Source organism: Apaloderma vittatum, unplaced genomic scaffold (genome assembly GCF_000703405.1).
Source record: "Apaloderma vittatum isolate BGI_N311 unplaced genomic scaffold, ASM70340v1 scaffold18723, whole genome shotgun sequence".
Classification (NCBI taxonomy): Eukaryota; Metazoa; Chordata; class Aves; order Trogoniformes; family Trogonidae; genus Apaloderma; species Apaloderma vittatum.
In genome coordinates this window covers 15,207-79,904 of record NW_009707694.1, presented here as the reverse complement: position 1 = coordinate 79,904, position 64,698 = coordinate 15,207, and the positions used below count along the sequence as shown (strand labels likewise).

The following is a 64,698-nucleotide window of genomic DNA, read 5'->3' as shown; positions in this document are numbered from 1 at the left end:
TTTCAGGATACTTCAGGTTGTGTAACGGGTGGAGGTTTTTCCAGAGGGGTTCAACAGCTGGCATTTCTAGGAGTAAGAGTAACTTCTGAAAAAGCCAGCTCACTGTTGAAAGATAACTTCAAGGAAATCCTTCCTACAGGCCAGGTCTTCAAATTAAAAACTGAATCGAAAAGCAACTTTGCTTCAGTTTCACAAGTTTCAGTGCCAAATTTATGTTCTGTATTCAGGGCTTATCTTTCCATAGGGCTTCACACCCATGAGGAAAACACCAGCTCCACACTAACCTGTCCTACCGACACGTTAAACCCCATTACTTATTTCTGTTCTGTTTCAGCAGTAGAAGTTCTTAATGTAAATGGGAACAGAAGAGGTATATAAATCTAAACTACGGTGATGTCTGTCCAGCCTCCTCTGGAACACAGTGAGATCTGTAAAAATGAGAAAAAAGTCCAAGACTAGAAAAACCGTATGCTGGGACAAATCTGAAAGCCAGTGTTGTGAACACCACTCCTTACCAACAGCTGCTGACAGCATGACTGTCTTTTACATAATTTAAGTTACAAAATGAGTTCAAGAGGCTTATTGATAAAAACAGTGTATTACAGCACAGGCTACCTGTCAGCTGATTCTGATCACCTTTTGGTTCAAATGCTTTTCCTGTTATTTTTTCTCTCTGTAACACATCAAACCCTGTTATTGCAAAATCCAAGCAATGTTCAAGTAAATTTTTTCTGGTTTTCCAGTCTATTTCTATTTACAGTCTAGAGAAAACCATTTAAAGTGCAATTCTGTCTGTCTTTCCAGCCGACATTCTTTCCATTCCAGCCCCACTTCCTGCAGTTTCCTAGGGTGGCTTTTGCTTTGCACCGCAATTGTCTGAATTAAGATGTAATGCTCTCAGTAAAAACTGGGCTTGCAAACACAGTTTAAAACACAGCATCCCTCAGACAACTATCTGAAGGCAGTGGGAAAACCTGGGTTTCGCCATCAGCTGGCACAACTCCAAGAAGTCAAAGGACTGTCCGGGGATCAGAGGGCAGTAGTGCTGACATCAAGGCACCTGACAATTGAGCAACGGTTTATAAAGAGTTAATCACCTAAAGGCTTCAGCGAGCATTCTGGAGACAGCTCACAAAAACAGCTGTAAATAGAAGCAAAGACTCAGAAATACAGGACAGAGGCAGGCTGGATACAGAAGGGCCATAGGCAGCACACGGATTCAAGTACATGAATGAAATCAGGGCTGGAAGGACACAAGATGGAAGAGAAGGCTGCAGCAGTGAAAATATTCCAGGGATGGTGGAAATATGGTGAGAGAAACAGGATTTACTATCGGGAATTTTCTAGTACGTGCATTGCTCTTCCATTATGCAATATTTAGACCTTGGCTCATGCAATTCAAACAAACTGCTTATCAAGCCTGTAGGAGTCTCTCGGAATCCTTGCGATAGGGAACGCATTGGTGCTTCACACAGCTCCAAGGACTTTGTGGCACTGCATGGCTCTTGCCACAAGACAAAGCACAGAATAACAGGAGGGAAGTACAGGTACATAAAGGGTTAGGGCTCAGAGAGCCATAAAGCCTACACCTCCAGAGACACTGGGGATAGAAAAGTCATCCCGAGGTTCAGCACAGCAAAGCACCAGCATTGCTCCATCCACACCTCTCTCACTTGGGACACCCATGGCCACCACAGGGACCTCAGCCTGGACATGTAGATTTATTACAAATTACAGTTAGCGTTACTGTTCAGAAAGTCATAAAGCCTAGAGCTCCACGGACAGTGGCGCTGGAAAAGGCATGCTGAGGGCAGAACAGCACTGCACCAACAACGATCCTTCCACAGCTTTCTCATCTGGGCTGCCAGTGGGTGGAGACATGAAAATTCCCCCAGAATCTGGTGAGAGAGGCTTAGGGTCAGGGTTAGGATTCAGAGAAGCACAAGGTTTCCAGCTCCAAGGACAGTGGGCATGCAAAAGGCATGCCAAGGGGAGCACGGCACTGCACCAACATTGATACTTCCACAACTTTCTCATCTGGGCCACTGGTGGGTGGGGACCTGAGAATTCACTCAAAATCTGATAACGGGGAGTTATGGTTCAGTTCAGAGAAGCACAAGGCCTCCAGCTCCAAGGACCCTGGGCGTGCAAAAGACATTTCAAGGGGAGGATGGCACTACACCAACACTGATCCTTTTACAACTTTCTAATTTGGACACCCATGGCCATAGGGACCTCAGCCTGGATGTCTAAATTTATTACAAATTATTGTTACGATTAGGGTTATCCTTTAGAGTGCCATAGAGCCTACAGCTCCAGGGACACTGGGGCTGGAAAAGCCATGTTGAGGGCAGCACGGCACAGCACCAACATTGCACCAGCTACACTTTTCTCATTTGGGACACCCATGGCCATCAGCCTGAACCCCTAGATTCATTAAAGGGTTATGGTTCAGATAGCCATAAAGGTTACAGGGCTTCCAAGGCAAGCCCTGGAAAAGTCCATGATCCCCCATGCCCTCTCCAAGTCCAAGTCTTGTCATTCAAAACAAGGATTTTTTTTCCTCATCAGACAGAAAATACTCCTTTCTCCAAATTCAGGCAGGTTGTCACCAAGGTCTGTGTGTCAAGAGGCCGCAGGACACCTGCTCCTCAGCCCTAGTTGCTGCCCTCAGGCCTGGTGGTGCACTAGCACACACCAATCCAACACAAAAAACATTACAGCCAACATTACACTGTTGCCAGAAGCAAGAGCAATTTCCTTACTGCTCCACTTTGCCCATGATAGAGACCATTTCTGCTCAGCCCCTTGGATGGCCAACCTCCACTGCAGCCCCCTCCTCAAGCTGCCCATTTGTGAGGGCAAACCCGCCCGTGCTCCCCACAGACAGAGCCTGCTGTTGGAGGACCCTGGTTTATCGAGCTGGGGGGTCTGGCAGCCCGGCACAGCACCTCGACAACTGAACTCCACTCCTTCCAAAGCTCTGAGCTGCAAAACCACAACAGAAAAAGAGCGCAACACTGCAGCATTCATTTAACGGATGTATTTATTACACTGTAAAAAGTCCATTGGATTTGTAGCCATTTACTCTATATGTACACTGGTTGTACTCCCAACCCAACCGTAGGTTCCCTCAGAACAGTATACACCGGGTTGGAGTCCCACTCATGCCCCTGCCAGTCACCAGTGGGATTTCCAGGATTGGTATTATTGAGAATTTAGCCAACTAATCGAGAGAAGAGGAAGAACGGAGATGCAGCACTTGCTAGGCAGCCAGCTGTGTTCTGGGCATGAGGGCGCGTTAGAGTGGGGCATCCCTGCTGCAAGGCAGAAGCACAGGAGTAACTACCAGGGCCTCAGCTGCAAGGGCCTTCCAGGTGGAGAAGGAGGTGGGCAACCAACAACTAGAAGATGCAGAAGAGTGCAATCTCTGCCAGAGCTTCCAAGAGAAAGCACAGCAGACTTGCTGGGCATCTGTCAGAAGGCGCCATGGATCCCCACATCTTCTCTAGCTGAAGAGGACCTTCTCCTCAGGAATGGGGCTGGACACCAGGAGGCCAGTGCAGCGAGTGGTGGACAACACAGCACTGCTGTGCACCCCAGGGGAATGGCTCCCCAAGCACTGTAGGAGAGGTGGCCATGGTGCTCTGCTCTCAGCTCACAGGACTCTGCATTTCTTTCTCATCTGCTCAACTAGGCAGAGCCTGCTGAATTTGCTCCCTCCACCTGGAAAGATAACTACATTTACAGGAGGAGGGAGAAAAGCAGTGCTGAACCCTACACCAGGCTCCCCTGCTCCCTATCTGGCATGGGGATTGATGTGATCCATGTTGCAGAAGGAAAGCATGTGGCTACAGCAGACAAGAAGCCCTACGTAGCAAGCTGGGAGCTGCACTGTAAGCAATCCACATTTCTTGCTGAACCCAGGCATGCCCAGAGCCCAAACAAAGCAGTTTGACCAGAAGCACAGGCAGGAAAGCTAGGGAATGGCTGGGGAATTGTCCAGGGACTGGTCTGAATAATCTGGGAGGCAGTCCTGTACTGCAAACCCTCTCTAGTGTGACATCAAAGAGCTTCCCCTCTTAACCAGATGAACTGGTGGCAGCTTGGTCCCAGGCTGATGGGTGTGGGTGTTGCCTGGCCCCTGAGATTGTGAAGGCAGGAAGGAGACTGGTCGGTGGAACTGGGCACCCTTCCAAGAAGACAGCGATTTCTAGGTGGATTTCTGTGTGGTTGCCACAAGAAGGGAGCCAACCATGATGTGCTCCAAGGGGACTGTAGCAGCAGCCCTTCTGCTCAGGTTAGCATCATCTTCTGAAATAAACGTGCCCACTACTAGAGAACATTTGCCCAGCATCCTCCACCCACAGAGCTTCCTCAGCAGACAGTTCTCGGACACCCTCAAACTAATTGACTTCGGAGGTTGTCATGGGGTCAGTCGGCCGTGGAGTAGTTAAGAGGGGAACAGGAGAGGTGGCTTCAATTAGGGCTGGGTTGAGAATGATTGGCAGAGTCATAGGTGGCACCCCAACCTGCAGGGGGGAGGCAAGAGGCTGCAGGATGAGCGGTGGCTGTGCTGTCGTAGGAGGTATGTCTGTGACGGGGCTTGTTTTTGTTGGAGCTGATGCTGTGAAAGAAGGAGAGGCAGAGGTGCTGATGGTGGGTGAGGCAGGTGTAGTGGCTCTTTCAGACTCTGGAAAAAGGAAGAGAGAAAACACATCCTTATACAGGCCCTGACAAAGTCGTCTTTCACCTCAATGCTAAGCAAGGCAAGATCAACTCAGGGGCTTTTTCAGACTTGCCCCTTCCACCTTCATGCAAGGCTCTGAGAGGCAGGTGCCAATCACAGGCATTCTGCCCCAACCTCTGCCCTCAAGCAAGAAGGCACAACGTATCCATTTGGAATCATAACAGTTGCACAAGACCAGAGGCCCGGTCATTGTAGATCACACAAAACCAAGAAACAGCAAATTCACCGCCGTGAAAAACGACTGCAAACTCCACCATGCTGAGAAGATGATTCCAGAATGAAGAAACCTGGACTCACCATTGGCACCCAGTTCACAGGGCTTCTCCAAAGGAGCCAGGTGGGTGGCTGGTCTCACATCACCCACAGGAGAAGGGGGCAGGGCAGACACTATTGATTTCTGGTGCTGCTGCTCCATTGGCATGCTGGGGACAGGATCTAGAATAACAAAACAAGCAGTGAGCCCACATAGTGGGTTGCTCACTCTTTTTGCCCACTCTCAGTTTGTCCTCCCTGGGTCAAGCCCGCACAACCTCCTGCAACTCTATCAGCATCCAGGCACTATGGCAGCTGGGTACTGGTCAAGGTGCAAACACTGGGCCCAAGACCTATTTTCTTAAGATTTCTCAGCCCCTTGTACCTTGGATGACTGTCTGTTTGAAGAGTTCATCCCGCAGCCTAGGTAAGAAACAGTCAATCCGCTCCCAGGTGATCTCCCAGAGATCTGAGTATCCTGTCCTTGAGTCAGCACTATGGAATATCCCAGCTGTATCCATTACAAGCAGCATGTTTTTCAGAGACTCTGGAATAGCCTCCAGCTGTAATCAGAGACACTCCTCAGAACATAGAAAATGGACATAGAGCAACGAGCAAAAGCTCAAAACAGCTGACAGTCTCTCTTTCCAAGGCAGCCTAAGAGGAGAGACCATGCAACAAAACAACTTTGGAAGGATTAAAAGGTTAAAAAAAGCCACACCAAACCACCTTTCAATGTAGAGGGTTAAAACCGATGAATGGTTATTCAAAGCACTGCAGCATCACTTTCAGCACCTTACCAGTAAGTCACTGGAGCCAGCATGCATGTATTTGTCCATAAAGTCCAGGATTGTCAGCCATAGGGCAGCAAAGGTGGTCAGGGAGAGCAGCGGGGAGAGATGTTGTAGGAACACCTGGAAGAAAACCACAACTACTGTCAACAAGTAGTATCAGGGCTGCTGCTAACAGCTTGACAAGCCAGTCTTGCAAATCTGGAATTTCCCCTCCTTGTGGCAGACCAGGAACATGCACAGGCCCAGCCTGAGGACACCAAAGGCTTCCACTCTTCCGAGCTGCATATCTAGAGGGGTGCATCTTGCCTCCTTTGCATGAGGCCACTGCAGTCTGCATCACCATGTCTTCCAGCCCTTCTGGACTCTCTGCCTTAGGTCAGTACCATCAGCTTCTAAGATGCATCATTTCACCATTAGAACAGACTGTTGTCAACTAATGTCAGGTGAAATACTTCTCTCTCCATCCTTCATAAAGTCACAAAGTCCTTCCTGACAACTTTTCCAAAGGCCAAGATCATGGAGATAGTCTGGAAAGAAGGCATGTCCCAACAGCAAGAAGTGGTGGAGAAGCCCAGCACTGAAGACAGTCAAACTAGCAAACTGAGACCTACCCAGACGTGAGATGCTGAGAAACTAATAAAGCAAACAGCTTGGTTTTCTGGAGACACATGGTTTCAACTAAGCTTTCAGGCAGCAGAAGCATGCTCACCTTGGAGAGCAGTGTTGAGGCTCTCATCCTAGTTTCTTCCATCCCACCAACATCAGCTGGGCTGATGTTCTCAAGTAGCTTGGTTAGCAGAGGGAACAACACCTGTTGGATCAGACACGTGGATATTTCAGAGCTGAAAAATGACTGATAAGATGTGCACTGACAGCCTTACAGGAAGGAACTGGCTTTTTGAACTAGTGGCTTCTAGGAAGAGAACATGGGAGAAGGAACAGGAAGTAGAAATGAGTGGATTCATTTCAAGACTCCAAGAGGCTCTGTCAGAGAGGAACTTTTCACAGGATCAGAGTAGAGAATGGCTTGTGAACAAACTGCTCAGGAAGATGGTGCTGAAGTAGGACACCATTCTGCCAGTCCCACACACAGGTTTGCTCTTCATGACACTGATGTCCTGCCTACAGGCCCAGCCCACCCAGGAGGTTACCTTGTTGAAGCAGGACTCCCACTCAAGAGCATCCAGGGCCTGCAGGTCGTGTACGAGGAGAGCCCGCTGCAAGTAAGTGAGTGCCTGCATCCGTACCTGGCGCCGGGCATCACAGCACAGCCAGGCAATACCTGCAAGAGAGGGATTCAGAGTAAAGCCCACAGGAAAAGTGTCACATCCCTACTTCCCCCAGTCTAAGGTTAAAAGTCTAATGAAAATGACTCCCTGGTGATTAAAAATGAAAAGAAAAGAAAAGAAAAGAAAGGAAAGGGAAAAGGAAAGGGAAAAGGAAAAGGAAAAGGAAAAGGAAAAGGAAAAGGAAAAGGAAAAGGAAAAGGAAAAGAAAAAGGAAAAGAAAAGAAAAAAGAAAAGAAAAGAAAAAGAAAAGAAAAGAAAAAAGAAAAGAAAAGAAAAAGAAAAGAAAAGAAAAAGAAAAGAAAAGAAAAAAACAAGAGGATTATACTTGCTCCAGGCCACAGACTGGGAATCTACTGTCAGGTCCAGAAACAAGCTGGCAACTAACTCAGGCTAAAGATGTTTCCAGATCTGATCCAAGTTCTTTTTCAATTACAGCAGATCCTAAAAACGACCTCTGCCTGCTTTCTGCAGTAAGTTCTTGGCTCCTCAACTATCCTGAGTGCTGCCATTATTTCAGAAGTGTCTCTGCTCTCTCATCACAAGGGGATAACTTTACCCTGTAGCAAAGGACACCAGCAGTTGGACCACAGTGTTCGGGAATCTGCTTCGATTTTCCTCCCTGTTGTCTCTAGATGGCGTTGCTCCTCTGCCCAGGAGCTGTAGATGGTGGCTGCTCGCGTGTGCAAGGTGTGCATGAGGTCCAGGAGCTGCAAGTCAAGCATCACATTAGGCAACATACAGGCCTTGCATACAGGCCTTGAAGTTTTGAAGCATCCTCGCTCTCTGCTCTTCCTCAAACTGATGCTAAAAGGCTCACAGCTACTCAAGCCTGCTCACTGTATGCACATTACCATGTGCAGCTATGGAGATGCTGCCTGTGCCCTCCCCTCAGTGGGCATGTGCCAGGCATCTTCAGCAAGATTTGTGTCAGTTCAGTAGCCATGCCAATCCTATCTTTGAGGATCAGCAGCATCCTAATCCTGCCAGGAGAAAGAGCAGAACATTCCTGGCACTGAGCATTGACTCTCCTAGGCTGAGGAAGAAATGCAGTGATTGAGCTACGCTGTTCAGGGACAACTCTCTGCAACTTCAACACCACAAAAGAAAGCATGAAGCACATCCAAAATTCCCTTAGAACAGCTCCGTATGAGCAAACGACAGTGTTCTAGTCACTCTGCTACTGAACTGAGGCCCAGCAGCCTGGTAGTTGAAAGGCCTGTGCCTTCACACCTTTACAGTATCAGCTGGAGAGAGAAATGACTCCCTCATCCCAGTCCTCTGTTCTTGAAACCCCAGTGCCTCAGCCCACAGGGCTTTCCCCTCTCCACAAGCTCAGATGCCCTTTCAGAGTCACCACTAATCCTACATGAACCTTATCCCTTTGAATGCCCTTGATCCACATCTATCTTACTACAGTGACTCCATTCTTGCTCTTCATAAGACTTCTCTCTCCACTGCTGTTTTGCTTCTGCCTGTCCAAATTGCTGCCTTCCTCTCTAAATGCAGAAACACACAGTGCCACCAGAGCCACTCTCTGCCATCCAGTGCTCACTAACCCAGGCTGCAGCTCCCCCTTGCCCCATGAAGAATCCCAGTAACTCCCTAGCAAGGCCCTGAGCATGGGAAAGGAGAGGAGGAAATCCTTGCTATACTTACGTCCTGACTAACCTGTAAAGACACAGTGTGGTAGCTGGCAGGGATGCTCTCATCCTCGTCCTCATCGCTGTGCGTGTGTGCCTGGTGCTGGCTCAAGACTCGTGATCGCCGTGTGGAGCTCTCCTTTGGCTTTTTTTTTAACCGACTGGATTTACTGTCATACCTGTGGCTCTTTCCCCTCTTCTCCTGGGACTTGTAGCCTGGAAAGTGAAAGGCAGCAAGATATCATATACACACTCCACCACAACATTTTCTGTTTTTCAACATACACAGCAGCCACCTTTGATATCCCCAGTAGTCATGTCCTGTGAAATCACAACTACCTGCCTCAAGAGGTATCCAGCACCCCTCAGGAACAGCTTTCAGCAACAGCTGATACTACAATCTCCACATCAGCTTCAGATCTCCCCTCCATCCCAGAGAGATGGTTAAAAGCAAAGAAGAATAAGGTCCCTGCTGCCAGCAGGAGCCAGGACACTTTTCTCACAGGAGACCATTTTCTAGGGGCTGGGGACTTTTTTCTGACAGTACACTTCTTGCTAACTGGCCAATCCAAGTCCAATCCTGACTGTCAAATGAAGAGCCATCTTACCCCCATTCAAGCTTGCCTCCACAAAGATGCGGATGGTTTTGACACAGAGCTCGAAGTTTTCAGGTGTAACGTGGGCAGCATCTCGCACAATGAAGGACAGGGACTCTACACACTTCATGAGAGACTTGGTGTCATGCGGGCCCAAATCCAGCCCCACAGTCAGGCTATACTGGTTGACAAGAGGAGATGGCCCCAGCCTGCTGAGCCCAGCAGTGGATCTGGAGGTGTCGATGTCATCTTTCCCCACCTGCAGGGCACAGCAAGAAGGTAACAAGAGAGAGTAGCATAACAAGCAGCATCTCACGCACATGTTGAAAGGGCCTTTCTTCTGAAGCCAACAGGTAATGTTTCTGTAGGATCCATTTCCCTTTCTTCCTCATTTGCCTCCAACCTTTCTCCTCTCCATCTGTTATCTCCTCCCCATCCTCCCTTGACATCAGGTCATCTTACCTCTCTTTACTAGTCTTACTCCTTCTCTCCCTACCACACCCTGAGCCCATGATCATCCTACTAGTCATCTTCTTCAGGCACTAGAAGCCCACTGGCTACTCACCACTAGCCAGCCACTGTTCACAACATCCACATCTGTCACAGAGCGATGCATCTTGCCTGGCTTCCCGTGGTCTGTGTACACCTCTGAATCGGACGTGTAGCCACGGTCCAGGCTCGTATCACTTGGATGGTAGGAGGAGGAGACCTCACTGTCTGACTGTGCACCTTCAAGACCAAAGATGTGGGGTTTAGATCAAAGTCAAAATAGGAACATGCAAGAGTAGCTGTGGATAAGGGAGGAGCAATTGAGATTAGTCAGATCAGCATCAGCTAGGAAACACTGGTGGGCCCTGGCAGAAACTGGGCCAGGCCTCTTCTCCTCTGAGGGGAAGAACAACTGTGACATGAGCATGCACGGGAGACAGCAGGAAACACAGATCTTTGACACTGTTTCTCCCCTGTAGGTACATTTGGCTTTCCCATTCAGAGGGCAGGGGCTTTCCATCCTCCTCAATGTCACTTGTCAGCCTGACTGGCTTTAAAAAGGGCACAAGTCCAATGCTTTCACCCTGGGGGAAGAATTAGATGTACCACACGCTTTAAGAACTACTGGAGGTGCTAGGTTCAGCCAAGACAACTCCAAAGGCACAACATGGAATGAAATGACTCACGTAGGGCCTCAGCGGTGGCTCAGCTCCACACTAATACTGATAAAGTCTTTCTCATGAACAGCTATCTACATTAGCATGTTCCACAGCTGAAAGATCCACCTTTCCTGACCTTTAGGATAACCTTAAATTTCACATGTCCCAAGCACAGAACTTTTTGCAATGGCCAAATTTAAGCTACTGGTATAATGTTATTTAGAAGCAAAAATTCTTTTCCTTCATCATTCTAGAAACTCACCAGCAGACAGACTTGCTGTGAACACAGTGCACCAAACATTTTCATGTGCAAGGTGCCAAAGTCAAGTAGTTTGGTCAATTAGCACTGACAGAAGCAGTTAAAAAAAAAAAAAAAAAAGGATAGGAGAACATAGCCCAGCATTAGCCCACAAGCAAAGGTCACTGGGGTTTTGCAAATTCAGGTTTCTCCCATCTGTCTAGCACAAAGCACTCAGGACCCAGCAAGGAAGTTCTAGAAAAGCACAGAGGAAAGCAAAGCCTTCTGGAAAAGGCTTTTCTTGCTGTTTGCTTTAAAAGTTGAGGCTGTCAGCCCCAAATACATTGCCAGCTGGCTAAAGCAAAACAAGAACAGTTTGCTGAAAAGACCATCTTTCTAACACAGTCAAGAGAAGTGGGAAATAGTGAGTTGGTCTTGTGGGAATGGTTCAAGCACTCTTGACACAAATGGATTTGGAAACAGAATTTTAAAGTACAACTCCCTTTACAAGATCCTTAAAACAGGGACAGAAAGGAGTCGGTCCTACAAAAGAAGCAAGTATGACAGGAACAACAGCTAGGTTTACATTACACACACAGATGAGAGATTACGGCTGTGCTGCTGAGACCACAAGCAATAGAAAACACTCCTTGGGTAGAGCAAAGACCTTCTACAGCTGCTACAACTGGTATCAGTTTCCCTCCCACGGCTCCCCCAGGGACTAGCACCTGGACTGCTGCTCACAAAGTAGGAAGAGATGGCAGAGTAGAGACAGAGATAGACTATGGGGTAGGAGTGAACAGCAGGTACTGGCCTTTAATCTTGCTAATGTAGTTTAATATCAGCTTTGTTTTCTTGCAGTCCCGTTTGCTAATTGAAAAGCTTGAGGAAGCAGCTGCTTATCTGGCAGGCAGGCATCAGATTTCCTAGCAAAAGCTGGCCTGTCTTACCTGTGTCGTTATCTGCCCTTGCTGTAACCTGCAGGGCTGCAGGTGGCTTCACCCCAGACCCAATACACTCCAGGAGGGTGAAGAGCGTGTACCAGTCATCCCCAGAGTGAATGTTGGCAGCGTTGGTCTTCAGGAGCTCATGGAGGCCGTAGGCAACCTCATGGCTAACTCGGGACAGCACATTTGGCTTCATCATGAGCAGGATACGTAACGAGAGGAGAACCTGGCCCAAGAAGGAGACAACAATAACAGACCTAATTATTTACATTCTGTATTATTTATGCCTCATTCTCCAGCAAAATCTCCTTTCATTTATTTAGAGCTACTTACAACTGCTTTTGTTGTTACCTGCAGGCACACACAGGTTAAATGTGGGTCCATCCAAGAGCAACTGGTTGTCTGTGTTGCCAGGTGCAGTCACAAAACCCCAGTCACTGACTGAAAAATCCCCTACCTGTGCACTGATTTCCTCCCGACGAAGGAGCCGAATTGCCAGTCTCAGCAGCCCCACGACTGCCCTCTCCACCAAGAAGCAGAACTCCATCGCATGAACACAGAGATGATAGAGGTGGTCTCGGACAGTTTGCCACACACAGGTCACACGGTCCCTAGCCACAACAAGGAGGAGGGAAAGGGCAGGATGAAAGGAGATGAAACAAGAGGAATCCAGCTACTGCTCCCAGAACTCCAGACAACCCAGTATTTCTTCATTTCAGCGAAAAAGCCCAGCCAGGAGATATGAAAACAGACACATAAGAAAAACAAAGCTGTCAAATTTCTTATTTACTTCATTATTTGCAAAGCAACCAGGTGGGAGAATTCTCCCTCTGGAGTTTAGTTTATGCTCCCCAAATCTCAGGATATCAAGCAGTAATTCACGGGCGAATAGCCCCTCTGTTTGCACACACTTGAGTGAAATTGCTAAGCCCCGAAATTACAGCCACATGCTGCTTGAGCTGGCAAATCAAGCACATAAGGAACTCATTCGCTGGGACCCAGGCAGCAGCTGCAGTAAAGCAAGGACATTTTCAGTGAATCTGCATGTATTTCAAGGTCATACCTATTCTCTAGCACAATCCTCAGAAGCATCTCCAAGCAGAAGGCAGCATCCTCTTCATCATACGTCTCCTCATCAGGAGTCACAGAGATTAGAGCCTAGAAAAGCCAGGGAATGTATATGAATCACAAGCCCCCAAAACTGGGGGACAAAGAAGTGAGGTCTACCTGATTGCTTCGAGTCTGAGCAACACTGCACTCCCCTGTCTGGTGAGGCCATGCATAGTCTATCAAGAATGCATTGGACAGAGTCAAGATAAATATATGGAAACCTATTTTTTATTATGCAAGATGCAACATGAACGTAAAAGATGTTAAACTCTGATGATGCCTCTCAGATGGAGAGAAATTCTAAAATCCAGCAGCCTCTTGCTATGAATATGTGAAGCACAGAAAAGGCAAATGTACCTAGCAATGACTACAAATACTGGAACTATTTCTCCCAGCCCATCAGTTTGCATATGAAGGGAAAATTCCTGACATAATACAGGCAAGAGCAAAATGTTCCCCAAGAACTGAGACAGCACATAGAAAACTGAGTGACCAATTCTCCATATGGGCCAGCAACATAGTGGTCTTTGGGTGATCCAAACAGCAAGTTCTGCTTTAGTTGTTTTAAGCACTGTTCTTTGGGGCTTACTCATCTTCATTTTGAAACTCCAGACCTATTCTTCTGAACCTATGCAGCTAACCTTGATAAATACTTTTCCTTTGTTTTAGCACAAGTCCCACTAGTGTCATGTGCCCTACTGATAAAGCCAATGAATTGCAATTACAGCAGCCTGAAGGCAAAGGCACTTGCACTTTAAGGAGCCACGGAATTAGGCAGCACACACTGCCAGCCCACAGAGCACCCCTGCAAATGCACTGTTTGCTTTTTGAAATGGTGAGCAGCAGCCAGACTCATTCCACATCCTGCAGTGGTCTCAAACTCCACACTAGCCTGAGAAGCCATTGCCAGAATCTGGTAAGTAACTACCCTCTCCCAGGGCCATGTTCTAGTAAATCCAGCTTTACTACATCTCCCACAGCAGCCAGGTACTTGCACTACCTAGGGGCACACAGTGAAATACAGTTGCAAGAAAAAGTATGTGAACCTTTTGGAATTTCATGGTGTTCTGCATTAATTTGTCATAATAGGTGATCTAAGTCAAGCGTAGAGACAAATATAACGTGCCTAAAATAATAACACAAACCCAATTCTGATCCTCCATGTCTTTATTGAACACAGTTATCCAACATTCAAAATGCTGGTGGAAAAAGTAAGCGAACCCTTGGAATCAATAACTGCTTAACCCACCCCCTTGGCAGCAACAACCTCAGGCCGGCGCTTCCTGTAGCTGTGGATCAGACCTGCCCATCATTCAGGAGGGATTTTAGCCCCTTATTCTCGGCAGAACTGCTTTAGCTCTGTCATACTCTCTGGACATTTCCTGTGTACGGCTCTCAAGTTATTCTGTAGCATCTCTCTTGGGTTGAGGTCTGGGCTCTGACTTGCCCACTCCAAAATGCGGATTTTGTTTTTCTGAAGCCATTCTGTTGTGGGCTTGCTCTGATGTTTTGGGTCATTGTCCTGTTGCATCACCCAACGCCTGCAGAGTTTCAGCTGACGTACAGACATTCTCACATTATCCTGAAGAGTTTCGTGATACACTTGGGAATTCCTCTTCCCCACAGTGCCTAAAAGCTGGCCAGGCCCTGATGCAGCAAAACAGGCCCAAATCATGATGTTTCCTCCACCATCCTTTACAGTTGGGATGATGTTTTCATGATGATATTCAGTGCCCTTTTTACACCAGATGTAGTACTGCGCCTTCTTTCTAAACAGTTCAGTCTTTGTTTCACCAGTCCACAAAACATTTTGCCAGTACGACTGCGGAGTGTCGATGTGCTCTTTCGCAAACTTTGGGTGCACAGCAAAGTTCTTGGTAGTAAGCAGTGGCTCCCTTTGTGGTGTCCTGCCACAGACACCCTGCTTGTTCAAAGTTTTACATATTGTGGACTCAGGAACACAGATGTCAGCCAGTTCCAGTGATGCCTTCAACTCTTCAGCGGTCACTCGGGGTTGTTTCTTTACCTCATTGATGAATTTTCGTTGTGCTCTTGGGGTAATTTTGACTGAGCACCCACTTCTTGGTAGAGCAGCCACAGTCCCAAAGTGTAGATCATTTGCCTAACTGTAGACTGGTGAATTTCTAAGGACTTTGGAATCACTTTGTAACCCCTTTCAGCTTTATGTAAATCAACAATTCTTGAAAATCCTCTGAAAGCTCTTTTTGGCAAGGCATGCATAAGCATGCATCTTGTGCAGAGCAAACTCAAGAACTTTGAGTGGTTTTTTATCAGTCAATGTAGCTCTAGTCCACACCTCCAAACTCATTTTCTTAACCAGACTCCAGGTTAACCTGACTCAGATTAGCTTTTTTGAGGTCAACTCAAGGGTTCATTTACTTTTTCCACCAGTATTTTTAATGTTGAATGAGTGTGTCCAATAAAGACATGGAGGATCAGAATTGGTTTTGTGTTATTATTTTAGGCACATTATATTTGTCAATACTTTAGACTTAGATGATGGTTAGATCACATTTTACAGCAAATTAATGCAGAACACCATGAAATTCCAAAAGGTTCATATACTTTTTCTTGCAATTCTATTTTCGTACTGCTTTTGCCTCTAAAGTGGCCTTTGAGAACGTTCTCACTAGGTACACAGCACACCAGAAAAGATGAAAAGGTGTAACCTTAAGACTCTACACAGAGCTACACATCTTTTTACATATATAGGATGATCTCCTGAAGGCTTTTAGAACGCATTCCAAAATTTAATGTCTTTACTACTAAAGCAATTGTGGCTGCCAGCTGCCATGGAAGTTACACGTAATAGCTGAACCAGTGACTGTTTTTTTATCCCAAATAGGTCTAAGATCACCTTTGCATACAGAGGAACTAAGCAAGCACATAGCACATATCCATGATCAGGCATAGCATGCTGGTTCCACCACTGGTCCAATCCCTTACCCAATATTTCTCACCTTCATGAGCTCCTGGAGGGATTCAAGTTGGAGGAATTTGCTTTCTGTGATCAACTTCTCAGGATCACATTGCTGCAAAAGGCAGAAAAGAAGACTGTACATCTAGGGGATGGGGAAGGCATACAAACAGAACCTTTAGAAATTCAGGTAGTTTCCAGGAAATGCATAGGTAGTGGCTTTAACAGAGTTACCTGGAGGAAAACTCCTGCCAGCTAGTTCCCTCCTCTAACATCAGTTAACAGACCTGATCTGTGCTAGATAGGTTTTAACAGGTAAATCCTCTGTCTACACACTGTTCAAACCCCAGGTTCAGATTTTCTTGGCACTATGCCTTGTCTTGGAAAAGATTAGCCATTTTGGACTTTATTAGTCTTCAGTTATAGGACTGTGACATCAAGGGCAGATCCAGCCTCTTGTGGGGAATCGTTCCTGTTTCTATGTGTTAACACATTTGTGCATAACAGTACATAAGGCCCTTTAGCTTTCAATGTAGATACACTTCTCTGTAGTTTCTTACAATCCCCAAATCCTCTGCAACCTGCAATACTGCCTAGAAGCTTGTATATTTATGATGCTGTTATCCCCATAGTACCGCTACCACAAACGAAAGCAGGTTCTTTTACAGCCTGTGTCTTACCTTTATGCATTCCAGAGCCATTCGCTTTGCCTCCTGGGTCTCTGTAGATGGCCCCCTCATACCAGACTGCTCTGTCCCACTGAGAGTGAGCCAGCTAACGAAACTCAGCACTGTAGATTCGCCACTGAAAATCAGAATACATCAGGATTGGTGAGAAAAGAAGAAATCTTATTATTCTCCAGCTTTGGTGCAAAACAGACTGCCTGGGCCACCTACACCACTCACCGGTTAGATGGTGTCTCCTCACGTTGCAGGTAGATTTTGCCATTAGGATCCACAAAGTCTTCGACCTGGAAGACCAAAACATGTATATGATCAATTTTCTACTCAACCCCCTAACGTTTCAGTTAGTGCTGAGACACTACACCCAACCCTGCCTGTCTAGGCAGTCAGTCTCAGCTCTTCACTTCCTCACTTCTTCAATAAAGTGTCACCCCAATCTGGCAATACCAATGCTGTGCTCTAATATCTCTTGCCTATTTGAATGTCTCTCTTCTGCCCAATATTCAAAATCTGTTCAAGTAAAATCAATACGGAAACTTCTAAAATCTAACTAGAAGTAAAATGAGGAAAAACCCAAAACCCTATGAAAAAACCCTGAAGCCTGCATGTAACTCAAACACCACGCCCTCTGCAGGCCTTCTAGTTCTGTCCACACTTTACTAAAGCCAGAACTTGGCAAGGGAGCTCTCCCCTGTGAACTGGTTCCATGAAAAGCTGGCTTCCTACTCCCCTGCTCTTCAGTTACCCACGAATCAGATATTATTACCTCCACCATGGCCTTGGGCAGCAGCTCTGCTCGGAAAAGCTGTAGCATGGCCTCCATGATGTTTTTCCAGCCCTCCCGCAGAATGTCACCATGGCGATGGGCCAACTGAAACACAGTCTTTGCTGCAATATGGGCCTTGGGATTACTTCCAAAAACAGTGGGCAGGTTCTCAATAGACTGCAAGAAAGAAGGCGGGGGGGTCAATCAGTCAGTGAGAGGTGTTTTCTTCTCAACACAAATTAGGGCAGACTGTTCAGAACTGGTTATGGGAAAGACAGCAATTCTGCGTATGATGCTTGGGTAACTCCTTGGCCCATGTTCACTTTGCACAAAACCAAGAACGAGACAACTTACCTGAGAAAAGCTGAATCACTGAACCACCTAGACACAAGCTCTCTGAGAACAACGGCAATATAGAACACTTTTAAAGCGTTTGCTGAAAACTCACGAATTTATTCAGCTATAGGGTCACGTTCAAGGATCAAATCATTCTACAAGAAGTACCACATTTCCTCTGGAAGCAGCAATTACTCTGCTCTACTCTAAAAGAGTATGGCCAAAAGCACTACTGACTTAAAAAGCTACTCCTACCACTACTTGATAATATCAAGAATCAAAGTAAGAATGATGAACTCTGACATGCAGCCTCTGCCGGTAACTGCTGGATCAATGATTTCTCATAAGCCATTCAACACATTTACAGCTTTTCAAAACACAGAAAGCACGCTAAGTCATCTGAACCAAGCAAGTATATGCTGCCAAAACAAGAGAAAACCCAGTAACCACATGAGCTAGTATCAGACACTGTAACATGCTCCACATTTCTGCAGTTACTTAAGCTCATTGTAGTGTTCCTTTGACAAGAGACAGGCTTTGCCATTCTCTTGTTTATGTAGACAAAAACTGTACTTGTACCCTCATCGAGAAAGGAGAGAGAAGACAAAAGATAGGTTGGATTGAAAATGCGGCTCTTCTAACATCAGACCTGAAGTTCAGTCTTGCTTCAGTCAGATTGCTGCCAAAACTCAAAATAGGTCTTTGATCTAAGAGGTGAACTCCATTAGAAGTGCCAGTCTGGAGGTGTGACAACCAATTTGTTTTTTCCATTGTTGCTATGGGGACACCACATGAATACTTACACCACTGAAGCCTCAAGAGTGCAAACAGCAACATGCCTGGTTTTGCACTGTGGAAATAAGCCACAACCACTGAACTAAAACACACACAGGGGTTTTGCTACTGTTTACCACTCAGTCAGAATGAGTCTTAACTGTGAATCAAGAAGTAAGACACTTGCTCTTCTTAAATCATGTAATCCCTTTTCATGTTCCTTTCCATTCCTCTTCTTTCAACCAAAATGGCCATGCACAGCAATTGCAGTGCTTGGAGAGGATGAACTGACATGGGCAGTACGTAGCAGTTAACTGACACTTTGATGTTCTTCCCTTGCTTTTTAATAGTTGCTCTTTCTTTTGCCTCCTCAGCCCCTGAAGACAGCCCCTCCTCCCCTTCCATCAGACTGTCTCTCAAATATTTGTTTAGTTGTCATATTCCACTACTGTCTCCAAGCCTTACAGGAATTTAGGACAGCAGAAAGTAATTGGTGTACTTGGAATGAAGCCAACGGTAAGAACTCACAGGCTTCTTCAAACCCAGATTCTACGTCGTCACCAAAAGACATGCTTGTATAATTTCCACAGACCCCCAGATTCCAGTCTCATAACTAGATCGGATGCAGCTGGCAATAGCTGGTGCCTCTGAGGGCTCAGCCTAGTTGCTTCTACTGTGTAAATCTGTGTCAAATAGTTGTTTCATGGCAGACGTTTCTCTGCTTTTGTTACCTATTGGTAGTCTTGAGGTCTGGTATGCCTGGAGAGGATAAAGCATTTCATCTATATTGTTGTAAGCTGTGGAGGAAGAAAGACTCTAAAGCAACCTCACCGCCTGGGATTTCTTTGTCTTTTAGTAATCAACCTGGCACATTTTCACTGCTACCAATAGCAGAATGCAAGTGATACAAAACACCCAGTCCAAACAATTCCATTTCCCTGCAGCCTAATGCCATCAACTGGATTAATATGCAAGTCTGTTCCTTTTCTGCTATCCTTTCAAAAGATTTTAAAAAATCACCTGTTTTAACCTTTTTACTCCCATGCTTTCAGTCTTGAATGATCTTGTTTCCCTTTTTCATATGTGTGGCAATTCTAATCTGCTCACTGTGGGTCTTGCATTGGTTCTTAGAGCAATACCGTGAGATTCTTTGCAAGTTCTGACCCTTTAAAAGACTTGCTGTTGCCTTCTTAGCACAAAGCATGGTCTGCCACGCACTACCAAACGCCTTGAGGAAACAAGGCTGATGCAACACATACAGATTCGGGCAAAAAAAGGTTATACCAATCACCATGCAATCCATGGAAATGGTCTTCAGGGCTTGCCAAAAGTGGGGCTAACAGCCAATCTCATTGCCAGACTCCACACACCAACCAACAATTCAAAGCATTTGTTTTTCTGTCACTTTTATGCTGGGTGAATGCACAGCCCCTACATTTTGGAAGAACAACTCACAAAATGGTCCATCTTGGCACTGCATAAGCCCTGTAACTAAATACTCAATAGCTGAAACACATAAACTTGCCTGGTGTCATAGATGATCGCAGGGAGATCTAAGTGTCCTCAGATCAAATAGGTGGAATAAACACATGTACATCATGGCATTCTGCTCTGTACAAACTGCCACTTGTGAGTGAGTAGAAGGAAATTTGCATACTTGAACATGTCCTGAAAGTTCTACTTCACTACAGACTTTTCACTTCCTCCTCCAGAAAACTCTGGGCAGGGGCTGATAGATACCTACAAATGCTGGGATAACTGAAATAAGTAAATACTATTGCTTACCAGAAGAAGAGAGCTGTGACATGCAAAATTCATACTTCTTTCCCCTCTTTGCAAACTTACCTCGCTGCTGAGGGCAGTAAACTTGCAGAGAGAAATGATGAGATTGTCAAACACATCACTAAGGCCATAGTGAGCAGAAATCATTGCACAATTCCTGGGGAAAGAAGAAAACATAAAGTAATGCAATAAGTCAGCACAGGTAGGTCTGTCTACAGGACAGCAAATCAAGGAGTCTCTCTGTTGACACTTCAGAATTTCCTCTCCAGCCACTCACAATGAATGCTGATGTACCAAGTCTACTGTTGTCCCTCAAATAATCTCAGTCCTCATCCACAGGTCCTGACACTCGTCTGTGCTGATGCAAGGTTCACTTTCAAGAAGTGGGTCTAAACAGACAGACCACTTGCACCTGAGCCAATATAACTCATCTCCTGTCCTGACATAAGAGACAGTTGCTGAGATTGGCAGTAGTGTTGAAAGTCTAGTTTCCCAGAGACCATGGCTACAGCAGTATATTAAGAGACCTTTAAAACTATTCTTAAGGCATCATTTGGTCTCGATCTAAGAGTGACCAAAGATCATTCCAATACAGTTTCTCACGGAGAGCAAGTTTTTTTGAATACTGGTCATCTAGGAAAGAAAAAAAGAAAAAAAAAAGAAAAAATTCCACATTCCATTCAGCCACAGCTATGGCCTCATACATAAGAGGTTTTGTTCATATACAGAGATTTTGCCAGCATCACTGTGTAAGTTACGAGTGACTCTTACTTCCTCTCACTTCTAAGCAGCACAGCTATGTGAGCAGGTTTTTAAAATGCAACCAGGTTGGGGTCTAAAAAATCCATACCCCAGGCACTTTGATTTATTACAACACAGCAGTCAAGCCAAACAGCGAGTGGCAACTAAAACAAGCTACAATGGGATCAATTGATACAAAAGACAGAACAAAACCAGAGGACCCTAAGTCACAATAAAACGCCTTTCAAATGCAAGGAAAATTAACAGTTGATATTCACTGTGATGTCTCTATAGGTAAACAGGAGACAATGCCTGATGCTTTAACTTTTCTGGGTCTTCACAAATCCAAGAGTTACCTGAAACCAGAGATAGCCTTCTGGATGATTGTTTCTTCTAAGCTCTTGTCAAAAACATAAGAAAGTGCTGCAATGGTTGGCCCCCACGTCATGGTAAAGAGGTCATGGTCATAGCTTCCAGGAGGCACATGGAGAAATATTCCCTCATCAGTGGCACCACGATGTAGCAGGACATTCCAGATATAGTTTTCCTTCACCAGGCCCGTCTGTTCTTCTGGCATCACTATCTCATCATTTCTGCAAGGGAGCAAGGCAGAAAGGATGAATTTTCATTCTGAGCCAAATGTAACATTTACACAGAGCCTTTCATTACATGGTCCTAAAACTAAGCAATACCTACTCCGGAGTGATTTTGCCAGCTCCTGAAACTCCTGTTCTCCTAGGCCTGCCTGCTTCCCCCGCCCCTCTTACATATCCCAGATATCAAGTCTGGTGCCTCTCAGCAGCACCCACACAAGGATAGCATTGAATAAGCATCTACTTAACACTACAAATGCAAAATGCAACATATACTGCAGCTAAATAATGGGAAATTTTGGGCAGCACAATGCCATAGCTTCACCCCCCCATCTCAACTCTCACCCCTTTAAGAGTGCTCTGCATATCTCATTAATCCCAAATGAAAAAGAAGTTATACCACTGCAGTCAACAGCAGGCATGAGTACCTTTATAGAAGAATTACACAAATATTCATATTATGCCAAAAGCAAATATGAGAAAGGCAAGTAGTAAAAAATTAAAGGTAAATCAAGAAACCAGATTCATAAGCAGGGTATCATAAGTTCTTACTCGAACTGCTGTAAAGCTATACAATGATAAAACAATTATGATAAATGCCCAATAGTACTTGCAATCCCAGGTTAAAATATATCAAGCCTAAATACATACTCCCTAGACTAGGGTAACATCGCAAAAGACATAATCCTCTGCAAATGACCAACTAATTGAGTCTCAAATCTACTCAGAATAGTAGATTGCAACCAATCTGTAAAGTAGAAGTCCTTCTGCCACAACCAAAAATGCTTCAGCTGCCAGAGAAGTAAGTTTCATGCGCTAACAACAACTATAAAAAATCCTCTTGTTTTACGCATAAGAAATAAGCACTTCCCAGTTTCAGGTGCCTGTATATTTTGACAAGAGCAATCATTATTGAGATTATAGAGGAAAAGATGCTTGCCTTCAATAGCTTATTTTTTCTAAGAACGCATTTTTGATTGATATTAACAGAATCAAGTGAATGGGTTTACTTGGAAAGTCTCAGGAAATTAAATTGCGCGCAAAAATGAAATGCTGAGATCCTGAAGAGATCATGCACTACTCTGTACAGATTACAGTCTAATTTTTTTGTTGCCCCTTCCTAAATAATACAAAGAAAACAAACAGTTTCTCAATCTCAGCTATGACTCCGGGGCAATCTATCAGAGATGGAGCAGTACTGAAATGTTACACCAATTGTTTTAGCTATAGAACACTGAAAAAGCTGAAGTATCTGGTGAAGGGAGGACAAAGGGGAACAGACTGGGACAGAGGCATTAGGTAACTGAAAGGTCTGAGGATATTCTCAGAGTACTTCTCAAAACATTAAGAGCATCCCCAGGAGAGAGAGGCAAATCAAAACCAGAGCTACCTCAGAATTTCTGGATATTCAGCACAGGCAGCATTCCCACCTTCCCAGAGAAAGCTCAAAAGGGAAGGTCAGCCAAATCACACTGCCCTGCTTCCAGCCCGAGCCACTGCCTGCCACCACAGCCTGAACCAGCTGAGAGTCAAGAGTCATATCCTGCCTCCTCAGAGATGTAATCCTCTCAGCTTCAAATTGGCTGGGTCTGGGTTTACCGATAGGCTAAATTTCTGAGCTATTATTAAAGCTCAGTGCCCAGAGCTAGTCTGTGCACAAAAGGGCCTCAGCCACCAGGAATTCTCCTCAAATACTGGTCAGTGTGCCAAGAGCTTCAGGGGTAGCAGAGGAGGTCGGTGCAGACAGCAGCTTCATATGAAGAGCTCAGACAGAATATACGAAATTGAGACCTGAACATGCTATGTCAGAGCACCAGTGCTGTCCTGGGGGTGAGATACTACCTCTAGTACCACATAAAGGGTTCCAAAGAAGTTTAAAGCCCAGCTCTGGAGGACAGAGCCTTTGCCAATACATTTCACATGTGCTGGTCTTGCTAAGCCATTCTTCTGCATGTTGATAGAATTAACGTATTTTTTAACTTTAGCTTAAGCTCTGTGGATTAAAATACCATGGCAGGAATCCAAAGATACAAATCCAGTGCAATCATTGTGACAAGCTTGTTATCACAGCCCCACACGGAGCTGGTAGTTGGTCTGAGGCAAACAGGCACATGATGGGTGAGTCTCTTTCCATACTCTCCAGAGGTCTCACACACCAAACAACTCTAGTTTGCTCTCTGCATACAGGGAGATGACAGGTTGATTCTTACTTGATGGCATGGTACATATCTTCCAATATGTCCTGTTCAAAGTCTTTACCTCCATTCACACCTTTGAGGTTCTTCCGAAACTCCTGAAAAAAAAGTTAGACGAACATTAATTCCTAGTATCTCCAGCTTTAGCTGCTTGGATTAGCACTCCTTTTGTTTTTCATGGGACCAGAAGGAAATTTTCCTGTATTCGCCAACACTCAGTCTCAACATTCAGAGACTAAATGCTATTTCAAGTGGTGGCAGTATGCAGTAGCCCCTGTCTCTGCTCACATGGAAAGAATGGAGACAGAACATAACACATCCGTAGCTGAGGCTGGACACCAGAATGACAGGTCTGTAGCACTGCATTGACACTCACAGGGTTTGAACTCTCCCAAATCAGTTCACCAATCTTCTTGTTCTTGCTATGTCTTAGGATGCAGTTTTCTCACACACACACGTGCCTCTTTATGAACTTGGCAAGTTGTCTGCTAAGCTTACATTTCTTTTGACTGCCCTGTGTCCACAGCTCCCCTCTCCAATGGTACTCTAGTGCTGCACACCAGCTTACTGTGTACATGAGTGATGGACTCCAGGGGAAAAAGAAAAAGAGGAAAAGGAAAAGGAAAAGGAAAAAAAGAAAAAAGAAAAAAGAAAAAGAACCCACGCACTACATTGCTATCAAACCCAGAGAAGCGAGGTGCCTGCCCTGGTAACACTCACCTCCAAAGTCATCGGGACGTTCTGCTTGCGGACATTATGGTTGTGCTGGTCAGTGTTGAGCATAATAACTGCATAGGCCAGGGCAAAGCAGGCATCACTGTTAGCAAATGGGGACCCATTTGATTTCTGAAAGGCAAACGTAGGCACAAATCGGTTCTACAGGAACAGCAGTATCAGTGACCCACAGCAGCCATTTCCCTACCTACAGTACTGAATCATCTCTCTGGGACAAAAAAAGCACCCTGAAAATCTATGTGCCACTGCCATCTCCTGCAAAACAGCTGCTGCCTGCAGGGCACAGTCAGCTCACACAAGCAGTTGATCCGACATGCCCATCACAGCAAGCAGATGCACAAGAAAGAACGCAGTTTTGAGCTTTCTGCCCGCCAAGTACACACCCTCCAATGTTCTGTGAAGGCTTCCAACAGTCTCTGGATTACGGGCGCCTCTCCTGGTAATCTGAAGGCCTCTAGATACAGTCGTAAAGCTTCATCCAGCCTTAAACCTTGGAAGCTGAAAGTTCTACAAGAAGAATGAAATGCAGTGAGAAACTGAAATAGGATAGGAAAGCTAGGATAAAATTACTGACTACAATCTTGCTTGTTTCAGGATTAAAGTAGACACCAGAGAGAAAAGACAGTAAAGAAGAGAGGGTAAAGAGAGAAGAAATATACCCTGAACAGGAAAAAAAACAGTAAAAGAGAGTCAACGACCGTACAGATGATGACATATGTAATAATCTCTCCAGTCTTCACAGAGACTGGCCTTACTGAAAGGAGCTGGAGTACCATATTATTATATGTATCTAATGTGTTACCATATGCAAGAGATGCATAGAACTAAGGCATGGTGGTACATACAGAAACAAGTGATACAAATCCAATGTCTCCAGAAACTATTGTTCTAGTGTTTTGTGTTGTTTTTTTAAATCATTGAACTCTTTTAACTTTCACTCCTTTCTGACTAAAGACATACAGAGAGAGACTCACCCAACAAAGCTTTCCAGCAAGTCGATGTTCTTACGGTCACTCACAAACTCCCCAATCATCTTTTTGTCCAGGCGAGGGTTTTCCCGCAGCCACCTGGCCACTTCATTGTTGTCAATGGGGGTGGCAAGAAGGTTCTTCTCCTGCAGAAACTGTATTCCTTTCTTTGGCTTTTGGTTGAACTGTTCTGTGCCAGTTATCAGGAGCTGAAGGAGACATTCGGATAATTACAAGCCTGAAGTGCATTTTCTATTTTAGTTTGTTCTTGGCATTTGAACCAAACATAAAGTAGAAAATAGTTCAATCTCAGCATGATCAAGTTTAGTGTACTGTGTAATTGAGCAAGAAGGCTAACCAAGGCCAGAAAACATTCATTTATCACAAGGATTCACTATCAAATAATACTGGACAGAGCAAGCATGTGCTGCTGTCTTTGAAAAGCTTTGACATTTCACCAAGCAATTAACTCTGTAACCCCAAATGCCTCACCCGCTCTAGTATGTAAACAGAGCAGAGGAAGGTCTTTGATGAACCCCAGACATGTTGCAAGATCAACTCTACCCAATTACAACAGCAGCACTGCTCCATGCCCTCTTCTGTCCCCTTTGGCTCCAGGCTCCTGTAATCAACCTCACTGCCAGGAGACCTGCGGCAAGAATCCTTGGCGCTTACTCAGCCGGAGCAAGGAAGAAGTGCTGCAAAGGCTTCAACTAAAAAGTAGAAAATAATCTGCTAGTGAGACACGGTCCCAGAAACATGTGGTATCCAGCATGACAAGGCTATCTGTAGGCTGGGAAGAGCAGATGCATGTTTGGTTTTGAAGGGAAGTCAACTACTCTGCTCTGCCCAATTCTTGTTTTGAGGCACCAGATCAGTGTAAAAGAACACCTGACTAAGAAAGGGTTAACTGAATGTTCTTGGTGGTGTTCAGAAAAACCAAAAGCACAAATAACTATATGAACTTTACTAAGGCACCAGAATAAATGTCAGTTCCCTGTTAGCTCCCATCACGATCAAACTGCCAGAGATGACCTAGTGAACTAAATTCGTGACCATCATGATTACTAGCTCCCCTGGGTTTGCCCGTACCTGAGATGCCACCAGCCCTCTGCTCTCTGCTTCCCCTGCCTGCATGAACACCCTCAAATCGCAGTGCAACACAGACCCTGAAATAGCACGGAGTGCACAAGGACCCAGTGAGGGCTTAACAAAATCATAAACGTTTGTGGCGCCGGTATAACAGCCCTGAAGGGACCGTATGACACGAACAGCACTTCTGTTCAGCTGCAAATCCTGTAACCCAAGCCCTAGGGCTTTCTGTGGACTGGTTATCCTTCTTAAGACCACCTGAAAGCAGGCCAGACTGCTGGCAGTTTGCACTGCATTTATAGCCATGCCAGTCCTGTGCCTCTGCGATTCTGGTCGTTGCCTTTGGAAACACGAAAAGAAAACTTTCTATTTGATGCATCTTTTGTCTTCTGCTTTTATTATTTTTTCCCCTCCTTCTAGCTGTGGTAATGTTTAGTACTTGGTTGGTTAAAGGAAGCAGAACATGCTGGTGCCACGCTGGCATGAGCACTACTTCAGCTGAATGTTTTGTGTGGCCTGTTTACACGCTCAGGACAAAACCATTAGCAGACTTAGGGTCAGGAAAGGATCTTCCCCAGGCAAACTAACAGAGATTTACAAACATCCTTCTGCCCTCTGCTTTAGCGTAAGGCACTGCCCTTTTTCTAGGACCACCTGGAACTTTCTTTAAGGTACTCTCAGCCATTGGCAATGCTCTTGATTTCTTCCAACTTTGTTTTCCAGCACAGTAAAGCTGGAACATTATCAGAGGTTTTCAGTCAGAACAGTGGAAGCACTATGCAGGCTTCCTTCTCAACAACGGACTTTCACACAAAGTCCATCAGCAAAGTTGCCATGAAAGCTAGATTTACCGCAAAGCAAAAGGTTACAAATGAAACAAGAACTAAATAAATATTAATTTCTTAGAAATTAACTAATGCCAAAACTTGTGGCTCCTTTGAAGGCTGTTCTGCCATTTCCCCTCACTGTTCTTGTGGCTCAGGAAGCCAGTCAGCCTTATTCCACTGTAGCACTGTGTTGTAGGTAAAGATCCAAAGTCCTAAGCACTCCAACAGACTTCCTAAAGAGAAATCAATGCTTAAATTACATTCAGATCCATAAACTGCCAGAGTAGATCACAAGGCACTGATCAGTATGGCAGTAGAAAGAGATCTGTTCTACTGTCTTCGGTATTTTTATTTAAGCAAGCTTAAACAAATATGACCACCATTCCCTTATAGTAATGCAAAATAAAACCACCTGTTTTAGGAGAGACAAGCCAGGAGGCTTTTAGTCAGGTACAAATCATAAACCTTTCTCTTTATCACCAATGAATTGTTCAAAGATATTAACTTCTTTCTCCATTATATCATCTAGCTTCTTTTCTCACGAACACTATGGCCACTGATGTTTCTTCCAGAATGTGTGTACTTTTCATAATGAAATTTAGTAATCTCTCACTTTCTAAACAATCTAACTATTTAATGTACACGTGCAAAGAGAACAAAATCTGTATAAAGAACATCTGTGAATGGAAAAAACAAGGAACCAACAAAACCTCCAGTCCCATGTAACCCATACGGCCTTTACTCATTTGCTGTTTCTGCAGGTAAGCAAGCAGGCCAGCACTTGATGTCTGACAGACGACAGCAGAGATAAATACAAAGCCATCAGCATGGAGTACCTTTATCAACACTAGATCTAGACTGGAATCACTCAGGGAATGGAAAAGCTGTACAAATTTTAGACTACAGCTTGAATTAATGATGTTCAAAGAAACAGGCGTCTAGACTAAAAGAAAGGTTTTGCCACAATCAAGATAATCTTTTCAGTGATCCTTACGATAAAGCAAATATGGGAATAAACAAATCTAAATAGCAGGCTACACTGTTAATTTCTACTACAGGCCTCTTGGTATGTTCCCCATTTACAGCTTTGATAAGAGTAGGGAACTTGTCCTTTCTGATTAAAGTACTTGATTATCTCCATATAAGGCAAAAAAGATCCAGCAAATTTCCCAGTCAGAAATCAGATGGACCTCGCTTACAAATTGTGCAACAAAATTTCACCAACACCTCTTGCAACATTTAGCAGAGCTAAACCATAACAGATAAGCGCAGCAGGATTTTCAGTGACTATTTAGTTCTTATTAGTGGAGACCAGAACTCAGAATTTCTGAGATATAACTAGTCTCACAAAGCCCATATGGGATGGGAAACAAGGATAACAGTCAAAGACCTATTTGTAGTATATTCCAAATCATACCTTCTTTTTGTTCTTTATCTGCATAAGTTCCTGGGAGCTTGGAAGGATACAAGAAAATCGTGTAGGCTTCCTGGGGATACTCTTCTCCGCTAGAAAGACAAAGCATCATTACAGCCAAACCTATCCCCAGAGTAACACTCAGCCCACTATAGTGTCCCATCCTAACTTTCAGTCATGGAGCCTTGCTGCAACGTACTGCCCTGCAAACGGCAGTCATACTCCTACTATGCAATTACTACATTCCTCCCATCCACATTTTCTTCAGCATAATTGCATAGTAGTTTCTTGTCCTGGACGATTTCAAACATCCACAAGACTAATTTTTCTGGCTATTCTGATCACCTACATCACTGATCCCCCTGGAGAGTCCTTGACTACTCAGAAATACTATGCACTGGTATGTATTTCACACACTTCTGCCCCAGTGTGACCCACCAGATCTAACCCTCCCTCAGAAGAAATACAACAGTTAGTAACCATATATAGCACACATACAATAAACAAATATTCACTGTGCATCTCCTCTTAAATTTTGAACACACAATAACTATAGTGGTCCATAGTATAGCAGGACCAGTCAGCAAATGTCAGGACCGTTCTCGGCGCACACACAGTCTGAGTGTCAGGGTAGCGCAGAGACAATTACCTGCCTCACTCCTTCCTTCCAACTCCATGCAGCTCTCCTTCATCTGGTCAGCCATAAGGCACCCACTGGTGGGAGGACATGCCCCCGCTGGCTCCGAGACTGTACTGAAAGATTTTCCCTCATTGAATATTCTCTCATTATCTGTTTAAAAAAAAAACCCAACGGTTAGAAAACAAAAGACCCCACACATAAAGAAATCCCTAAGCCAGAGAAAAAGCTAGCAACAGAGAAATAATGAACAGATTACTCTAAACTGAACATGTGCTTATCCAAAGGAGCTCCCCCCAGTAATTGTGATTCCTCAGTAGCCTCAGTATTTTGTCTATATGAATTCCACAGCATATCCTCCTTCTGTTGTGACTGCCAGACTTGACGTGGTCTTTATAGAAAGCTTCAAAAGGGGCACATTTTAATATCTGTAAACTTCACAAATAGCACGTTTATTAACATCAGTGTGTAGTTATAAAATATGCGACAGGAAGACTGAAAACATATATTTAAGGAGCTTACGATGTCAGCTACCAAATGAGATCTGCAGTATTAGCACAGGACTATGCTTCATATCAAAATATCAAAGAAAGACGCCTTACTATTGCTTGTTTCTTTGGTGCTGTTTGTGGTTTCTGGGCTGGATTTGACAACTTCCTTCTCCTGTTGATGTACATTACTCATCACTTTGGCCTTGCAATGTGCCTCCGTGCTATCTATCACTGTCAGTAATGCTTCCAGAGACAGCAGATGGACAGTATACAGCTGTCCAGAAACTGGGAAGGCATTCTGGGAAATAAAATATAAGTATTAGTCAACTTTCATGCCTCTCTCACCATAATGGAATTTTCCCCCGCAGCTTGAGAAGCCTAAAACATACAGCGGAACACCGTAAACTTTTCACACAAAGCTTCCTTGCATAAACTTCATGGTTTATCTACTCTGACATTATCAAAGCATCGTGGCTATTCTCTTCTCTTCTGCTTCCAAATGTTAAATGGCCTCCTTGAACTCTATGTTTCGGATCTTTCAACCACTCCCATTCTTAAGCTCCCCTTTTGCGCTCATTTAACCCAGAATAAGGGCTCTGAGTTGCCAGCTTCCCTTTCACATGTCCCTGCTCCCCTCTTGGCCCTTCGGCCCATGTCAAGCACCTTGGAGAGGAGCTTGGTGAGCTCCTCAAAGAGGTTGGCGCAGTAGTAGTCACAGTCGTAGTTAATGTAGAGCTCGGTCACGAAACTGGGGATCCTCCACAGCTGAACAATGGCTTCCAAAGCCATCTCCTTCATTTCGTAGGGCATCTTTGGGTTTTCCACAGTGATTATCTCCATCAGCTTCTTGATGTACATCTGGCAGAAACACAGGGCAGCTCAGTTTAAGGAAAGAAAAAAGAAAGTGGGACAGTGAATAGCTTTGAGGACTACAGAAACAGATTTAAGCTTCATCACAGGACACTCCATCTTTAATGATGGCTCGTTCCAAAGGAGGCTGTAAAAAGGTTGCAAATAGTTCTACCTCTCAGTGCACAGGGATTTTCTGTTCTAAAAAACAGTATGAAGGCTGGAAGTGCAGGACACTGGTCTCAAAGACATCTTGTTTTCCAACAAGAAAAGGCCTGCACAGCCTACCCATAACACACTGAGTCATTTATACAAAGGCTGATTGACATTTAGGCCGTATCTTATTGTCGAGCTTTACACATTTAACTGAAGCCCAATAAAATATTACTAGGCACCAAGTGATAATCAAAAAACTCACCTCCAGCTGGAATTTCAGATGCTCTCTCATGCTCTCAAAGAGAAGAAAGCACACCCTGAGGGAGGCTGCATACAGATTGAGCCGTTCAACACTCAGTAGCTGAACAAGAAGCAAAAAACTCCTTTAAGAATTACAAAGGCTAATCATTACATACTATAAGTAGCAGTACTGTGGCACATATTGTCTCCCACAGCAACTGTATTTCATAAAATAATCCCTTATTCAACCTACTGGTATCGCTTTTTGCTAGTGAAGGTAAAAACACTTAATTCCCTTCCGCTTGTGGTAATACTTGTTCTACTAAAACTTCGTTGTTTTGCGAAGTCCACAGATCCTCTTAGTGGACAAGAAACTTGGGAGAAGACCTGCCTCTGAGACAGCCCAAGTGCAGTTAATAGCTTGGTACTCCAAAGGTTCTGCCTGCTACTAAGCTGGTAACTTGCATCCATAATTACCTCAAAATCAATGATATCAAAACAGAGTGTTATGCCACAGTAACAGTTCATTCAAGTCACCTTCATCCTTCTTGGTCCTGGTCTGAAGAAAATAGTGTGCAACAACCTGTCTGGCTTTGCAACAGTGCTGTTTCATTGTTGAACTCCCACTGCAATGCAGCAGAGAGCTTTTTTGAAGACTGAGACCTGCCAAACCTCAGAACACTAAATTCCAATAGATCCTTTAATCCCTGAGTGCCATATGCCATGCTAGCCTAGGCCAGACTCACTTGAAATAGGTGTCGGCACAACTCCTCCTTCACAAGCCCCAAGAGGGACTGGCAGTTTGCAATGGGTGCGGACTCCAGAGCAACAGTGAGGAGCTGCAGCCCCATGTGGATCATCACCTCAGAGTTGTGCCGGTCGTGAGGGTTGGTGAGAGAGATAAGAAAGCGGAACAGTTCTCTAATACAGGGTAGCCCATACGGGACCAGTGCTGCTCCTAAAGGAAAAAGACAGATTATCACACTTAACTTTGCTTTTGCAGGTGCCTAACAAGTGTTACAAAAGAACGCTTTCTGTCTTTACAGACCCATTGAGGAAAAGGAGCTTATTGGCCTCTGAGCAGAAAGTGAAACTGAATAGGGGAAAGGAGAAAGGACTTTAGCAACATTGCCCACCTCTCACCTTCTTTTTGGGAAGACTGAGTAAAACGTACACCTCGAGGATTTACATAGTCCATATCATGAACTGAGGCAGAGTCGGAATGTTCAGCTACAGATGTGCACTCCTCTAAGACCTCAGGGATAGACTCGACAGAAGCTGACTGGATCTTCTCCTCCCTCAGACCTTCATTCTTCATTGATATCAGTCATTTGAGAATAAAAGAAGCAAACCAAGAGTTAACATGCACTAGATAAGCTAAGAGAAAGGCTTATTTTGTTCACGGTCCTTTCAGAGATATTAAAACTACACAGGTCACTAATGGAAGAGGAGCAGGAAAACAAAATTTGAGAGAAAAAAGCACCTCAAAAGCATCTCTAGATAATCTGAAATTCTCTGCCCTTTCACTTCCATCTAGTTCTTATCTACCATCTAGTTCTTGCCTATTTTACATAACTCTAGGTTGCAAGAATGAAGTTATATCTACAACCTACTAGTTTGTACTGCCCCTGAGGCTAGGATTCGGCTCGTTTATTGGTTTTAGATGCTACATAATCTCAGCATGCTATTTCTATCTATGTCTTCTCAGCACTTTTACCATTCAAAACATATGCAGCTCTGAAAGGCTCTAATCCATCCTCTCAGCGGTATTACTGTTGCAGAAGTGGAGACAACACAGAGGAAAACTTACTGACAAAGGCTTTCATTCAGGTTTGTTAGATTTCACAGTGACAGCAATGCACATATACAAATACCAGCAGCTGAACTTCTACAAATTCAAGTAAAATTGTTCTCTAAAGACAATATATTAAGTTCTGCAGATTTTCTCTGTGTTTCCCTATAACAGTGTCTCCTTTAATTAAGGTTAATGGCATTGGTCGGACTACAACTAGCTACAACTAGCTAGCAACTCTGCTGGCCTGCAGAGTTATAATTTTTGAGCCAATGGGCATGTTTGTGAATTTACAAATCATTTAGAGTGAATAATGCCTTATTTTGACCCTAAGGCTTGAAACAGAATATATACCCTATGATCAAAAAGAGACAGAAGGAGACTAAGTGTTCTAAACCTGCAACTGATTAGAGCTGGAACTTTTCTTTATCAATTACAGTCACATACCTGGAGTTCAGGCTGATTTTGATTTTCAGTGACTTTGGCCTCATTTGAAGGTATTCCTGGATTAAGTCCCAAAGAAGCGACTTGGTCCAGCTCTGTAAGGTCTTCTTTGGAGGTCGCCTGTGAGGACAACTCCAGACCACTGTCTGTAGCAGGGCTGACCGCAGATGAAACATTTTCTGAGCTCCCAGAGGAGCTGGGAGAAGCAGCATCTATGAAAGTAACTCCACTTGCTGGTGAGACAGAAGTAAAAAGATCGATACAATTCTGTCCCTCAGCCACCAATTCATACATTGAATACAGCAACAAAGAATCACTTTGATCCCTACTTCACCTGCTTCACAGTACAAATGATCTCATATAGTTACACACTAATGCAGAGAATGTAGATAAACTAAGCTTTCTTTTGCTAGGTGTTAATTAATTAAATAGATGAACGGGTGAGATACTAGCAGTGCTTCAAATTAAAGCACAATAGCTGTAAATCTTACAGACTCAGCAAGTAAGGTGGATTGACACTGTTAGATAAAGGGTGCAGGGGGTTTCTATAATAAAGAAGGAATCTGAAAATAGTCTGAAAGGTCTACTTTACTCTTTGATACAATGGCACAATCACTTTAAAGACTTGCATCAAGAATGACTCATTCCTCCAAAGTGAGAATTTTAAGGAAGGCAAGACCTGTTTCTTTAATTCTCCCTAAACAAATGGAATTGCAATAGAATTCAAATGTGTCTGGAAGAGAGCAGTGAAAGACTTTTACTATTTCTAAATATGAGAAAATGCTCCTAGAACATAAGTTTTCCTTTAAAAGAAACTCACACATTTGCAGCTCTCATAGTTCTTAAGAGAACTTTAAAAAGATAAAACACATTTAAAAAGAGAAAATATACTGCAAAGCACATTAATAGAGGCACAAACCAGAGCTGAGTTATGAATTTACATGTGTAATGTATATGGGTTTGCACACTGGTGTTTTATTGACTCGTTTTAAGTAAGTAGCAGGACATTATTTACCTTTAAGAAAAGTAAGAGAATACACAATTAATTTTGCAATCTTTTCTTCTTCACCTGCTAAGCCAGGCTGACAAAGCACTTCAAGTTCAAAATTCATGACACGCTTTGTAACACAATTCAACTAAATGTTGAACTCTAAAATGTTACAGGAGTTATAGTGCTGCTTAACAGAATTTAACACCTATTTGAAAAAATAAATATAATGATTTAAGTAGAGATAAGTTCTCATGCAGATGGATGCTCCAAGTTCTATGCAATTTGATCAGATTTATTATTTCCCTAGTTTCCAGCCAATCATGCTGTTGCGCAGAAACACACTTGGCAACATTCACACTACACTGAACAGTTTCCTGTGAGAGAGTAAGTGTCAGAACTATGTATTTTACACAGTTATTGTTTCTATTCTACTGTCTGCTTCCTTTCACTGTTAATGTTTATGTCTGAGCTGTCAAAAAGTAGAGAGCACAAGAGACAGAGTGCTTTGTAGCCAGAGGGACTCATATATCCAGAGGAGAAGTTAAAACCAGTTACAACTATTTAGTGTACTCCTACATAACAACAGGAATCAGAAGACCCTCGATATTATATTCTTGAGCTCACAGCACCAGCCACAGACTGTATCACTTCTGCAGGCTGAATAAAAGTACACGAAACTGTACATGCATGTACCCGTTTCCTGTGCACAATCCCGTTTGAGGTATTCTTGCTGGTACCTCTACTTTCTTCCCCACAGAATTCTTCACACTTTCTTATCGTATCAAGGCCTTTACTCTTCTCATAACACTTGTGACCCCCTATTTCCCTATCTCTCAATGAGCGTAGCCTTTTATTGAAATTACACGGATTGTGGGTGCACACTTTCAGTCTTTATATTTGTACTGAGAGATCTGTTCATTCTCCCATCCTTTATACCTCGGTTTCTGCACACCCCTCGGTTCTACCTGTGTACTTTTCCCAGCCACCCTTTGCGCTTCCGTCATTAGCACCACATGCTTTGGTACCCCCCTTTAGGAATACAGGACAAAATATGTCACTTAAGTCAGCAGTCTCCTGTTGCAGGAAATCTTCTCCCTGGCTCCATTCCCCTTAGCTCTCTCCTCTTCCAAGCGTTCTTGTTCTCAATTCCTTCCATGTACCTGCTGCACCCTCCAGCTCCTCCATACGACATGGTGCCCATAACCTCAGCCACCTCTCCAGGTCCCTATTTCCTTTTGTACAAAAACTACCACTGTAAGGCACACTGAGGGCACTGAACTGCTGTCCGGTTAGCCACAGGACTATGCTTTCCTCAATATATATCAATATATATTCCATCTGCTTCAACCTCTTTCTCCTGGACCTGAAAAGCTATGTTTTATTGCTATAGTCACTGCAAACTAACACAAAAAAATCTAAGGCAAAACAACTTAAGAGAAATGAAATAAAGACAGGTTTCAAAAAAGGCTCTTGAACATATACTTTCTGGTGTCTGGAAACAGATTTCAACTTACCTGTGGTGTTACTAGTGCTGGTTGCTGGTTGTTCTGTCCCTGGAGAAACTTTATTTACATGGCGAGGAGGCCTTGGTGATCTCTTCTGCTTTTTCCATTTTGATGATTCGCTCATTCCTCCAGCTCTCATTTTTAACTGAAAACCAATAATCATTAGAAATATCAGTATAGCGAAAACACACAGAACAAACGATTGCACAAGCCAACCCACAAAGGCTGTCAATACCCTCAAAGTCAGGCAACAGCACGTAAATACATCACACAAAATTTATCAGCACCTCAAAATCATGCAAAATAGCCTGACTCTCCATTATTCACATATTAGCCAACACTCCACGCCTGAACTAAGGGATAATTTACTGCAGTTACTTTGCTGTAATATATACTTAGCAGATCAGTTATCACAGCAGCCCCCCTTCTCTGTCCTAATGCAAAACTAGAGGTACTGATAGAGAATACTCTTAGACCTCTAAACACATCTCAAATCTCTTTGCTTTTTGCAATATTTCCAGACTTCTAAAGAGCACCAATTAGAGTACATAAGCAAGTACTAGTCAGGTTTGAAGTTCAATTAAAATTTCACTCCCTCTACATGAAGGCTGAGAATGAAGCACCCAGTCCCACGCCACGCTCTGCAGCTCTGTCTCTTGTCTCTTGCCTCAATTCACTCTTCATCTTCATAGCAATTCCAACATTCGCTTTCCTCCAGGTTATCTTTCACCGTTAACAAGTGTTTCTCCCACACTTCACTCACTCCCAATGCAGGACACATTGCACATACCACCACCCTAGTGGCTTAGAAACAAACCGCTCTCTGCTTTCACCTGCCTTCTGCCATCACTGCTCTTCTGATCTAATTCTAATGTAACCCTTCACATCCCTCTTGACCAGGATCCGACTTGTAGTTCTTGTACAGATCCTTCCCTGGGTAAACAAGTGCCACAGCAGGAGCAATGCAGACTGTGTGCCACTTGCTGCAGTGTGCGAGCATTGCAGGCACATACTGATGCTCCAGAGCTTCCGAACCAGAGCATGATATTTAGTCACACGGACAATGGTAACGGCAGGCCTGGAAACAACTTCCTTCAAAAGTAAGTTTGTCTCGGCGCAGGATTACACTTACTCGTGGGTTTGCAGCTGCAGTCAGCTTTTCTGATGCTGTCAGATCTCTTCAATTTAGGGTGAAAATTTAACTACTGAACAGGTACCCTGCACGTGAAAACCATGCAGCAAGTCTCAGTACCAGTCCCTACTTGGTATTCTTTGTAAATTTATCACAGTTAAGTTGTATTTCAGGCTACAATAATCCTTATTTCTTATATCACTAACATCAGATTTAAATGGTCTAGAAGACGGCTGTATTCTCTAGTCTGTTCTTTTTTCTGCAAGTTGTCTTCTTCCAGCTACTACTCTTCTAGGTTCCAACTACTGGTTTTTCATCTCTTTCTCTTTCCCAGCTAGAATTTGAATGCACTGTATATGGCTTGTAATTTTTCCTCATTTAAAGAAAGCTCGTGAAAACATCATGTCCCGGAGCAGTAAACCATTCATGTAACTTTTCTTTTTACCACAAATTCTGTTTGTCTGACAACTGATCTCCAAGTTTTAGCTATGTTACAGTTTCCTTGAGCTTGTTAATTAACAACAGATTCAGAATTACTTTGCCCCTTGGTATTTCTTCCAAATTTTGCAGCAGGAACCCCCTCGTAAATCACAGTTTCTGACAAACACTTATGTGACATGCATGCAGCTAAAAATAAATTTTGTAGATTTCAGAATGTTTTAAAGTGCTTATGGATCACAATCCTTTTATCTAAAAATTGTCAGCTCTCTCATCTACAAGCAAACTACAATGACAGTTGCATAGCTTTAAAAAAAATTGCAGAAGCAAACAGAAATGCTTGATGGAAAGGTTTCACCAGTGTCAAGGGGGGCTATACGTTGTTTTAACAAACACACTCTGAGTCTGAGAATTCTAAAACAATACATGTATCAAAGGACAGCAAGGTAGTATCTTTCATTCTGTATTTTGATTAAATTAAAAGGTAACAAACTCACAACTTCTTGCTTATTATACTGGTATAAAACCATTTAAAAAAACCCAAAACAAACTTGCACAGTTTGATTAAGGAACTAATTCTAATGCTTTTTATCTTGAATAGCAAGACATTTCCTGATTTTGCTAGAAAGTTTGGTTGCATGTTAACAGGCTGCAATTTTAAATGTGATGTTGCTTTCTTGACTAAATGCTGCAGCTAAATGGCCTTTAATATATCATTAAAATATCCTGAATTTTAAACATAACCTAAAATTCTCCTTCTCTCTCCAATGTTCAGTGATAATATTGTTGCATTAGTCTGCTAATCATCAACGTCCTTCAGATTAGATTAAGCTTGTACTTTCACAGTAAAACCACCTGAAGTTAGTATTTAAAAGCATTCTTTAGAAATCAGAGAAGAGAGGGAGCGCAGAGCTATTGTTTGCTCATCTTGGAACTCAGTACAGACTCCACTACATTCATCTGAGTTACCTTTGCATAAAGAAATGTGTACACAAAATTGTAGAAGAAAAAAAATGTAAAGACGCAAATGCTTCCTTTGATAGATGAGATTTCAACAATAAAACTACAGCTAAAGTCTAGGAAGGTGAAGAAAAATGTAGTACTACAAGATTCTTTTTAAAGGGTCTGTGAGATCTCATTTTTCTACAAGCCACCTTACCTGCACTCGTTTGTTTTTCCATAAGATACTGTAAGCCTCAAGAGAAAAGGGCAGGGGCCAATGATTAGTAACTAGAGTGACGATACTAAAACATGAGCTCATTCTAGATGCAGCATGGAACCCGTCAGCACACCAAGTAGCGTTCAAGACACAAAAGCATGCAGAGAGAACGCAGTCCACGATCCAAGTCCTTGAGACACCGATGCAGTCCAGTCACCTCACTTACCTACCTGCCTGCCTGTACTGCAAGAGCTAATGAAGTTTTGAAACCTATTTATGCATCTTAGGCAACTATAAACATAATCCACACTCAAAATCCGTGAAAATTCAGATTTAGGTTCCTCCTGACTCCCACCGCAGAACCCAATATTTAGCCACACTTTCTAACGCAGAGGGTAACATTTCTTAGTATTTTCTTCTGTGCAATTCTGCAAAAACCTCCAAGTCTCCAGCCAATGCCTTTCCAAACAATTCTGACCATAGACACAGGAAAAAAGAATGGCAAATGCATCTCTACATGTTCAGCTCCTTTCGGACCAAATAGCATTAATGACAGGTAAGAACTATAGCTACATTAAGTTTATGAGACAACACAGAAAACTGAGAAGAGTCTCATCTAAGCTAGTTCCTCGAGGTTTCTATGATTGGTCCAAACCCAATAATCTGCAGGCCTACAGTACTTTTTCAGAAGTGTTTTCTAGGGGCACTAGCAGGGACTAACACAATTCATAATTCAGTTCAGCCCCACTCATTCTCCATTAGCAAATAATGTGCTGGGAACCATATCTAATTTCAGTAGAAACATGGCTAAAGATGTTGAAAATGTACAGCAGTCTCCACCAAAAAAGCTTTACAGAGCACTGAACTCCGTGGCCCTGTACCAAGTAACAAAGCTCAGAGATTCACCTTGAGTAAAACTATTCCAAGTGTGCTGGGCTAAGGGACTCCTCAGGTATGCTGCTACATCTATAACCAAGAACGAGAAGCTAAAACACACAATGTTTGAGCCTTCAGAGAGCCATCTACTTTTTTTTTTTTTTAATGCTTATTTTCTTCAGTTTTTGACCCTCACAGAGGAGTCAAATCTTGCCCGTGCCCTCCCACTCCCTTCCTTCAGAGGATGCCATCGTAGCGACTTGGTGGCACTCCCCAAGGCACTGAACACTGCAAAGACCAAGGTCTCTCCCTCCCAACCCTGTGCCAGCTGCAGCCACAACACTGCAAAGCAACCGCGGCATGCACTGTCCCCAAAAGCCATGCTGTGTCAAAGGAGTGGAGGGCGACTTGCTGCACACAACTATCTCTCAGGGGGTGTTTACAAGAGAAGGAGGAGGGGAATAAGGTAAAAAGGGAGAAGGGAGAGAGAGACCTTCAGGTTCTTAAAGAACAATACCCTCTCTAATTGGTTCAGGGCTTTGGGCTGTTCCCCACTACTTAGCTCCAGTTTGTTCAGGAGACAGGAAGAGATCTGTGAAAGATAGGCAAACACGTGATTTAAACAAAGCAAAATAAACCTAAAGAGAAGAACAACCTGGCAGAGCGCAAGTCTGCAGGGCAGACTCCTGGCATGCACAGCGAAGAGACAGCACAAGGGAACTGCACAGACCAAACACAAGACAGAGCATCACTTAACTGAGCTGGGAGCAGCCATCGCTCAGTAAGGGTAGCCTTCCTAAATTCAAATTCACCTTCACTTTACACCTTCTGTACACAGACTGTGCCAAATTCTGATACCGGCAGTACGTGAGCCCGATCTCTTTTAGCTTTCCTCAGGCCAGCCTACCATCATCACAAATCTTGCCACCTCTCCCACAGCAAAGGAAACAAGCAGTCACTAGGTTACTATGCAAGAAGTAAAGCCTCAAGGCAGTTTCAGATTCCCACAAGTTAATATTCAGTCTCTCAAAACACTGCTATGCTGGCTCTAAAATTTACATTTACTCAATGTTGCCACTTAACTCATTAAAAATAAAAACAGATGGAAATCACAGCGCTATAAACAGTATTTCAGTGTTAAGTTCAAAGGTGATAATTTCTTCTCTAGCGCTCTTCTTCCCATCCTGTTGCTCTCAACTCTCAACAGTAAAATCCTGTATCTTTACTGACATTCTTTATAAGACATGTAAAGAATATATTTGTATAGAAGGATATACGGGGTTCCTCAAACGGACCTCCCTCCACCTAAGAAATTATTCCATTAATAATCATGTAAGGTCACACTTATAGTATTTGCCCTACTGAATCCAGCTGCTAAAAACATCACTGCGCAGAGGTGGCAGTGTTGAACAGACCTGGACCTTCCACTCTCAGAAAATCATGCATTTAGAGAAAGGAAGAAAAAGAATAGTCTACTTTGATTTGGCTGCTAGTAGAGATGGTATTGCCCCTGTAAACTAAGGTTTCACTACAGAATGCTGCTCCTTCTAGAAGCCACCAAAGCTTTTTCTGTAATAGCCCAATTTCATAATGCTTTCATGCTGTTTCACCAGCCTCAAAAAGTTTCCTTTCTACATGACAAGAACTGGACAAATACATCCCGAGAGTTCAGTATCAGACCTGTTGCAAACGAAGAAATATCAGAAAGAAGCTGGAGAGAGAGCGGAACACAGCAAATTATCAGACAACATCACCATCAGGTCCTATAACTTGCTGAGGTTCTCTAGCCCACAGCAGCTGATGGCTGTTCCCAGAATCCAGAAGGACTCACTTAGGCAGCAGTATCATTAACAAGATTAACTACGGGACTGTGTGGGCTTAATCTCACAAAATTAATGAAGCTATGTCAGTTTATGTGCTAAACATGCTAACATGCTTTTTCAGTGAACTAGGGACTTGTAGGAATGAAGAAACACAAGTGTGAAAACAAACAATATAGAGATGAGCACAAGCCCGAGACAAGAGCAGAACAGCCACCACAGTGCTCAGTCTTACCTTCTTCATGTTCGCTCCCATGTAGCTTTTAGGCTCTTCTTTAAACTGAGGCAATCTGAAAGACAAAGAACAAGCTAAGATACATAAGCTTTACTGGATTAACAAGAAGGTGGGAAAAAAAAGACAGACTGGCCTTCTTCGTCAAAAAGAGACTCTCTTAGTTTCGGTCCCTACCAAAATCTGCTGAGGAAAAAAACACCCAAAGTACAGATGAGAAGTGCTTTGCATGCTATTGCTGCTCATGGCATATTAATTTTCACTGTTAATGGTCAGGTAAACACAGTTTCTTTTCCTTCAGTGTATGTTTTCAGCAGTTGACTAACTAGATGGGTTCAAAACAGGTTTCTTTGATGCTGCTAAAAACAGCTGCAGGCAAGAATGCTGTCTGTGCCAAGACTCTAGCAACGTCCATGATATCACTAGTCACAGCAACCTTCATTAGCTTCATAGAAACCCCAGTGGTTATCCTCTATTCTGCATCACATAAACACAACGATGGTGCACAGTGGATCTAAGTTTAAGCTGAATGCTTTGCGCCACACAGTCCCTGTCTCAGAAGTAAATGAGGTGGATTGTTCTCGTCTGTGCCAGCAAATGACAAACGTGTACAGCTCTACAGCCCCACACACTCTGCTCTCCCTTCTGTTCCTTTACTACAGTTCTATCTTGGCTTGCTGAAGGGAAAAAAGCCTTGCAGCACAGCTTTGGCTGTTGCTTTTTCTGGAAAGCAAGATGGCCAAACCACCCCTGCAGTTGCTTTCTTTGCTTTGCTTATCTAACACAATGTCCACAGGCACAGATGGTGGTGGTGCCTCCAAGCTTTATCAAGAAGGGCAGAGGAGAGGATAGACAATAAGTAATGAATAAGCACCAAGTAAAATTCACATATGCATTTGGAGAAAAAGTAATGAGGTCTCCTCTCTTCAGAGAGTTTGATTCTGACTCTGTCCTACTTCATCCAGTGCACTGCATGACATGGGGTGCACAGAGAAAAAAAAAAAAGCCTGAGATCCCACTGGAACTGAGTGTGACAATGGAAAAAAAATATTACGAGAGCTGTGTTTACAGGCTGTCACTTTTACTACATTCCCTTCCTATGAAAAGCATTTCTATATCTGCACATTTCCTTTTCACAACATCCAGAGAAAGTCTATGATTACTCTGCTGTTTGGAGGAACAGTTTTGAAGTTAACTAACTCACTTGAGTTTAAAAGAAGTAATCTTAATTACCTGAAGGGCACTGAAAAGGGCAGAACATTTGTGCAAGACATATGATCTCAAGAGTTTAAAATTATCTTTGATATGTGAGGTCAAATCTCTCCGCTTGAAATCAACATGTGGCTATTCAACACCATTTCTATTCTCTCTCCTGAGAAGAGCTATATTTTTAGAGCACTTTTCAAAAATTTTTGTGTTTTTTTTTTTTTTAAGTTTGCTTTCTCTGTCCTCAAACTGGTTCCCTATCCTAAAGCTCTTCATTACTTGGCTGTCCATCTCTCCTCAAAGGACACCTTAAACCAGGCAACCTTCCCTACCTCTGTCTCCCTGCAGTCTGACAGGGTCAGCCCAAGAGAAAAGTGCCAAATCCTTCATCTCCTTCCACCTCTAAATAATGACCATTTTGGATGATTTTTCTGAGGGCCCTTAAGTGGAACTGTGGAATCTTTCTGTCCTTAGAGGGCCATCTCAGCAATGCTGAGGCAAATACAAGCAGGTTTACCTTGTGAAGAGCAGCTGCACCATGTCGACCAGAGTGTGCTCTGCAGATTTTCTCAATAACTCTGCGAAGACAAAAACAAATAACACAGGTGTCATTACTCAGTGTGATATTATCAAGAGGCTTCTTCAAGCAGACACCCCTCCGAGCCTTGTTTACAGAGATTACTGCAAATTTATTAAAACCACCTCCAACACCGCATTGCTGCAAATGGGCGTATTATCACAAGGTGGCGCCACAAAGCTGGGGAAACACAGCGGTCAAAAGCTGCACAGAGCTCCCCCAACGCATCTTCCATGAAGTTGTACAAAGACACAAAAATATACAGCTCGGCAGCTTTCCACGGCTGCAGGTTCTACAACAGGACTAGTTAACGCCGAGGAAACCCGACCGTTTCTTAACTTCAGAAGTATGAACAAACCCACCGCTGAGTCTCATTTCAAAGCATATGCGGAAACAGGACTGCATGATCTCGCACACGGATTCATTGGTGAGGTGGGCTCCCACTGGGGTGAGCAGCAAGGTCCTCAAAACCTGCAAAGAACGGTGCACACATGACCCACAGTACAATGACAGCTGCATGGATTTTCACGAGAAGGCTGGCCTCCTCAGGAAGGACTGCCATTGAGCAGAAAACCTAAGGGTTTTCCAGGAGTCGTAACAGACTGAATGCTCCGCTCAAGAAACGACAGATAGGAGACAAGAATGATTTCCCAATTCACTTCTAAAAGAGGTCCAATATATTGCATGCTACCCAATATTCATTCAGTAACTAGCTACTTGCTCAAAGGTACAGGGACTGAAGAGGTGTTTAGTTCATAGGTTTGTCTCTACAGAGAATTTTTCTTACAAGTAAGTCTGAGAGCTCCATATGCTTAATTTACCCCTCAATAAGAAAGAACATGCACAAGACAGGATCCACATTATCAAGCCCTTAACTTAAAAATCATTTCATTTAAGCTTTTAATTATTTTCATTTGGAAAAGCTTTTACCACAGGTACATGAGCCATCTGTTTAAAAATACAGTCTGTCACTAAGCTCCTACAGAGTCAAAACATTGCTCCCTCCTCTTCATCTCCATGTAACAGGATATGTTCCACAACGGGCAGCAACCATTATGGTAATTACCATTTCTTTCCACTTACCTGTAGGATTTTCATCAAGACAACCTCATCGCTCGCATGATCCGTCCCCACAAATCGGGCATGAGTGACAGCATCTGCCATGTTCTCCATCCCCTCCGCTGTGCCCTCATGGCTGGGATCTGAGTAACAAAATAAAAATATATGACAGGGAAAGGTCACCTACAGCCTACCACCTCTGTGGGGAGACATCTACACAGAGATACTTTGACGCCATCTGCCTCCTTCATTCCTGTGAGTCTGAGTGAGTTGACCCTACAAGAGCAAAACTCACCTCCCAGAAAGTTTTTAGAAGTGAGAGCTTTCAGAAAAACTTTATCAAGAGTCTGTTTACATTTGCAAAAAGATGTAACTTAACAAAGAAAGGAATTCCAATTCAGTTGTTACTCGCTCTGTATCAGATGTTAATTTGTAAGACTGTGTCCTGCTCCCTACAACATAGTACAATCAGCTGTTAAATGCATTCAGTTCCTCCTCGGGAACGAAGAGGAAAAAAGCTCTTAAACCTAGGGAACCTCAAATTTACTCCTATGAGGAGAAAATGCAAACGGGTTCCACTAGATTGAGAAGGAAAAATTGTCTCTTGTTCTACACCCCTCCCAAGGAATAGGAGCTGGGGAAGGAATGGACCAGTAGCTTTCCCCAGAGAGAACAGGAGACAGACGGAACTGCAGTTTAGATATCCAAGTTGCAGGCCTCCCGCTTCAATCATTCATCGAGGGTCCTTCTCTCCATTTTCTGTCTTTTGTAGCTGCAAACAACGGTGCAGTTGAGAGAATGCTTAGGACGAGATTGTTGCTAGTAACCCTATCTTGTGTCACGTTACGGTGGCTTCAGAAAAGCTGCCCCCGGCTTTGATTTCATTCTCACTTAAACAATACAGTACTGGGCAAGAATCTTGTTACCCTCTTACCTAAACAGTCACTAGGAAAGAAAAGAGACAACCTAAACACTAGTTAATACCTCATTAATTGGCAATAGGGCCTCTCAGACTCCAGCAAGAACAAGGCTGACAGAGGAATCTTGTATACTTGTGGGGAGGAAGCTTTGCAGACTCCCTCTTTGAGTCCAGTTGTGTTCACACCTAGTGGGGGCTAAGCCCCAGGCATTAAAGCAAGCTGCCCTTACAGTGGTGACTCTGAGGGGCTGCAGGATAAACTTCTCATAGTTGCATAAACCCGAAAGGGTTTTCTCTGTTTACTTCAGAATCCCATAAATCTGCGTAGGAACAGCACTTCACTTTTGCTCTCTCTTACACAACCCTGTTAAGAGCTGAGCCTGCCTACTTTCAACATAGTTCTCTCTCACACACGCAAAAATCTTGCGCAGTTCAGAGTGAGTTCTGGTTCCTCTCCTGGTTTGCTAGTCAAACCCCATTGAGCTATCCAGGAGTGTTCTAAGACCAATCGGTCATTTTTCACCTGCTTCAGCAGCAGCACTCGATGGGATACCCAACTCTGATACTGGGGAGCATTAGACAGGAGGCCTGGCTGTCAGAGGCAGTTCTCTGTGTACCTTCAGTAACGGTTTAAAATCTAGTTAGAAGCCATCACCCTTCACGTCATTGAGGCAATAAAATCAGCCATATGTTCCTGCCCCACGCACTCTTATCTACAAATGGAAAGAATAGCTTAACCCACCAACGGTGATGTAGGATCATACTAAATTGCCTCAATGAAATCAGGCAAAGGTCAGTGGTGTTACAATGTCAGCATCAACCCTTAGCGTTGCTGTTAACCAACCTCAACAACCACAGTGGAAAGCAGCTCAGCAGGCATCAAGAGGAAAAAGCCACTTGCTGCAGAAAAGGCTCCCACAGGCAGAATACACAGATTCACTTCACTGTTGCCTCTTCCAGCACATGTAGGTTGCTCCAGGCTTACACTAAATCCATTCTCATACTAAATCCAAAACACAGCACTGCAGCAGCTACTAGGAAGAAAATTAACTCTCTCCCAGATGAAACCAGGACAGGGATACATTAAGCCATAGTTATGGATAAAGAGTCTGCGAAAAGGAAATGCAAGCAAGTTGCGTGTATGCTTCTTTAACATATCTACGACTATTGCTTTGCTGTTCTAGTGCCTACCTTCAACACTAATAAACACACCTCTCTCCCAACACACATCACGCCTCACTACTTCAGTCCTGGCTCCCTGGAACAGCTCTACAAATTCAGGTCAATTTATAAAGCCTCTTGAGTTCAATTAAAAGCACAGATACTTCTACAGATACAGAAAAGATCAACCCGCTTCTTTGTTCCCCTGTGAGAAAACAGTACAGAAAGACATGTCAATGCCTGCTCAGAATCACTAACAAAAATAAGTTTCTATGAAGCAAAATATCAGTTTGAAAACTGCCACCTACAATGCAAAGGTCTGGAGACTCCATCTAGACGTACACATTTCATATGGCGTGTACTCTCACAAAAGGTAGGCAAAAGAATAAGCAGAAAAAAGAAAATCCAGGCTCTCAACCACCAGGGAAATCCAGGAAAGCCAGAAGCCTGCTCAGTAACACCTTTAATGGAACTAAAATAAATCACCAAGGAGACAGAGAAAGTGGAGGTGAGAACAAGCTTTAAACTCCCCAAACAGCAAATCCTCTTTCTGGAAGCTGAGCAACAGCTACTCACAGATAACGAAGTTTTCAGGAACACCAGGGAAAGTTAACTTTAGAAATGGAGCCAGAAGCTGCTGTGGACACACTCTGATAAATAAAAAGAGCACATACCGCTTCTGAGGAAAATACAAAAAATACAGTTCTGAAATTCAGCTACTAGTCTTCCTACAGCTACTGTTTGAGCTCATCAAAAAGGCTGACAGCCAGCTAGTGAAAAACTGCTGAGTAAGGAAGTAACTAATCTGAGGGATAAAAATCAACAGTTTAGTATTGTTGTGCAGTTTTCTTGCGCATTAAAAATTACTATGTAGTTTATCGACCGTAACTCTTGAAACAGTAGTGCTTACTTCAGAGCAGAGGATAATCTCTTTAAGGTTAATATTCCTACTTAAACACACTCATGGCATGTATAAAGTCATTTCATCTGACTGAGATGTGATTGCATGCTATGTAACATCAGCAAACTGCTGCAACCAACAATCTCAGAACAGATTTTTGTAATTTGGACCACTAGGGATCAGAAATCTTATGGGCTATTCAAGAATTATTCTTTTCTAACTGGTTTTAAAACATATCCCTCAGCAATACTGGCATGAGAATTAGACAGATAGCCAGCCACCTGCTGACACGTGACAAACTAAGAAAAACAGTGAGACGGCATGAGGATTAGCAATTAAATGCCTTGGAAATAGGAAAAGAAAGTAATTTTAAACAAAGATAATTATCAGAGAAGTTTGGCCCTTTCACTGCCCACTGGTTTTTAATGCAGCGTGTCCACTCACAGAACAGATGCAGCCAACGTCGCTTTTGGAAAAAGTGCTGGTTTCACCTGTCAGTTACGCAGGCCCCAAAATGCACCATAAATACCAGCCACACCGAAATTCCCCACTGTGGTTATGCCAGAGGCCTGCCTTCCTTCTTCTGTGACGTTTGACACAGATTCACGTATTCAGGCAAGATACTAGCTTCTCCTATCTTCAGGCAAACAGCCTTTAGCCTGCCTTATATTACAGAGAGAAATATGCAACCACAAAGCTTTAATGTGACAACACAACCCTAGCCAGATGTTCAGTCAGCACCACTAATCCCAGCCTCGCTGGTATCTGGTGCAGCACAAAGGACAAGGCCGCTGTGAATGTCACCTGAAGCAGCAACAGAGATCTTAGATTACCCATTCTGCTCCACCACGAAAGCCAAGCAGAGGGTCTTTGCCACCGCCTACTACAAAGATACACTCTCACCAACAGTGACAGGGATGTGCCCTTGCCGGAGTGACCTCATTAATATCCTAAATAACAAGCGGCTAAAGGAAGGCTACAAACCCGTAACCACATTTTTTCCCGTTTCTGCCTCAAATCAAGTATTTGTAGTCAGGTGCCTGTGCTGACATTTGCTGGGACGTGTGATATCGGCCTGATGTTCTGACCCCACACAGACCAAAAAAGCCCAGGAGAAGAGTCTATCCCTCAGTCTATGTTGAAACAAATATGTTTTGCATTATTGCTTAGTCCTTCAGAGGGACACATTTTACAGGCTGATTTATTAAGATTTCTTTGTGAAGTGACATCAATACTGAGTCATTTTAGTTACTTTTTTTGCCACTTAATTACATCCAGTACTGCTCACCAATTGATGTCTTGATACATTAAATTTAATGTTGGGTCTTGCCTACAAAAGTGCTCTGCATCTACATCAAGCCCTTTCTTTCACTAACTTTCCTCATGCCAACTCTGAAGAACAAAATACTTAATGCTAAAAATTGAACAGTGTTCACTTAAAACGTGAGGAAAAAACCCAAGAAATACGAACTTAGTGGGGAGGAAGATAGGTAAAATAGTTTTCTCCAAGTAAGACCATTTATAAACAAACACAGATAACAAGTTTTGTAGTTCAGGTATGATCAGAAACTACTAATAGAATTTACGTAGAATAATGAAGGACCACTAACAACAGGATGACACACTGAAGGCAGACAGAAAGCCAGCTAATGAGTTACTACAAGCCAGCTGAGCCATGGGAACTGACCACATGCACATTATCAGTCTTTCACAAACATAAAGGAGAATGCGCACATTTGAAAGTCTGGGTGGCGGCAAAACTGTCTCTGCCACGACAACTGTGACAAGTGAAGAGTTCTGGCACGCCAGGGTCTGGGACCGGGCAAAAAAAACATCACTGCTCTAGCGCAGAAATATTAGTCCACCAAACTAAATAAAATCCTACTGTGTTTCTCCATATTACAATGTTGTAATCCAAGCTGGTATTCTCCCCTCTCAGGCCCTTCTGCTCAGGATTGCATTAAAGAGCAGCCAGTAATCACCACAGCTGGGCAGCGGCCGTAAGCACGGGCAGCAGCCAGGGCAGACTGGAAGCTCTGGCTCCGTTTGCAGCCAGTGCTCGAGTGCCACAAACGACCAGGAGGTACAATATTAACAAACTGCAGATGCCTGTTGTCCCAGCATTAACGACAATTCTCTTATTTCCCCAATCTCCTCATTAAAACCCCAAGCATGTATCCTGGCCAAAGACACGTCTCAAGGAGATACGTTTGGCTGGCGTTTTGGTAAATCCCAGGAAGCCACATAACATACCTATTAGTGCATATGAGAGGAACTTATTCACGGAGGTAAGGGCCAATCCAGTTATGGGGCCTGTAGTGTCTTCAGAACGGATTACTTCCAGGAAAGGCCGAAGAAAGATGTTGGGTTCAATTTCAGATAGCTCTGTTAAAATAAAAATAATTTTAGAGAAGTTAAATTAGTCTTGATTCATTAGGATTCATTTTCTCATTAAGAATCTACAGCAAGCTCAATCTCAGAGGAAAGAATCCTGCAATAGGTTAGATTCAGGAGGCTGGTGGGAAGGTCAGCGTTTCCTTAAACATACATGCACACACACACACAGACACAAATATATATATATTTTTAAAAGCAATGTTTTGTGAAGTTCACTTTCTTGTCATCTTCAAAACAGACTTCTGGAGCCTTCTAAAACAAATTCTATTGCAAGAACACTCTGTAAACATCAGAGACACTGCTGCCCAAATTCAGGCTTTAATTAACTGGCAGATACGGTTGTATCTTCCTAATACTCCTGGAATTGTGTGATCATATGAACTACACAGACCCTGCCCCACCTTTTGCCGCTTCTGTAACACCCCACTACACGTACAGTCTCATGCTAATTGCACGCAGAGTACAAATGTGCAACCAGGTTAGCTGGATCTCTTGGAGCCTGTTGCCTGAATACAAATTGCATTTCTGCAGTACTAGGAGACAGAAAAAAACCACAAGACAAATAAAATTTAAAAACTCTTTTGTCTTGTTCTCAGAATATCTGTATAAGCCTCTCAACCAAAGAGGAAAAAAGGGCACTGTACCTGCTGCTTTGAACAGCAAGTATCCTCTCTAAAGCTGCAATACAAGAAGGCAGATGCACTGAGCTGTTGAGCTGAAGAAAGAACAACTAATGAGCTTTCCTAAACTTTTCAAGATGGAATGAAAAAGAAATACAGAAAAAACTAGCCAGAACCAGAGAAAGTGAACAAAAAAACCCAAAGAAGCAAACAAACAAGCAAAAGAAGATACCAAAACCCATACACAAAAAAGTCCCCCCCAAAAGGTGACACAAATAATCAAGGTAAGAGGAGTCCTGAGGAGGGTTTAGGAGCAAAAGCATTAAAAAGCAGGTAAAGGCAACCACAGTAAAGCCAGTACATAGGCAAAGAAGAATGTATTAAAAGTAACTTAGATAAACCTGGGACCCAAAATATTTACAAACACACAGCTCAACTTGCCAAAACCGACATTTTACCTTAATAAGCGTTAACCAGTCTAATGACTAACAGTGTCACAGGAACACTGGCATTTATATTCTTGATGATCCAATATTGCATTTATCTGTCATAGGAGCTTCTCTGAGGCGGGGGAGAAAAAAGCCTGCAAAATTCCTGCATCCTTAGACAAACTGCTGCTTTTCTATCTACCAACATAACTAAATTATTTTACTTTAAAAAAAATAATTTCCAAATCCTCCTGACTCTGAGATAAGTGAAATCCCATTTAATCATAGTTCCTACTGAAAAGCCTTAAGTATCAAATTAAAAAGCCTATCAGAAAGCATGTTACCATAACTGTGACAAATTGTGGTGAGGAAGCAAAGGAGGACTAATGCAGTTTTTTGTTTTAGTTAAGACCAAGGAGAACACCACCAAAGAGCAATAGTTTTGCTATTAACTAAGGAAAAACTGCAATTAAAAAAAAAGAACTCTGGGAATCATTACACCGTCTCTTACCTTTCAGCCACCAGTTCAAATCAGGCCAACACCACTAACTTGTGAGAGGTTAAAAGGAACGTGATGATTTAATCTTTTTGGCTTCGGAACAACTCCCCCAATTTGTCAGATAATATCCCGGTGTGACATTACAATTGTGTCACCTCTCAATAGCTCATGGAAATGCAGAGGATCATAAGACGTGCTTTCATCGACGTTTATTTAAGTGTGCTTTATAGAACATTTGTCTTGTTACAAGCACTTGGACAACATTAAATATAGTAAGACTAGTAGGGATCAACACTCGAACTCTGCTTCCCCAAACAGATCCTTCTGATAGAACAGTCAGTACCATGATAATTTTGTCAATTCCTCCAGCCTCGTTCAAACCAGCGAGCCCCAGGATGGAGGAGCTGCACCTTGAGCAGTAAGTAAAACGGGATTTCAGCCGATGTACATAGCTGCACAGCTAGAATGAGATGATGAAGACAAACTTTCCAGCAGAGGATGCAGAGGTTACCACACTCTCCGTTACTCCATATACCAGACAACAAATAGGCATTTTCTTTATCAGAGTGCGGGGAGTTTCCATTTTTTTCTTTCAATTAAAGTTGTGAATCTTGATGTGGTTAAGATCAGATTCCCCTGCAGTTTAATTGGAATTCCCAACTTAGATGAAGATCACAAAACGGCTTGTCATAATTAGGATTTAATTTGGGCACATACTGTTGATTACACAGCAACTCTGAACAGCTTCCCCGATATTCAGAGACTCTGCTTTTATGGTAACGCAGCATTTTACATTAAGCTCTCTGAACTGGCAGTGTACTCTGTAAAACTGTTCTAGACTGGATAGTTGGTGCTGCGTTATTGAAAAAAAAAAAAGAATTAAAAAATACTAAAAGAGAAGGCAGTATTTTTAGCGCAACACTTGCCCACTAAAGGACTACAGTCCAAAAAAAAAAATCTAAATTTCAGTGAAGCACCAATCATGCTGCTAACTGTTTGCATCTGAGGAGTATTCACTTGATTACCACAACGAGCTCTTCTTACAAGCAGCATTTGCAGGCACTGAGGACTTACAGGGGTCATTGACTCCCTTTTCAAAGCAGAACTCAATCTCAGTAGCAGTGCTTGCTTCACCAGAAAGACTGGGAGCACGGAACAGCTCTTGCTCTGCAAGATTCTTGCTGAATCCTGTCTTAAAGCAGACGACGCGCATTGGCCGAAGTATCAGTTCAGCATCTGAAAGGGACACTAAAGCTACTTGGAAGTTTTTAACCAAGCAGAAATTTTGCAAACAAGTCAGTAAGTCAAAGATCAATCCCTTTAACTCAATCCTGTCGAGCTCAGTGAAGTTAGCTCAGAAGATCTCTCCTCAAAACGTTTTCAGAGCCTTAAACACTGGCAGCAGCAGCGTCCAGAACCAACCTGTCAGCCCGTTCACACCAACAACTGCAACTGCAAGGTGCGCTCCATGCGAGCTTTTGCTACCAGAGCTCAAGTTTAATTGAGAGCACAGAAGAGCAGGAACTGAATAATGCACTTTTCACAATACTTGGGTAAAGTAGGACCATTGTCTTTAAAGGGAATTGTTATGCCCAGGAAGTTAAAACTCTATGAAAGAGACACAGGAAAAGTCTTGATTTTTTTTGGCATCTAACTGTAAAAGCAATGCCATGCTTTCCTGAAAATATCTAAGAACATCAGAAAGGGCAGCAAAATCAATTATAATTTTAATAATTCCTTTGCAAAAACAAAGGCTGTATAAAGTAAATACTGAATGTTTGGAGGTACATACTTGAACTTTTATAAAAGCTTGTAAAAAAATCAGCTCTGATTTTGTAACTCTCTGATTCTTGCTCTGTCATATTCAGGTTCAGGCATTATAAGTGAGGAAACCATACTCAGTGAAAGACTGGAGAATTGCCCAGAGACATGTTTTTCCAAGTATGTTTCCTAGCAAAAAGCATTTCTCAGTGTTTGAACTAAAAAACAGTTCTCCACTTAGGTAACTACATTCAACTCTGAGGAAAAAACAAACCAACAAAAAACCTACCCCAAAAGCAACCAGCCCCACAATCATGACCTTAGCCTAGGGTATTAGAAAAGGAAAAATGGAACAAGTGTCAACAAGGAGATCAAAACTCTACTAGAGATTCCATCATGCAACTTTCCTTTTCAATCCACTCAAAGCTAGGGAAAATGATATTAAAATATGATATAGTCTTACATGGGCTGCTTTGGGGACAAATTGGAAAGCAATTCCCATTCTTTTCACATGGAACTTCAGGGAAGCAAACAGAGATCAGCATCAAAATTATATCCAAAAATGCTCAGCTAGCCCAAAGCAGTGCACAGAGATTGAGAAAAAGTGGAAGAATATCTTAAACAGTGTATCAGCCAACCTTTCAGGCTGGCAATTTGAATATTAGGACAGAATTCCTTCGAGACCACAGTGCTTTCCCTCATTCATCCTATGGATTATTTGCGCTTAGACACACATGTCTATAAAGATATTTAAACAACTAATTCACGTTTAAGCACCTAACTCCCATTTCAGCAATCCTATCCAGCCGTTCTGGCACTTCAGCAAACAAGCTGCACCAGACCTCCGGCGTCCCCTTCCTCCTGAAGTAGAGCAGCAGGTCCCCCTCGGAAGAGGTTTCTTATTGTTAGCAGCACACTGTTGGCACATTCCTGATCTAAAACGCTCACATAAGCTGCTTTCTCTGGCAGCTCAACTCTTCACTCCTGAATGACTCTTATCAGGATCGGCTATGCGTTCCGAATCAGAGGAAATGAACGAGAAAAAATTGTTTATGACAAGTTATTTCAACATCATTTGTCCCCAGGACAGGCAACTGCAACCCAAACCACATGACCTGGACTCCTCTCAGGCAGCAGCTGTTGGCCTTTGACGCCCAGCCTTCAGAAAGGCTGTCTCACTGGTATCCCACGCACCTCCCCACTGCAGACGAGCTCAGACAAGAGCAACGCTCCAAGCATGTGCTATTGCGTTCCCTGCCTGCACACAGAACTGTACAGCGAACTGGCACTCTCTTCGTAAGGTGAGAAAAAGACAGAGATAATGCTGTAACAGAGCAGAATCCAGCTCTTCAGGACTCCTGCCTAGGAGCTCAATGAGTTTACGCCGCAGAAAACTGAGGTACCAGCAAGAGCTTCCTGGCTTACCCTCAAAACCACTTTTTGCGAATGCTGCCCTTCTGGCCTACATGACTTGACATGCGTCTTATTCTCAGGTCACCCAGCAAACACCAAAACATTTTATCTTCTCACTGGAGGGTAGAAAGTCTCTGCAGTCTCTCTCAACAAGTTAAAGAGAAGAAAAGTTACAAGGAAAAAGGAGAAAATTGTACTTGCTTTTTAAAACAACCTCAAAGTATTGACTAGTCATTCTCTTCAGATTTTCAAAAACATTTCCGAAGTCTTAACTGCTGGAATAAATACTGTCTTAATCTCACCCAGATCAAAGTGCAGGGAAAGGAGAAACTCCTGTTGGTTAATTTAGAGATTAACAAATCTACCAAACAGAACTACAGTAACTTCTTGTTCTAAAAATCCGCAGAGCTGGAATTTGGTTCACACAGAGTCAGTTAGGTAACAGTGACAGAACAGTGCATGCATATTGCTTCTAACTCTCTCAGCAAAACTACAATTTCAGCAGGTCTAGAGCTGATGAGCAGAGGAGGTGTGTCTTCCCCCACCCCCAAACCAAATCCTCCAGACTGACCAAAACAGATGCCATCCCGCACCTGCAGTGAAAGCTGTGCGCCGACTTCTTCTAGCCAGGAAGTGCAATCCCACATTTAACTCCAGTCCACTAACGGCCACTGAATGTCGGGTAACAAGGGTAAAAAAAGCTGAGCGAGATGTTCCATGTTCATTTGTTCCTAAGTGCACGCTTCCCTTTGCGCAGTCCTGATACAGTCAAGGTTTCATGTGAAAAGAATCCTCTGCCACCTCTCCCCACAAGTGGTTTTGTTGTTGTTTTGGTCTTGTTTTTCTTGCAAGGTCTAAAACTGCCCTTGCAACATGCATAGCACATTTCTAGAGATTTTCTTATCTGAAATGAGAACAGATTGCTACTTCTATAGTTTGACCTAACAGCTAATGTGATCAGAGAAACCTCTAGTCTTACTTCCTGAAAATAATGATCATAGAATCACAGAATGATTAAAGTTGGAAGGGACCTGGAAGATCATCTAGTTCCAACCTCCCTGCTGTGGGCAGGGACACCTTTCTCCCATAGCCCAGGTTGCTCGAAGCCCCATCCACCCTGGCCTTGCACACCTCCAGGGATGGGGCATTCAAAACTTCCCCAGGGCAACCTGTTCCAGTGCTTCACCACCCTCATGGTGAAGAATTTCTTCCTAATATCTAATCTAAATCTACCCTCTTTCAGTTTCAGGCCATTGCCCCCTGTCCTATCACTACAAGCCCTTCTCCAGCTTTTCTGTAGGCCCCCTTCATGTATCGAGAGGCCACAAATGATGGCCATGTCCACTAAACAAGCAGTCATCAAAAAGAGAAGCCACCAAACATTCCTTACAGGTTTCCCAAAATACCATTGTTTTATCTCAGTCTAAGCTCTTAATAGATGAAGAGAACGGGAGCCTGACAGCTGGGGAGAAGATGAGGACTCAGGAGCTCCTCATTCCAGTTTCCAGAACATGTAAATACTGCAAGCTATTTTAAAAGTCTGCTGGGATTGCACAGCACACAAACTCACTGTGGGGATGTGGGGAGGCAAGCTTTGTGTATCTCTGAAATCAATACTTCACTATAATAAGCTTTACATATGATAGAAGCAAACATAGGCCCAAAATTAAGGCTGTTTAAGCCAATGAAGGGGAAGTGAGAATTAACTGCACTCCTTTTCAGTATGCCTGTAAAATATACCCTTCAGAACTAATTCCCTGTGAATTAAAGTGGTCATTCAGGGGCCCAGGCCCACCCTATCGAGGGAAACAGTGCCATTCACAGCCACACATGAATGCAAGGCTAGAATTACAAATGCAGTTTGACAGGGGGAACCCAGAGCTGTCAAGCCTGTTCTGTTTGCCTAATTTCATTACAATGGCACAAATGCTTTCATTTGTCACACTCCAGCTTCATGTGTTTATCCCCCTTTCATTAAACATGACTTTAACAAATGATTGTTCCATAGTGCCAAGATCTTGAGCGCCCCTCAGGACTGAGATTTTTATTTTGGGGAAGGATGACAGAATGCATACTGAGCATTTGACTCCTGACATCCTCTGGTCAGGGCAGCACACACTCAGCTGGAATAGTCTCCTACAGGAGCTATTTACCTCTACCAAAGCAGGAGCACTGAGAGTCCCACTAGAGTTAGCCATTACTTCCCAGGGGTTTCACCTGATGCCATGCTTCAAAATCAGCTGCTCTGACTCTCCATCAAAAATTCCAGGGCATTTTTTCACAAGCAGGTACTTGCTAGGGTTTCTTCAGCCAAAATTATACTGAAAACTCCATCTGTGTCTCCACTGTTATTCCAAGTGCTTTTCACCCAGCCGTAGTATTCTGTTCCAGAGGGAGTGGCATTATGAGAAGTAGAAGATACTTCATTTGCAAGGAAAACAAATGCCATAAACAGGAAGTGTGGAGCTACACACAGTGCAAGTCTGCACGGCTTCTGCCCAGATGGACTTAAAGCACATACACGACCGCTGACTTCTCCTTGAATTTTAACTTCAGTCTTACAGATTGCTGAGTGCAGAAAAAAACCAAGTTGTTGGGACAGCAGCGTATTTCAGAAGTTAAAATTGTTTAATTTTGTCCTTATTTCTTAGCACCAAGGAGATAGCAGAGATGGAAACAATTGTATCTTCACAGAGTTTTTTTTGAGCTATGGTTGTCAGTCTTAGTCAGAGGCTCTGCTTCACAGCAAGAATAGCTCTTGAAAAGTGGAGGCGTAATTTGGCGTAGAAAAGTTGAAGGTCCCCAGGAGAAGACCTTGCTACAAATCTTACAGTATTTCCTCCCATCTTGTGACCCGAATACCTCTGGAAGAACATCACTATTCTGATGAAAAGCCGCAAATCAATTAACTCTACATAGTAAAAGCCTACTGTTCCTAAACTGGTCTCCCATGAGTGTGTTTATCATAGAATCATAGAATGGCCTAGGCTGGAAGGGACCTTAGAGATCATCTAGTCCAACCTCCCTGTTGTGGGCAGGGACGCCACCTCTCGACTAGACCAGGCAACAAATGGGGACCAAGTGGGAATCGAACCCGGGACCTCGGTGCTGATCCTTGTTGTCAGCACTGCGCTCAAACCACTGTGTTTATTGCCAGCATGAACAGTTATAGTCATCCACCTTTATGTGTAATTTCAGTGCTAACCCATTTTTGCTTTTTATGTCATACCAGAGGATGAGCACTAGAGAAACACCTGATTATGCTAGCACATTCCAGAGAAAAATTAGATCAACACCCATGATTTGTAAAGCTACAGATGCAAATTCAGAATTACATAACTAAATTATGATCTCTGTTAGAGAGAGACTGATTGCTCTGAAGAAAAGGAGATGGGGAAATACAGCTGACCTGGGCCTCTGATAGGTTCTGGAATATACAGCTACTTCTGTGGTTTCAGACAGATTCAAGCTCTAAACTGTTAGTGCCAGTTGCACTTAACCCTACTCCAGGAAAATTGAACTCCTCAGCAGCTCTACAAAAAACTGATTTAAGAACCTATCCCATTCTGAAGGTGTTGGGGTGGGGTTTTTGTTGTTGGTTTTTTTCCATGGGTGGAAGTTACTTAACACAAAGCTCTGAACAACTTCCAGGAAATAGAAATCAACCTTCCCATATACCCAAGGAAAAAAACCCTTCAATAGACTAAATCACAATGAGTTTCACAGGTAATGGAAGTTTAACATCTATTCTTTAAAAAACAACATCAAAACATGTCTAAAACAGGGTGAGTGAAATACAGGTAAGCTTTACCTTTTGTCTCTGGTAGAACCAGCTGAAATTGTTTCAAAAAATGTCATACAGAAAATCAACACGCACATGACAACTGCCAGTTCTTCTGATGAACCTGTACCAGCTCTGACCTTCAGAACCCACGGGCACTCCTCTGATCCAATGACATTCAACTCTTAATGAAATTACTAAACCAAACTAAACCAAAGTAAAAAAGCAGTCATCCCATGACAAGTTCATCTGTCCTTGACCAAACACTGATAGTTATTGATCTTGCTGCTGCTGTGAATTAGGGCCAGGTTTCCCAAGGTTCCCTTCTAATACAAGGAAGAGAGCATGGCCACTCTAACAAGGCGGCCAAGGCTAAATGAAACCTACGGGGAATTGCATTGCACACTGCCAAGTCCAGAGGATGGACTGATCCCTCCATATTACTGACAGCACGAGTTTGATGTATGTCAAGTTTAAGCACTCTTTTTCTTCTCTAAAAGAAATTGGCACATGTCGAAGGAAGAGCAATTAGTCTGTGACACTCTACAGAACTCTATTCAGTCACTGGACTTGCTTCACTACGATATTTTACACATCTTGCACAGTACCAGGCCCAAACTAACTAGGCAATTTAAAAGCCCAGGAGAAATTAAAACACCTTCCCTGGTATTTTAAAGCACAGTAATTCTCCACAGCTTTGTGTGTCTACCACGCTATGAATAGCACTCTCATTGCAAATTCACCATGTTGTGAAAAGGAAAGCTTCACAATTTCTGAAGAGCTGGAGAAAAAGATTACAGTTTTATCATCAATTAGCTGTCTGGATGTTACCCTGTTCCGTTTCCCCCTTCCTCAAGGGAAGCCCATCAGTGCAAAGGGGAAAAATTAAAAGGAAATTGAAGACCAACAAATCCCAAACAAGCCAAGACATTTTTTGTGTTGCCAGAGAATCTAAAAAGCATCACTGAGGCAGATAAAACCTGAAGAACAAAATGAAGAAAATCCTGATGGCCCAAAAGGAGAGAATCTTTTAATCACAAGAATCTCTCCAAGTTCTAACGTACCTCACTGTTATGATTTACATAAATTCTTCTATCCAACCTGAACTAATCTAGGAGACATTGTGCTTCACCATGTTACTATTAGAAACTAAAATTCCCAAGTGCTAATGGCAAAATACGGTTGCTCAGAGCTCAAGAATCAACACACTAAGTTGCCAGAAATGCAAAATGTAAGCCTCAGGGAGTCTAGGGTGCCAAACATCACGGGAATATTAGTTTCAAACCCACAGGAATAGAAAGAGACCAGAAGCAAAAGGGAGAAGAGATTGGCCCGGCTGCACTCAGTCCAACTGTTGCCTTAAAACACTGCAACAGTAAAAACATTAAGCAACTTTTTCTTTTTTTTCCCCCCACAGCAATAACTGAAGTAATCTGTGTACACACACCCACAAGCAGAAATTCAGAATGCCTCCATTAAGAGACAGTTCAATTCCTAGAATGATGAAAATAAGTGAATACTACATTCATGGTGTAGTGGTTAGGTATGCTGGGATGAAGGTTGGACTAGATGATCTTCAGAGGTCCCTTCCAACTCCTAACGTTCTGTGATTCTGTGATTCTTGAGAATAGACTGGGGAAAGAATTTCTGCATATGACTATGTGCTAGAGTGATCTGCTGAAGTAAGGTGCTGATGGTACGTGAAGGGAAGCAGAAGTCTGAGATTTAACACTTGTTTACTCTTTTGCAACTGTGAACGCAATTCAACTTCAGAGACCTCCAAATAGGATGTATCTTAAGATGGACATCATGAAAACAATTTTACATCAGTCCCCAACTCCATGACATACAAATTTTCCCATGTCTTGGAATGACGAATTAGCTGTAAAATAATAAAATGCCTGTGAAAAATCAAATTACCTAAAAATCTATGCCTTCAGCAGAAAAAAAAAAAATGTACAGGTAGCTTGGAACAATTCTTCTTCCAAGCAGCAAGACTTTGGTGCCATCTGCGGTTGCGCCTGAACTCGCTGTTCCCCTGGCAAGACATCATCTTTGATCGTGAGGTCCATAACTGGCATGCTTAAACCAAATTTGCTAGGATTGTTTTGAGTAAGAAAACTTGCCAAGAACATTTTAATTTTTACAGCCTTTAAGGTTAAACACTATTGATTTTTGTTCCACTTGCACTGTCTTAAGAAGCTGATGTGACAGAAATTTATGAACTTTTTTAAGATCTTTGTATTTCACATTGTGCTTCACTCAGTTCTATAACTTATCCACAATTTTGACATGATTTCCATGAGGAGATCTAAACAATGCTACAAATCCTACTTATGCTACTATTCCAGTATGCACACAAGTACACGTAGCTTATGAATGTAATTATTTCCAGGAGGCAACACCATACTCTGAAGCAGAAGACCAAGTCAAAACTCCATCTGCAACACCTTTGGCCAACGATCAGCTGCAATCCAGGACAAAACTCTTCTGCTCAGATCCTTTACATTCCCAATGTAGACACAGTTTTTCAAGGCAGAGAGAGCCCACATGTATGCTGACAGCTCATATCTCTCCTGGGAAGACTACAAACACCAAAGGAAGATTCAGGTACAGCATGGCTTGACATTAGCAACCCCATGGTCCTGCTCCCTATTGCATCAGCTTCTCTGAAGTGGTCATTTAACAGTACACAGACAACCCTGAGCAGCAAGCTTGTATAAGGAGTAAAAGTAACTCCTCGGTGTACAGGCCTCACATTACAACTTAGAAAGGGGACAGCAGTTACAGTCTCTAAGGAAGTGCCAGGTAGATCTATTTTAGTGTATTGCTGAAGTTTTTGATCTAGTATATGCCCATGACAGAAGAAACCAGTAGAGTGCTTCAGAAGCCCTATGGAGTGACCCTGTTCTAACTTTTTAAAGGCCATTCCTGACTGCATGCTGTCCAGTAAGAGTGATTTAAAAGCGACAGCGCAGCACAAAACCTCAACTCACACAGATAAATAGGGCTGTTTGTTCAAGCCAGCCCCCGGTTCACACACTTATGCTGGCTTCTTCAATCCCTCTCTCCTTCCCTTAGGGCAGAACGCAGCCCAGCACTCCAACTGAAATACACTCAACAGGTCAGTGGATACAACCTTGCTTTAACCTCTCACCCCTGGAATTTCCGCTACTACGACCTCTGGGATAGAACCATTATACTTTGACAGAGTTTGTTCCCAGGACTTGGTAAAAAGGCAAAGACAGAAGAATTTCCTTGTGATTTTCAAGCCTAGACCTATAGAGTTTGCTCTGACAGGATATTAGCACATGTGCAAATAAACTGAGCATCCGCTGGTAGCAATGTCCTTGATCACAGCCAGGTAAATCAGGCTGCTCTCAGCCTCTGCCACTCATCCCCACTTCATGCACTTGGGAAAGTCACTTCACCTCTGCTTCAATTCCTCATACGAAAAGGGGGAACATTTGGCCTTTTTAAATGCTGTCCCATTAGATTACCTAGAAATAATCTCAAAAAAGCAGCTCGCAGTAACAAAAATTCAATAAAGGCCTCCTGTTCTATCACCCCACATTTCCATCAAACCAAAAGTTCTCTAACACTCTTGGTGAAGGAAGCTATTTTTCAAGTTCCTATTTAAGATAGGAAAGTATGACAAGCACTGCATAACACAAGACCAAAATAATCAAAATTCTCACCCAGAAACCCAGTAATTCAGTTTGTGAAGTATCAAGGAAATTAGCAGGGACATATTGAAGTCACATCTAGAAGCAACTTGGCAGTGCTTGGCCACCCACTTTTGGGGTGTCAGTGTTAAGGAACTTTATTTAAAAAAAAAAAAAGGCAACCTAACTTTCAGAGGAGCTAGTGAGTAGGAATAAAACATACAACATTTTCTAAAAAGCAGCAGGTTAAACAGCTAGTAAATTCTCAAAGCCTTGTCAGAATGAAACCACTTGACACAGAACAGTATTTGGTTCGGCCTCAAGGCCAGTGCTTAAAACCAGAAAGTAACTAGGTAACAGAAGGACTTCAAGAGCCCTTCCAAAAACTTGAGATTTAATCCCAAAGCTCTGGGAGAGCAAGGCGAGCACCTGTTTTCCTGAACAGTCGATTTTTTTATGCTGCATACTTTACACAGAAGCTGCATTATTCTAGAGAAGCTGCATTCCAGCCAAAAGCGCACAGTTAATGTTTTTTGCAGCTCCCAGCCTTCAGTGATGGATGACCATTTTATAATGAAATACTTTATGCTCAATCAACTTACAAATAACGGATGTTTCATCACACTGAATTAAAGAGAATGTAAAAAAAAAAAAAAAGAAAAAAGCAACAGACAAGAGGATCAGTGATGAGCAGAGGCAAAAGTTATTCCTGTTAAGGGTGGTTAAAAAAATCCAACTAATCTTTCAAATTAACTCTTTCACTGCTCTCCAATGACAACTAGAAATGATGCATGAGTATTTGCTCTGAAAATACGTACAAGTAAGTCCTGATCGAGAATATTGAGACATGAGGCTTCTACAAAAAGGGTTTTGTCTGTAATGTCTCCATCAGATTTCCAAAAAGTTAAGTCTAATAACTAAGCACCGTCTGAAGATAAACCTTTCAAAACAATCTCTCAAGCCCATTCAGCATTACAAAAGTCATTCCTCAGACACCCTTTCATCAGCTGTGGGGTTTTCTCCTCCCAACACTGCTTCCACCTGTCAATGCTGAGTGATAAATCAGACAAGTAAATACCCTGCACTCAAAGACTTCTGCAATTCCTAGATCAAGGTTTGGAACGAAACATCCAGATTCAACTGATAATCTTATTCAAGGGCCATATTTGAATCAACACTAACCCTTGAAAATGCCCACAGCAGAAGCACATTGTGCCTTTCATTCCAAATAGTACACGAAAAAGTCTGTAACATTCCAGAATGCCTCTTCATTATCACATTACTTTACGCTTTTAGGAAAAGAGTCTCTTCTGATAGGAATAAAGCAATGGAGGAATGCAGAAGAGTATGAGATGGAGTCGACGCAAGCCGCAACAAGGGAAATTAGATATTGTGAAAGGCATTTTCTACAGAAGTGTGGTCAAGCATCAGAACAGTTTGCTCAGGGAAACTGTGGGAGCTCCATCCCTGGAGATACTCAGAATTCAGCTGCTCTAACCCTGAACACAATCTTACTTCCAAGCTCATCCTGCTTTCTGCAGGGGATTGGAGCAGATGACTTCCAGGTCTCTTCCTACCTGAATTCTGATTTGTGCTTATCAGAAAGAAAAATAAATAAATAAATTTTTTTTAAAAAATCAAACCTCTGACACTGTACATTACAAACGTAGCACTCTAACATTCACACTGAAGGGTTTCCCTTCCCAGATCTTCTACTGGTCAGTCGCAGCAATAATTAAATACAAAGCAGGAGATCATTCCAGAACTATCCCTAGAAAACATTCATGATTTTCTAAACCAGTCTTCCAAACAGAAGCTGCAGACTCAGGCTGTGACTGAACTGGAAAAAAAAAAAAACCCCAACAAACTACAAAACCCAACAAAACACCTGCCCCCATAGTTTACAAAATTTGGAGACTTCAGAAAACTAGCAGAAAGCACATGTTGCTCCTGTCTTCTCTTAAAAAATATGGCATCTGCTGCAGATATTAAGGTCATAAAACAAACAGCACCTGGGTCCCGAGCCACAACCTCATCAGATCTAGAACAACAACCTCAGTTGCACTGCCATCACTTCAAGTTCCAGTAAGTTCAGAGCTAATTTACGGAGCCCTCATGGTTCTGTTTAATGCACTGCAAATATTAATCAGTCCAAGATTTTGGTCACAAAATCAAATCTTCTCCCCATTCCTCAGCTGAAGGCTGGCACTCAATGAATCAGACCAAAGGGAGAACAGAGTTTCCAACACCTGCTTCAGCTTTTAAGTTTCAAATTGAAACTGCTGTGATTTGGCAGCAGGCAGTCTGAAGATGTCATTTTTCCGCTCTGTGAAGGACCAAATCACAGTACAAAAAGAATCCAAACAAAGAAATGAGTGAAAAGAGCAGCAGCAGGCAAAGAAAGCCACAACATAACTTAATATGGCCAAAGAAAAAGAGCAGCTGAAGACAGCGTGCTGCAAAGTACCATGTGCCCTCTACAACCGAGTACCCTATTCACCCTCTGCCTCATGATGATTACTAAGAGCAGTGCTGAGCGTGCATTATTTCCCACATTGGTGACACTGCTCTTTCAAAGAATGGGGTAAAATATGACTCAATGCTGTTATGTGATTTAGAATTACTTTATTACTAGACATTAGAGGCTAGGGTTGTTTACCACAGCAGTATTAGGATTTTAAATCTAGAAAAATAAAATACATTCCCTTTTGAGAGGGAAGTCAGCAGGTTCGTTTTACACTGCTGATGGGAAGCTTCCCTCTTTTACAGAAGGACACATGGACAATTCAAAAATATAATTCAAGACACGTTTTTCTCATATAGAGAAATAAAAACATTTGTTCCTCATTGTAATAGGTCTCTTAAGCTGCTGCAAAACTGAAACAAGAATAGACCTACAAGCAAAAGGAAAAAAAAAAAAGACACATCCTTTAGCCCTAGT

The 64,698-nt window shown here is 43.0% G+C and overlaps 1 protein-coding gene across 1 annotated transcript; it reads right to left on the bottom strand.

Moving 5' to 3' along the window:
* Nucleotides 1–4,028: 4,028 nt before the first annotated feature.
* On the bottom strand, nucleotides 4,029–52,350 carry GBF1 (golgi brefeldin A resistant guanine nucleotide exchange factor 1). The gene is made up of 39 exons (XM_009866307.1): nucleotides 52,212–52,350; nucleotides 49,447–49,596; nucleotides 44,237–44,355; nucleotides 43,516–43,624; nucleotides 43,094–43,154; nucleotides 41,374–41,428; nucleotides 39,812–39,910; nucleotides 35,723–35,858; nucleotides 33,221–33,450; nucleotides 32,125–32,293; nucleotides 31,728–31,939; nucleotides 31,004–31,102; nucleotides 30,400–30,594; nucleotides 29,848–30,034; nucleotides 29,258–29,398; nucleotides 28,612–28,700; nucleotides 25,282–25,484; nucleotides 24,691–24,814; nucleotides 24,293–24,418; nucleotides 23,588–23,670; nucleotides 21,141–21,377; nucleotides 20,107–20,200; nucleotides 17,152–17,328; nucleotides 16,608–16,672; nucleotides 16,383–16,506; nucleotides 15,746–15,817; nucleotides 12,718–12,812; nucleotides 12,112–12,265; nucleotides 11,658–11,880; nucleotides 9,887–10,050; nucleotides 9,334–9,580; nucleotides 8,742–8,941; nucleotides 7,642–7,792; nucleotides 6,948–7,078; nucleotides 6,506–6,607; nucleotides 5,803–5,916; nucleotides 5,388–5,565; nucleotides 5,048–5,185; nucleotides 4,029–4,693 (listed from the first exon to the last, which is right to left on the bottom strand). The coding sequence occupies exons 1-39, from the start codon at nucleotides 52,348–52,350 to the stop codon at nucleotides 4,407–4,409; spliced, it is 5,679 nt and encodes a 1,892-aa protein (XP_009864609.1). The 3' UTR covers nucleotides 4,029–4,406.
* Between the last annotated feature and the right edge of the window lie 12,348 nt (nucleotides 52,351–64,698).

Coding starts and splice junctions, on each gene's coding strand:
- GBF1 (XM_009866307.1), bottom strand. CDS start 52,350: ATGCGCGTCGTCTGCTTTAAGACAGGATTCAGCAAGAATCTTGCAGAG. Junction 43,625..44,236: donor TCTTGATGAAAATCCTACAG/GTAAGTGGAAAG, acceptor CGTTCTTTGCAG/GTTTTGAGGACCTTGCTGCT. Junction 43,155..43,515: donor CTTTGAAATGAGACTCAGCG/GTGGGTTTGTTC, acceptor TTGTCTTCGCAG/AGTTATTGAGAAAATCTGCA.